Here is a 70,986-nt window from a genome sequence, read left to right as displayed (position 1 = left end):
TTAATTTGAATGTACCCAGAAGCCACAGTTGTAATTGGAGGTGGCCAGATGGTCACATTCATGTGATGCCACATGAAGTTGAGTGGCTGTGTGCAGCCAGGGTTGGGAGAGGGTGGGGTTGAAGCCTGCCACGATAGGTGGGAGACCCAGGTGTCCTTCATGCCCCATCACAGAACAGGAGAGCTTCCCAGGCACGGCCGCAAGGTGGGGCCTTGTCACCTGCTGTGTCGGGACCACCCCTCTGGAACTCAGAGTACCCTGAGGAACCCAGGAGCCTCATAAGCATTAGAGGTGACTTTATCCATAGCATTGGAGACAGACTTTAAGAGAGCAAGGTAACACAGGAAATGAGGAAGGGCCCGGGCAACGTGGGAACCGAGCAAGAGGAGTGACCGGGACCCATGGCTCAGTGTGTTCCACCTGACCGGTAACGGGAGCAAGGTTCACTTGGGCCCCTGACTCCTGTGGTGGTGGAAGCCAGTGTGCCGCACGTTACGAGCAGTTCCCTTTTTTGTTTTACTCATCTGGACCCTACTGTGTGATGGATACCCCTGAAAGTCACTGGGCTGGCCCAGAGGATGAGGTGTTGAAAGGGTCTTGGAGTCATCTTGAAAGGAAACACACACAGGCAGAGGCCTGGAGTGGGCCGTAGACCGGATATGTCGACACTCAGAACATGGCTTTGGAGGAAGGTGGAGCTGGGCTCCAGTTCTGGCTGTATGTTAGCTGTGGCCTTGGAAGGAGACAGCAGAGTTGCTGTGCAGATGAAGTCAGATCGTATCTTATGTGTGCCTTGTAGTAACGACAGTGAAACTCAAAGAAATGCAGCTGTTATTGTTATCGTATCCTTACTTTACATCGGCACATGATGGAAAGGGATTGCTTCTAGTCTACCCCCAATGTTATTCAGTCTTACATGGGAACTGTATTTAGCTCAGTTTCCCCCCATATCAGTGGTGATGTTCCTTTTCCCATCACCAGCCGTTGCGTCCCTTTCCCTGTCCCCCCCCCCACCTCAGAGCCCTCACAATGTTTGTGGATGTCCATTAGTTTTGTGTGTATGTGGCTTTTTTTTTTTTTTTAAGTATATCACATGGACAAACTATCTCGTATGGGAGTTTCCAGCATTTGTTTTTATAATTCTGACTTCCACTGCTGCACCTCTTTCCTCAAGTTCACTCCCATCTCTGTTGCAAGAGGCCCACTTCATCCTTTCTTGTGGCCGTGTAAAACTCCATGGCATTTTGCTTGATTTGCGTTATCCAGAGTAGAACTGACTGCCCAGTGAGATTTCCAGGCCCCAAGGGTGAGACGGCACAAGGCTGTCCCACAACTCCAAGTGTAAATCTGACTGAGTAGAGTTGAGGATCAACAACCCATCCATTTGTCTAATGTGTAATTGGCATCTTACAGGTTGTCCAACGTAGCGCCCTAATGAGGTAACCCAGTTCCCTTTAAGCATGTGCTGTGTGCCCAACACTGTCCACTCAGGGAGGCTGTCCCCCTCTCCTCATTGCCAAGTGATGGCTCTAGAGGAATCCACTGTACTTTCCCCCGACTCTGACCGAAGTGACCCTGCTCCTGGACAAAAACAATGACATGGAACAGAAGGGACAGTACAAGAAACTAACTTGGTTCAGTGAATTTTGGCATTTCAGATTCACAAGACCATTTCCTCAGGGACTAGACAAAATCGAGGCATAAGCTACTTTGACACTGAAGGAAAGGAAGACAAAAAGAACTAAAAGTCCTTCCTAAATAAACTCAAGAGAACCCGAAGGGGAGATGGTCCACATTTAATATCTTCTCTGGCATCTTAAGTCCTCTTTGGCCTCATTGCTCTTTCTGCCTTACTGGGCTCTGTCTCCTCATCTGGAAAATGAAGTTTGGAGGCCACCAGGCCACTGAGGTTAGTTGAGGACCCTGAACATAGCTCCATGGAGGCTCAAGATGAGGGAATTCCAGCTCTTTCCAGGCACTGGCTCCCCGGTCGTCAGGACCCAGAGTCATTATCCTTCCTGCACCTCAGACCTCCAAGCACCAGTCAGCTGGGCGGCTGATGCCCCTATCAAGTCCTCCCATCTCTGCCCATCATGCTCTCACCCCTGATTCAACACAGAAGGGGGATTGAGTAATAGGCGAGTTTCACTTCTTTCTTTTTCTCTCAATGGTGGGCCGCTTTCATGAAGACGCCCACCTCCAGAACAGCTTGGGACATCTCAGGCAGGCAGGCAAACTCGGCTGGCCTTGGCAGGAGGGGTAGGACTGGGGGCTGGTTTTGTCCCTGGGAAACCACGGCCCCTCTCCACGTGGCTTTGTATCACTCACAAAATGGGATTTTTTTTCCCGATCAGCAGTATTACCCCAGAGGAGCTTTGAATGGCAGTGCTATCGTTAAATATCTCAATGAGAAAGTTTGGCAGATGACTCCTTTTTGACACTTACAAGATGACTAACCTTGCCTCTCTCCTCCTGCACACCCTCTCTTCAACCCAGAAATGGAAGGGCACCAAGAGGTCATCTCCCCCCTCTAGGAAGGGAAGGGAAAGGCATCCACGTGAGCTTTGCCCTGATTCACCCCATTTCGTTGCTGGCTGAACATGTCCCGTTCAGCCAGACAGATTTCAATAATTAATATTCAGTTAGCTGAGTGCTTGACCTTCAGCAGCTGAGCGAGTCCTGAAACCAAGAGTGCTGTTCATGAAGCCACAGCCTGTGGAAGGGTCCAAGGCAGCCTCAAGTCAGTGTTCCTTAGGAAAAGGACACCACAGACTGGACTGGGTCAGGACTCAGAGACTGCGGCCCCCACCCCCACCCCCCACCAGGCCTCCTGCAGTGCTCCTTAGTCAAAGCTGCGTTGGGTGAAGAGGCACTCACCGAGGGGGTGGCAAGTTGGTAGAGACATGAGGGAGATGAAGAGTGGGCGGTGCAGTCACACAGGGAGTAGTGTCCCAGGGTGTGGAAATAGCAAGTGCAAAGGCCCTGAGGTAGAAGTGTCTAGCATGTTTCAGAACAACAAGTGGCAGGGTTTGGGGTTTATTATGAAGGAAGATCTGTCAGGAATTGGCTAAGGGATTAGACACAGGTAAAAGACAAGGATGAACCCTGTTGTGGGTGTGAGCGGGTAGAAAGACAGAGCTGCCATTGATGGAACTGGGAGAGATTGCAGAAGAAAACCAGTTTGAGGAAAGAACTAGGAAGCTGTGTGTAAAACTAAGTGTGTAGGGGTTGATGTGGTGGCTTTGCCCCACCTGCAGGAATTCAAAGTATTTTCCAAAAGCCAGTGAGCCAGAGCACGCTGCATAGGAGGGTGGCAAGTTGGGCAAAGTCCTGGCTTTTGAGACAGAACACCCAGCCTGAGTCCCACGCTGAAGCTCTCTGAGCACCCGTCTTTACATCTTCAAAATCTGGGTGGATATATGTGCTTTGTAAGATGCAAAACATTACATCAGAGGCAGAAGGACCCTGAGGGGAGACCAGACTGTGGAAACCAAAAAAGAGCTAGGTTTAGAGTCTCTACTTAGTGACAGTTTCTTAACCCATTAAAAGTCTTGGTTTCCTCATGTGTAAAATAAAATGACACTACCTTCCTGCAAGAGCATCATGAGGACTTCTGAGGTAAAGTTTTTAAGTGTCTAGCAGAGAGCTTTCCCACAGTTAGCTATGCACAGTTTATGGCTATTTATTACACATAAAGGTAACTGTTATTAAGGTATATTGACTTTGTGTGAGCCTGTACAAAAATTCAGGGTGGCCCAAAGTGTGGAAATACAGTATTATTTCCACATGCATTGTAATGTAACTTCAGTGAATGATTTGTCGTGTACTTGACTGTGTGTGGTGGCTCTCTGTGTAGCCTCTGTAAGGTTTCGAGCTTCCAGGAGACTGCTCGGAACTGAGAAATAGACAAGGAGGTTCATAACAATTAATATCCCATCTGACTTTAGCACAAGGGGCTTCTAATTTTCTTTATGTCTTCCCCCGCTGCCTGTTTTAATGACTAACCCAAAGAGGTACATTTAATAGATAGGCAGGCTTAAGGAAAGGAATGTAAAAGATCATGTTGCTCAATCATCTTTTAAAACTAGCAAAACCAGGGCCCTCCCTGGTGGCGCAATGGGTTGGGGCGCAGCATTGCAGGCTGGCCACAGCTGCTTCAGGGTGGGTTCGATCCTCAGCCCCAGTGGTGACCCACATGGCACAGCAGACCTCTCCTGTCTTGCCTGCTGCCTCCCTGAACAGTGTATTCCGTTGATCAGCCTATTCTGCTCCCACTCTGTTTCTGGTGAATCCTCTCTCCATCCCTGCACCTCTGGCCTATACCCCAGCTCTAGATGCATAAACAAAATAAATTTTTAAAATAAAATAAAACTAGCAAAACCAGAAAGCACCCGTGACTTGCCAGAGTGCCCCAGCGAGTGAGTAGCAGGTCTGGCTGGTGTTCAGCATTTCTGACACATAAACCTCTGACTTCTTGCTGTCCTCCTCATAGTTGAGGAGTAAATGGAGCCTGCCCTTGTGACTTCAGGATCCACTCACTGATGTGGACCCAGGGAAGCAAAGATTCAGAGGGCTTCTTAGCAGTGTCAAAGGCTAGAGCAGAGGTTCTGGAACCGTCCTTTGAGCCTCCTGGATTTCTCTGGGGCCGGCAGTGTTTACACTGGTCTAGACATTTTCCACCAAACCTCCTGGCAAATATTTGAAGGCCTTGATACAATGCCACACAAATAGCCATATCTAAAGCTCTCCCGAGTAAACAGCCTGAAGCCCTTAGTCAGTCAGCAGCGACCATAGGAGAAAAACCAAAACCAAAACTGGGCTCCTCAAAAGAGTTTTTAGAAAGTAAACCTCAAAGACTACCTAAAAATTGACACACTTTTGTTGTGGTTAAAAACCCAATCGTTACTTAGAATATTGACAGCTGGGAGTGTGATCTGTGTGTGTGTGTGTGTGTGTGTGTGTGTGTGTGTCTGTCTGTCTGTCTGTCTGTCTGTCTGTCTGTCTGTCTGTTTTAACAGCTTTTCCATGATGCAGAAGAAAGTCCCCATGGTAGTAAACCTTGTTTTAAAAAATAACTTTAAAAGTTCAAAAACCCACAAGCTGCTTCTGTCCCAAGTGTTACATGTACAACATTTCAATCCTTTTACTCATCGAGAAGGGGAAAGACTTTACAATTTGATTAAATGACAAAATTGTTTCCTGCTCTGGAGTTATGAGATGACTTATACAACATTTCTGGCATTGATAGAGAAAAAGTGCTATTTTCTCACAGGTTAGCAAATCTGGCAGTAGCACCAAAGATTTGGACAAGGAATTGGGAGGGAAACATGAAATCTTAGGAATCATAGTTGAAGGTTAGATACAAGTGCCCAGAGTGGGGAACTGCAGACTAGAAATCCCAGGGCCACCACCCAGCCCGACTGTCTGCCTCCCACTTTTCTCTGCTCCTCCAAAGAATCTTTATACAAGCATACTTGCGTCTGTTCTCCCTTCTAACCATGCAAATCAAGACTCCTACTTCCTAAAATCATCTACTCTATCTCAGGTAACTGCAGGTTAGTCAGGTCAACTGCCCAGCGGTCGTCAGGAAGCTAGTCCTTTGTCAGAAGCAGAGAGTCAAGCAACTTTAAAGTATTATTATTGGCAATAATACCAATTAATGCTTATTGAAGTCTGTGACATTACTAGGCATTATCTAATTTGTCACTAAAAAGATTAATTTACTTGGTGTTATCTCCAGTTTTACTAATGTAGAATCTAAGTCATAGCTGGTATGCTATGGCAGTTTAAATTCATGAAGTTTCTTTAGAAATAATGGATAAAGGGGAACCTCCCTGGGGGCACACGGGTTAAAGTCTCAGTGCTATCAAGCTATCACTAGCCCCTGTGGCGTGAGTTCAAGCCCCAGCCAGGGAGTTACCCTGGCACAGCAGGCTTTCGAGTCAGTGTGGTTGTTGTGGATTCTCGGGGCACCTAGCAGGTGGTGTGACTCCTGAGGATAGGAGCCTTGGCAGCTTTCCACTCCACCCCATCCATGTGCACCATCATGACAGTCTTCTGGAAAGTACACACACTATCTAAACCGAAGGAATGACGTTATCAGTGCATCTAGATGAGGGAGGACCCTCCCCCAAGGATACAAAAGGACAACAAGGAGGCAGTGCCAGTGACAGTGGAGGGCAGGGCTTGGCCTGCTTACTGCCTGTGTGGCCTCGGGCACTTCACTGCTCGGGAATCAGGTTCCTCAGTTACATGAAGACGCTACCTGCCTCGTATTGTCATGGGATCATTGTGAAAATTCACCACTCGTTCCGTCATTCATTTATTCATCTAGTCAAGGAATATTGCAAATTCAAAATAAGAACATTCCTCGATAAATAATGTTTGAGTTTTCTTTTTACACAATACTTTATACTCTTTTATTTTGTGTTCTTTGACTAATTCTTCACTGGAGCATCTTACCTCATTCCTTGATTTTTAAAGCAAGTGTCTAAAAAGAAAATAAGTGCTCAGCTTCTCTGAGGGTTTTGAACGTAACTTTCTTCTGAAAGCTATGGAGACTCACAGATCACCTCCTTGGTCCTGCAGGGAAGAACTTCTGGGTCAGGATTTTCTGGGAAACTCTGCATTCCTCTGCTCTCTGAAGAAACTGGCAACTCTTCTAATCCATAATGGTCATCTCCAGCTGCAAGGAGGAGTTAATGAGGTGTGCAGGACAGCGATGGGAAAAGGTCAGCCTTGCCTCACTCCCGACACCACCGCTGAGCGAGGCCCGCGGAGGGGAACCAAACCTTGGTGAGAGAGATGGGCCAGAAAACAATATCCACTTCATTATCTGGTGATTCCAAATGTGGAAAGGGGCCAAGGTCCAACCCACGGACTGTGACAGGACATTCTTGGGATGCTGTGAGGTCTGAGCAAAGGCCAGGCAGAGAGCACCTCCATGCTGCCTCTGTCCATCCTGGGGACACTCTCCTGCTCTTCTCTCTCCCCCATCCCCTTCTTCTCCTCCTTTCATTTTTCCCTTCTTTCCTCCCTTTTCTCTGTCTTCTAATATTTACCTTATATATTTCTCTCTTTATCTCCCCTTTCTTCCTTTTTCTCATTCCTATAGCATCAATGAATTTTCTTTTTTACCAAATCTTAAACATTTCCTGAGAGACAGATATCGGTGACCCCAGCCAGGTTTTCCCCACTTGTCCAAAAATGAAATAAATTTACTTTCACACATTAGAAAAGGGGTCCCCAAATGGGGCTCACACAGTGACACATTGTGAGCACAGGGTGAAATTAGTGGGTCTTATTTTTGTATTTATGTTGACTCTGTGACCTTCTTAGCTTCAAGGTTGCTATATAATAATCATAAAATGTTAGTAAAGTAGCACAGGTAGTAGGCTAATTAATAAATATATAATGGGGTTTGCTGTGCACAGCTTTTTTTTAACAGAGAAATAAACACCAATATTTATAAATTGCTGCTTTAAAGAAAAGCACCTTACGGGCCCTCCCTGGTGGCGCAGCAGGTAAAGCACAGCACTAAGAAGCTAAAGTCGCTTCCACATGAGTTCAATCCCCATCCTAGAGCTGACCCACATGGCGCGGCAGACTTCTGACACGCCCGCTGCTCCCCTCAGCAGTGTACTTCATCACATGGCTTGTTCTGCTCCCCACTCTGTCTCTGGTGAATCCTCTCACCACCCCGGCACCTCTGGCCTGTACCCCAGTTCTGTATGCACAAATAAATCAATCTTTTTTAAAAAAAAGGAAAAAAAAGCACCTTAAAAACGGACAAAGCCTGCATCACCTTATTGTAGCCTTTGACTGCACTCAGAAGGGATTTCTGGACTCACTGAGGGCTAAGCTGTAAGGAGGGCTGAGCCCCAATACCCTAGAAGTGCTGATCTTCTACGAAATTGAACCCAGTTTGATTCTTCAGCTCTGTGTCACTTACTTGAAAAGTCTTCTTTGCATACACTCTGTCATCCCATCAGGCTTCACTTATAAAACAGAAATTCTCAGGTGGAAGATTAAAAATTCCAAGACAGTGGCTACAGAGCATTAAGCCCCAAGCATATCCAGATACTGCCAGCCCTGCCCTAGGACCACACACCACCCACCACTGAGGATCACTGGATTCAACCTGGGGTTGGGGCTCCCTGAAAGAGCCATTTCAGCAGGTTAGGGTGTTGTGTTGGTTGGGGGGGGGTTGTGGGGGGTGGTATTAGAAAGGACAGAACTCACCAGGAAAGCACCCTGCAGCTCACGAAATTTAAACCCAACCTTCAGGGAAACTTCAGAATCTGATGTTGTGGGAGGGAGCTTTGCCAGCAGGTAAGACAGTGCAGAAGTAGAAATTAGCTCGGGGCTGCAGAGGCAGATAGTGAGAAAGGCTTGCGGGGAAGATGGGGTGGGGTGATGGGGCTTTCTCATAGTCTACTAAGATCATGTTTGAATTTTTCGTTTGCTTGACTGTGTCTTGCAGGAAGTTGCTGAACGTCCAGGCCTCCTCTTGTGTGCTGGGTCATGCCACAGCCCTCCTGAGGCCCTGGTGGGAGGATGCCAAGAGGCACCCAGGGGTACCTATGATGGGGCTCCCTCTGCGGTGACCTTTGTGGGTGCCTTGGTTTCCACCCTGTGTGCCTGTCTCTGGGGGGACCACTGGAGCCCATCATCATCACAGGTAAGAAGCCCCCTGCTATGATGACAGCCACTTTTCTAAAAACTTTACGGGTTTTGACTTATTTCTTCTTCACATCTTCCCTGCTAGGTGATGCTATTTCTCTCCCCATTTTTTAAAAAGAATTTATTCACTTATGCATCCAGAAATGGGGTTTAGGCCAGAGGTGCAGGGGTGGCGGGAGGATTCACCAGAAACAGAGTGGGGTGCAGAACAGGTAGATTGATGAAGTACACCGCTGAGGGGAGCAGCGGGGAGACAGGAGAGGTCTGCTGCGCCATGTGGGTCACCTCCGGGGCAGGGGTCGAACTCATGCTGAAGCAGACATGGCTTGGCTTAGCTTTGCAGTGCAGCGCTCCAGCCCACTGTGCCACCATGGAGGGCACTCTGTCCCCATTTTAAAGGTGGAAACACTGAGGCACTGAGGAGTTTAGTAAATTGCCCCTGGGTGTACAGTAGTTGACTGTGAACCCAGATTCTGAATCCTGGCAGTTTGAGCCCAGAGTCTTCATATTGAACCACTTCACTCAATTTTGTTACCTATAATACAAAAATAGTGAGCGTATGCTGGGAAGAGTATGAGGATTAAATGAGATACTAGTGGATGTCATTGTAAATGATAGCGTGTATACCATCATTCATTTTTTTTAAATAAAGAACACTTATAATAACAAATAATGCTATTTATTCACCATCTACATCACTGTGCTAAATGATTTATACTATTATCTCATTTAATCCTCATACTCCTCCCAGCGTGTGCTTACTTTCTCTATTTAACAGGTAAAAACATTAAAACTCGGCCCTTCCTGGTGGCGCAGCGGGTTAAAGCACTGCACTAAGAAGCTTAAGCCACTTCCGCATGAGTTTAATCCCCACCTGCCCCGGAGGTGACCACATGGCGTGGCAGGCCTCTCCTGACCTCCCCGCTGCTCCCCTCAGCAGTGTACTTTGTAGATCTGCCTGTTCTGCTCCCTGCTCTGTCCCTGGTGAATCCTCTCACCCTCCGCATCTCTCGCCTGTACCCCAGTTCTGTATGAATAAATAAATAAATCTTTAAAAAAAGACATTAAAACTCAACTAACAGCTGTAAACTGGAGACATTCTACCTGGTAGAGAAGGGAATAGGATCAAAACTGGGGTGGGAAGCGAGCGCACACGGGACTATGGTGATGGCACACGGGTGGTGGGAAGCCCACAGGGATTACAACCGAGATGAAAAAAATGCACAAAATGAAGACTGATGGGGTCACACTGCCAGGCTTCAGTTTGGATTCACAATCGGCTGCTATATACCCAGGGGCAATTTACTAAACTCCTCTGAGGCTTTGGAAACTCTCAGAGATGTCCAAGGAGATACGGTCAGACTCCCAGGCCTGTCATCAGTGTGGGCTCATGAGCAGCACTGACCTTGCTTTCTGCAACCCCCACTGGCAAGACCCCTGCAGGGTCCAGACAGCCCAGCTTGCTTTCTGCCCCACCTCTTGCCCCCACTCTCCTGCTGCCAAATCTTTGTCCACTCTTCTTTCTGCCTGGCACTCTCTGTACTCACTGTCCACATCCAACTTAACCCTTCAAGGACTCTGAGCCCCCACAAACTTTGCTGGCTCCCCTTTGATTATGAGCATTCGATTCTATTAATAGTGCTGGGACAATTTATTGACATTTCCTGCTGATGTCTACACTGTTTTCCTTTTTACTGAGGAAGCAGCTGAGCTTCAAAGTGACATCTAGCCTCAGGTAACACCCAGGAGACAGCAGAGAGAGGTTCACCAACCCTGGTCAGCTGGCTCCAAGCCCCATGCTGATTCCCCTCTTGAGCTCCTCTTGGCTGGTGCAGAAAATCTCTGCAGCCACACAGCACTGCATTCAATCCTAACTCAGTGCCGACTACAATATGCTTCCTGCAATTCAAGCTCCTTGCGTCAGTTGACAAAGCTAGAAGAGGGCTAACACTACTATCTCTTGGGGCTATAATGAGGCCCCAAGAATGAGGTGCTCTGTGTACAGCCACCAGCCCAGAGCTTATTAGAGAGCCCATTCCATTCTGTCTCGCAGTGGAAGTCAGTGTGTTCATGTCTGTCTGTCTCACTAAAGACCAGGTCCTATAGAGCAGGAATTAAATCTTGTGCATTCCAGCAGTGCGTGACACCCGCCGCAGTGCCAGCACACAGCTCAGGTAAGATCGCGGTGACTCGGAAGACTTACACTGCTCTTTACTCCCAGGCCTGGGCCAAGCCTGCATCTAGGTCTCTGTGAGGCGGATGATCACGCTCAGGCCCAAGGAGATACTGTGGACACACTCCTGGCCACACGTAGCTGGGCAGAGTGGAGGCAGGGCTCTGCTGTCCGCTGTGGTCCTGTTCTCTGTGGAGCTAGGATGGGAGGAGTGAAGACCGGGGAGGAGGAAGCACCGCGGGACACCCAGTGGGTGGTGACTGCAACTCACAGGCTGGCCCCTGTGCCTCCCTTGAGCTCTCCTTCAGCACAGGAGACGTGGGGTGTCTGAGCGCACAGGTGTCTGGACTGGACCTATCCCTGAGCTGCACCTTGTGTAAATCTTGCAACACTGAAGTTGGCTTCAGAAGGCTCGATAGATGATGGCTTGGGTACCAAGGGTTGTTTTTCATGTCTGGGCCTCAGTTTCCTCATCTATGAGATGTGAATAGTAACGCCGGCCTTGCCTTCTTTGTTGGGTGATTTTGAGGAACAAATGACGGAGGAAGTTCTTTGCACACCATAAAACACTGAACAAATATAATAGTTTTTATATGCCACATAGCTCTTAAGATGGAAAGACTTTGATCTCTCCCTCTCCCCCCTCCAAGATTTCTCTCTCTGCTGAAACTATTCAGGGTGTGTCCATCTGCTTCCCCCACTGGATGGTTAGGGGAATGGGATTAGGAGGTCACAGTTTGAGGCCAAAGTTCCCCTCCTTGACTGTTTGTGGGTCTTTGGACAAATCTTACCTTCTTGGAGCCTGCATTTCCTCATCATTAAGGTGGGGGATGTTGCCTGCCTCACAAGTCTTAGAGAATTCAAGGGGAGAATATAACAAGGACATCTCATGTTTGAATATTAGTCAAAAAACAGGTTCCAACAATTTTCCTAAAGATTACTGTGTTGTTTTCTCAATACCAGAGCCTGGCCTATACCATATATTCAGCAAACATTTATGAAGCACCTGTGGTGTGCTGGGCCCATGGCCAATCTGACTTTTTGTGGGGGCTGTAGTAGAAGCAAGAGAAATAGATTATACCCCGAGGTGAAGGCTCTCTGTGCTAGGTGTAGTATTTATTAGTTTAATATCACACTAGGCCACTTGTTTTTAATTTAATCTTTTACAAGCTACTGAGAACACCCTCTTTCTTAAAATGACCCAGCAGAAGGATATGGGTTGTTGAATCGAAATGAGAGGAATCTCTTCTACCCTCGGGTGTTTCCCTGACAAAGATCATCTGATAACAACATGTTTGCAAACTAAAAGCACAGAACTGGAAGGGACTTCTGGAAGGGAAACTCACAGGGTTGGGGTTGGTGAGATTTGAGAACTTCCTTTAGTCATTTGTTATTTCCTTCCTGCTCTCTCTAAAGGACTTCACTCAAAGGGTGTGTGTGTGTGTGGGGGGGGGTGCCTTGGTTGTGTCTGTCAGGGAACTGCTACAGGAAGCAGCATCCAGGAGAGAGGGAGGGCGGAGAGAGCCCTTGAGCCACATGGTATGACTGAGAAAGCACTTGACTTGAAACCAAGCCCTGCTTGGGCCGTCCCCATACACGTGTTTCTGTGTTACCTAATTTAATTAATCTAATAACCCTATGAGCTGTACATTCCGTCACCACCACTTGCATATGGTGATAATTCAGAGACTCAAAAAAATTAAGTAATTTGCCCAAAGTCACATCCACATGTGTCCAGAAAGCAGCTGGTCTGTTTGACTCCAGAACCAGCATGTCCTAGTATGTGGTGTTAGATCTTTGGGGACAGTCATTTCTCCTCTCTGATTCTGCTGCTTCATCCCAAAGATGAGGAAGTGACATGAGATGCTTCTAATATCTCTTCCCTACCTACAGATTTCTACCTTTATTCAAGAATTGACAAAACTGGTCGATGGGATGAATCCTGCCAGCCCATTGATTTACAACACAGGTGCACATAATTCATTTATGTATTGTCCATAAAGGTAGAGTTGAATAGTTGTGACAGAGATTATGTGACCTACAATATCTAATAAATTCATTATCTGACTCTTTCTAGAAAAAGCGTGTCAACCCATGGAAAACCGCAGTCTGTAGATTTTAATGGTGATATACTCTACCAGGTGAGTAGAAAAGAATTCGGAGGGTCATACTTAGGCTGTGCACAGTGGTGGGAGTTAAAGAAGTGACATACACTGTTTACATTTGATACTTTGGAATTGTTTCTTTAATTTACATTTAACTAACTGAAAGCTTATAGCATCCTGCACAGATCCAAAGTGTGCTGCCTGGCAATGTGTCCACCACTCTGATGGAGACCACCTCGCTAGTACCCTAGAAAGCTCCTTCACTACCCGTCCCTGTGCTGTATCCCCCCAAAATAGCCTCACTTTTAACCTATCACCACGGATTCAGTTTTCCAGCTTTGTACCTTCATATAAACAATATGTGACCCTTCCTGTTGCAAAACATATTTTTTTTAATTTTTTTTAAAGATTTATTTATTTGTGCATACAGAACTGGGGTACAGGCCAGAGGCTCAGGGGCAGCAAGAGGCTTCACCAGAGACAGAATGGGGAACACAACAGGCAGATCTATGAAGTACACTGCTGAGGAGAGCAGCGGGCGGGTCAGGAGAGGTCTGCCCCACCATGTGGTCACCTCTGGGGCAGGCGGGAATCGAACTCATGCAGAAGCGGCTTTAGATTCTCAGTGCAGTGCTTTAACCTGCTGAGCCACCAGGGAGGGCCATTTTTTTTTTAATTTTTTAAAAAGATTTATTTATGTATACAGAGCTGGAGTATAGGCCAGAGGTGTGGGGGTGGTGAGAGGATTCGCCAGAGGCAGAGTAAATGAAATACACTGCTGAGGGGAGCAGCAGGCGAGTCAGGAGGGCAGCAGGCCACGCCATGTGGGTCAGCTCCCTGGCCCGATATCGAACTCTTGCTTAAGCAACTGCCACAAGCTTCACTGCTGTGCTTTAACTGCTACAATTTCATTGCCAACAACTTGGAAGATCAAGAATAAGGACAAATAAGGAAACAAAACCCTCCCTTAATGTCATCACTTAAGAGATTACTGGTTTGCTTCTTCTACAAATATTTTATTGAGCACCTGGGACCAGGCAGAGCCCAGGAGTAAAGCATAAGGCAGCCCCTGTCCTTCTGGAACTTAGGGTCTGGTATTTGTTTCTGTGGGATAGTCAGAAGTTCCATGGCCTGCACCACACAGAGGGTGGGTGTGCACTCTCACACCATCCGCTCAAAGGCCTGGAAATGGACTTTCTAGGCACTCAGGACCACTTGGAAATTTCAAATCACAGAAAAGTTAAAAACTGAAATCGTTGCCCAAGCCAACTAGCCATTTTTCAAAAGAGAAGTCGGAGACCCAGAAATGGTGCTTTTCAAAGCAGTTGAGGACGTAAAGAACCATCCAGAAACTGATCTAACACATAAACTAGAACTTCAGTCTCCTACCCCCATAGTCTAGAATATTCCCTAGGCTGTGATGCGGCTCTCTGTCAGGTCCCCAACCTCCTTAGACGAGATGGGGAAGTACTTATATTTTACCTTAGAGGTGACTTCATTTTGAAGCCTTCTGGAGACTCTCCCAAATCAATGGGAAAGCCTTGAGGAGTGAGACAGCAGAGGACAGGGAATACCAGCCTCTCCCTGCTGTAGCCATGGGAAGTAGTGAGAAGATTGATTGTAACAAAGCAGGAAAAAGTATCACTTACTCTGCAGAATCACAGGAGAGGTCAATCCACAGAAAACCCTTTTTTGCCATTCTGTGGAATTTCCATGATGTTTCTTTACTCTACTTTGCAGAGTAAAGAATTGGATTTTAAAGTGTCATACATTGAGGACTGCATTTCCCATAGAAAATCTTGGCATTTGACCTGTAAATTTACCTTAAGTAGAGAATCTACTGTGGTCTCTTCAAATTCAGTAACTCTTCAAAAAAAAAAAAATCTGGGAGTACAAGAACCAGAGAGATCAGCTGTCTCACTCATTTTCATGTCTGGATGTGCTACTTCTTTCTAAACCTGAAAACCTATCACAATCCAGGAACCTGCAGTTACAGACTCAATTCATCTTCACAAAAACACAATAGAAAATTATTTTTTCTTTTATTATTATTATTTATTATTGTTATTCCTTAGTTTTCACATAAGGAAACTGAGAATCAGAATGATTATATCACACAGTAGAGCTGCACAGCTGGTTAAACAATTCTCAGACTTAAGTCCAGTCTCTGGTGTCTGCCGTCTGTTCTCTGCTGTGTATCTGAGCTGCTCTTCAGGGCCCCGTCTCCAAAAGCAGTGAGAGCTGCAGGCCTTCCTGCTTTCATCCTGAAGCCCTGCTCAAAAGTCCTGAGCCCCAATTTCATCTTTTAATTTACTCCAGTGACTGTAAGCCATCTCCCTAAAATACTGTATCAGTCCATCGCCACTTTATTATGTGCAAAGCATGAACAAGGCATATGCCAACTGTAATCTTGCTTTCTCTGTTTGGGGAAAGTTGAACCAAGGGTCTTATGAGATAACTGATTTAGTTAGGACTTAAGTCCTGAAGGACTATCACTTTCCCTTTTTAATTTCCATATGAAGAGATAGGAATTGAATCTGTTCACAGATCTCTAGTCGCAAGTACTTAATGGCACCTGTATTACCAGGTGGCATAGACAGGGTGGATCCAGGCAGGATCACAAGAAGTCACTAGATATAAATGTCCAGATTACCTGGCAGTCAAGTCTGAACATTCATAGAAAGTTTCTCTCTACCCTATAGAAAATTAGGGGCAGCTGGTTTGGGGGAAGAATAAGTTTGCTGACACTGAATTTTGAAAGATAAAAACGTATGAGAGTCACATTGGGCACACAGTCATTGGAACTACAAATCAAAGCTTTGTTGTTAAAAGGGAAGTGATTGCTGGTTTTTTAATGGGTTTTCCCAGCTAAACACAGAAACTGATCTTCATTACACTTGACTGCTTCTATACTGATAGCAAGTGAGAGACAGAGAGAAAGAAACTGTTCTCCAGGGACATTTACTCTGAGCACTTCATTATCCTGGTTGAGGGGAGCTGGGTAGGCAGAGAATGTTCTTCTATTGGTTGAATTATGAGGCACAGGACCTGCCATATGTCACAACAAACAATAAAGTAAAATGAAGGCCCTTGTTTCCATGAAGGTATCACCCCTTGCTCAGGGAAAGAGAGGCTGAGAAATACAGGTATAACCCTTCCCTAGAGCAACCGGCACACAACTCCGCAACCCTTCTTTCTGGTTCCCAGAACAGGGGACCCAGGTATCTGTAGCAGCCTCTATACTCCAAAGAGACAGCCTTTCCAACCTGGGCTCAGCCACATCTGGAATTTCACCCTCATATGTCTAGATGTGATCCTGAACCGAGCTGATAAGAGCTGCTGACTCTTCCCCCCACCCCCAGCTGAAATTCCTCTCTCTGAAATTGCTCTTTCCGGACCTTACCTGTCTATAACCTGTCGAGACTACGTCACTAGCCCCAGCTTCCTCCTAATGGTCTTTTAATAGAATTTGTTCAAAAGCTCCTTTGACAATTTTCTGCTGATTCTAAATTTTTGGTCCTTATCTCCCGGTCCCTTCAATCTCAGTGGGGAAATCTAGCTGAGTCTGAGAACCCTAAGCCCCCAGAGGGGCTAGATTTGACTATTAGGAACTGTCTCCCTGCCTTCCCAGGCTGAAAAGTGAGCACACTATTATTCATCCAAGAGATTCCACCAGGGTGGTATTATTCAGAATGTATACTCCCCCACCCCCAACACACACACTCCCCTGCACTGTAGGTCTTGGTATGTCACAGATGAGGAAACTGAAGCTTACAGAGGGGCTGGCAGTATCCTCTGTCCTAAGGGTCTGTGAGTTGTCAATCCTAAAATGCCCCTTGCCCTGCTCTTCTGCAGGTTAGATACAGCCTGTAGTGCACCCATGCCTCCTTCCTTCCTTCCCCAGGACACCCTGGGAAGAGGTTGATACTCCAGCTGTGCTGAAAGGTTCCCCAGGTTTCTTGCTGGCTAAGGTGGGAGTGGAAAAAAATATCTTTCCTTCAGCGACCATGTGGCTGACTTTTCAACTTAGAGTTCCAGATAGCCACTGACAAGGAGCCCTCACTCCCCTGAGTGCAGTCCCTAGACTGGGAACCGCTGAGTCCTGGAGCTGAGAATACTCCAGAATCATTGGTCCCAGCATGATACTTGAACTGTCCATGCAGCTGCAGGCCAAAGCTTGGTTTTCCGAGCTAGGAAGGAATCCCTGCCATTCGGTCTTTGCCCCCAAAGCCCAGCCACTTTGATATTCTGGGTTTAAGCAGGAGAATACTGCCAGGAGCCCAGCTCCCCAAAGGTTTGACCAGGCTGGGTGCTGGTGCCCCCACTGAAGGTGGAACTCAAATTTGGCTACTCCCTCTGACCCTAAATTAATCGGTCGGTGCCTCCTTCGAAAAGGTCTCCGGGTTTCCTTCCTGCTCTCCTACAGGAACAGCAGTTCTGCAAACCCCAACCACCAAACCTGGCTGGTGAGGGCCCATGGTCTGCCCGTGGGTAACCCAGGTAGAAGTTAGTGGAGTCGCAGCCATCCTGAAGACACTCGGCCTAACACACCCCAACCTGCAAACAGGCCGCCTAATACCTCCTCCTCCCCCACCAACCCCCTCACCCAGATCTCTGCGTCCATCCCCAAGCAGTCCTCCGCTCGGCAGGCTCTCTGGATCCACCACCTGCGTGAGCTGGGACGCTTCGGAGAGGATCTAGCTTCGCGTCCTCCTGGTCCAAGATACCTTAACTTCCACCAGCTCTCACCTGAGCCCCCGAGGCGCAGTTTCTTCTTTCCAGACTAAAGCCGGACTGCAGCTGGTGGAAAAGCTCCTGAGCCTTCCATTCTAGGCTACAAGCTACTTGCTTAACAAGTCCAAAGGTCAGCTAAAGTTTACCCGATAAACAGAACCTGTAAAAGGTCTTCAGACCCCCAGCACGGGTAGATGGACCTGGCAAGCCCTGTTCCCGCCGGGTCTCCAGCTCTGGGTCTGCCCCTCTGGCTCTCGCTCTCTCGGTCCCCCCCTCCCCCCCCCCCCCCCCCACTATTTGCATCTTGCGAAAGCCCGGCCCTCCCCACTAATTTGCATATCTTATATGGCCTAATGGTGGCGATCATGGCAAGTTAGAAGTTTTCTGACTCCTCTCGGAGGAGACTCCGGGACCCCGGGGAGTAACAGGTGTCTGGAGGCTGAAGGGTGGGGGGGCTTCTGGACTTGGGGGTTCACGTGTGAGACTCCCTTCCACCCTTCCACCCTCCTCTCGCGCACCCACCCACCCTCATCCCCTTCTTTTTCTGTCCTTGGAAAATGGTGTCCAAGCTTACGTCGCTCCAGCAAGAACTCCTGAGCGCCCTGCTGAACTCCGGGGTCACCAAGGAGGTGCTGGTCCAGGCCTTGGAGGAGTTGCTGCCATCCCCGAGTTTCGGGGTGAAGCTGGAGACACTGCCCCTATCCCCAGGGAACGGGGCCGAGCCGGACACCAAGCCGGTCTTCCATACCCTCACGAACGGCCACGCCAAGGGCCGCTTGTCGGGGGACGAGGGCTCTGAGGACGGCGATGACTATGACACCCCTCCCATCCTCAAGGAGCTACAGGCGCTCAACACTGAGGAGGCGGCGGAGCAGCGAGCGGAGGTGGAGCGGATGCTCAGGTAGGCGCGGGCTGCGGTGGGGAGTAAGCACCCGAGTGCGGTGAGCCGCGGGCCTGGTGCCTGAGTTTCACTGCGTGGGATCCCTCTGGCCAAACCTTGCCCACCAGGGGAGTGCCCCGGGGGCGCGCGGCGCTGTCTCCCGACACCTGGACCCTCCCAATCCCTCCACCCGCCGGGTCCGCAGCCCTGGACTCCATCACCCCCAGCCCAGCCCAGCGCCCCGGGACCTAGGGGCCCTCCCACCCTAGCTGGGGCCCGGCCTGGAAGAACCCGAGCTTCGGAGCCCTTTTCCTAGAGGTTTTCCGGCGCGACTGAATGTGGGAGTGGTGCGGTCAGACAGCCGCGGGTGCCGGGCGGCGGAGGCTGCGGCCCGCACCAGCCCAGGCCACGCTAGTGCTGCTCGCCGGCACCGCCTCTCCCTCCCGGGGAAGCGTAGGCCGACCTCGGACACAGCGTCCTGCCTTTTTTTTTTTTTTTTTGCTGAAGGACAGGCCGCAACAGGGGCAGAGAGCTGGGGGTGGGGGTGGGGGGCGAGTTCCCCGGGGGGCGCTCCCATCTGTGGCTCCCTTGCCAGACCCCAGGGTTTTCCAGAATCGTCGAAGCGGATCAGGTTTAGAAGGGGAAAGTGTGCACGCTGTAGGGTCAGGGACCCGCGCCGCGCAAAAGAAACCATGTAATTAAGCCAGCGAGAGACCCATGCGGCCAAGACCCCCAGCTGGCCGCGGTTGGGGTCGCAGTCGGAGCTAGGAGGGTGTTCCCAAATGTCGGCGACCCCCGGGAGGGCCGCCGGGAATTCGGACGGGCGGGCCGGCGGTCAGTCTCCCGGTCCGCGATCCTTTGCTGGGCCTCCCCGACAGGCCCAGGGCTTTGACAGCTAGTTACTAATTATCCCGGGGCCAGAGCGGGTCCCTCAGGCCGCACGTCGCTCGCGGCCATTCAGCTTCAGGACCGAGCCCCGTGCGTGGCCCCCGGCACTTCAGCGCCGCGGCTTCGAGGCGGGAGCCGGACCCGAGTCGCTCCTGGGCCTCGGGCAGCCTCGGCGCGAGCTCGCGGTGGCAGTTTGGGACGGGATTTGACCTTGCATTTGAATGAGCTGTCTGGGGGACCCGGAGGCTAACCCTCTACCAAGGACAATTAAGGGGACACTTGTAGATTTTTGCCCCCAAATGTATTTTACCACGAATCTTGGGTTTGAGGTTCTTCCCCGCCGTTTCCCGGGGTGGCAGAGGTTTGTCCCTAGCCGGGGTTAGGGCGCGAGACAGGTGAGAGCGGTTGGAAGGGGAGCGGCAAGGGAGCTGGGGCAGCCTGGAAGTTCACGAGGGCCGGGCGCGCCGGCCGAGCTCCCGCCGCCTGCCTCCCGGCCCCGCTGGGCCTAGGCCCTCGCGACCGCGGCGTGGGGGGCCGGGGAGTCGTCAGGCCCCCTCCGCAATTAGCCCCGCGCTCGGCTGGACGCAACCGAGCTGTAACAGAAACTGCAGCACGTGGAGTTAGGGTGTTATTAATTTATTTCTATAAATCATCAACAGAAAGATACACAAAGAGCCGCGATTAGGTTGAAAAGAGAGGCGGGTTATTCATTGGTGAAGTTGTAAACGCGGCTTAGAGGGGAAGGAAATCAAAACGGGCGCGGGGCTGCTTGCAGGTCCCAGAACACACTCGGGGCACTGAGGGGCGCTCCCCGGCCAAGCACCCTCGGCGGCCCGAGCCCAGGTGCGTGAGCCGGGCTGCGGGAGCTCCGAGCCTCCCGCTGAGGCCCGGCCCGCGGGGAGCCCAGTCCTGGTCGGCGCCCAGGCCCTCCGCTCTCTCCCTTCCGCACCCCCGACCCCAGCGGGGCGGGGAGGGAGGCTGGGGGCCCTGACACCCTCACTGGGGTGAGGACCCAAGACATCACGAGGTTGGTCTCGCTTTTCCAAGCTGGTGCTGCTTTCTTTCCTCCCACTTTCGAGAGCGCTCAGACTTTATTAAAGTAATTTTTCAAGAAATTACCAGCGGTTCCCAGGTCACGGCACAGTCGGTTTCTGAGCCCCAGACACACTCCCTCCCCTTTTTGCTCACCCCCGACCCCTAAGGCGGAAAGAAAAAGAACAGGAAAGGTTCTTTTTCGGAGTGCCTGGGCGCTCTTCCTAGCTCCTCGCTGAGAAAAGGCCCGAAGGAAGGTCGGGCGCTGCGCCTCCCGGGTCCGGGCTGGGGCCGGAGCCCGCTTTACTCGTCGGCCTGTACCGGGGCTGGAAAAGCTGGCCGCTCCCCTAGGAGCGGGATTTAAATTGATCGCGCGGCGAACTGTGCTAGGGTTCAGGTCTTTTCTGCTCGCGGAGGAGAAGTCATTGTTTGAAAGGAGCGTGTGGGCCGACGGTGCGGGCGCGCGCGGGCTTTGACACCTGTGCACGCTGCAGCAAGCCGCACCGTGGGTTTACCCGGCTGGGAACCCCTGGAGAGCAGCTGTGTTTTCGCATTAAATCAACGCAACCAGTCCTCGAGCTTTTCCCGGTGAATCCTGTGGATTCTGGGGTCTGAGAGCTGTAAAGGTTTAACTACGCCATCTTACCCCTCTCCTGCGGGCTGGAAGTTGTGCTAGAGTTTATAGGGTTTTCCTGGTCGGTTTGTTTGTTTTAACTTTCCCAATTGTTGTGTTAATTCATTTTTTCCATGGAATCATTCACCCTTATACTATTTCGCGATATTTCTCGGATACACAAGTGGACACAGGTAAAAACAAAACAAAACAAAACAAACCATTTGAACAAGACAAAATTAGCCAAAGAATCTGTTAAACAGCATTAACTTAAAAAACCCAAATATTTTTTCTGAGGTTCGAAACTATCGTTCGTATCTGTTCAAAGTGTTTTCCCACCCTGTGGAAAATATCTGTGGAAGACATCTGTGGAAATATGCTCCAGAAATCCTCTGGTGTTTTACACGAGGATGTCCAAAACAATCTCCTTATTTTTTCCTTTGACTGAAATCTCCATGTTTGAAATAATAACACATTTTCTCATTTTTTGTTCTTCTTACAAATAGCAAAAATCTGTAGAATCATCTTTATAAGTAATTGAGAAATTCGTTAACTTAGATACAGTTCATCTGAAAAGCTTGTATTAATCAAAACAACATCTCTATCAAAACTCGTGTCCTTATAAATTTAATATCAAAGGCTAAAATGTCAGTATGGAAATGCAACCTATCTCCAGTTAGTTGCTGAATGCTTTAATACATTAAACAAAATTAATTTTATTTCGCTTACTATGGGCACCACTTAGAAATAAATTGGTTATTTCACTTGTAACATTGTACCTGTTTTGGTCATTGCTTGACAACTTAATTTTTCCATCTGAAACTAATTTTTCCTTTCATGTTTTTCATGTTTAATCAGAATTCATATGTACACCAACATACAGTACATGAATGCTGTTTTATTAAACTAAATATGTAGTTGTGTTAAACAAATAGCATGTGAAGATGTATTGCTTCTTTAATACTTTGTTCTGCTCTGTGCATTATTTTCTTAATTTCTTGTTTTAAATGATATCTCCCACTTTTAACTCACCTGTTTTATAAGCAACAAAAGATACTGACAAGGTTGAAAACATTTTAAATAAATAAAACTAAAAGGCACGAATACATTTCACTACAAAATTTATGCAGCCCTGTGTTTACAAAAAGAAAGAAAAGTATGGCCATATTTTTATCCCAAACTTGAAATTTATGAGAAACATTTCCTTCCAGATACTCTTATCCTAGCAGAGGAGAAATACAAATACTAGAAAACAAGACATTTGGGATTGTTAATATATTACTCAGAAATTGAAGTTACTGGTCCTATCAGGTATTAATTGGGAGGAGGAGCTATGGAAGATTTTTTTTCTTTAGCTTTACTTGCTTCACCTCAGTGGAGAGATTCTTCAGTCTCAGGGAGGAATAATTTTGTATTTCTTAAAAATTTCTTCTAGAACTCTGGAATGCATTTAATACTTGGCTAAGAAATCCAGCTTGCTTCTCAGGAAGTGGGCACTTATATTTTACTCCTGTTTCATAAGATGAAAGATGCCCATTGAGAAAGAAAACAATGAGGAAGGGATTTAGGAAATTTAGAATCCAAAGCTCCCCCCCATCACATTGGGACCAGCCAGTTCAGAGCTCTCCTCTTCCCAGTGGTCCTTTGGTCTTTTAAGTCTTTCACATTCCAGGGAAATGAAGCAAAATAAAACAAGCACTTTCGTTTCTGCCTAGTAAGAGTGTTGGTAGTGTCTTCTTCCTCCTGAACATGGAGAGGCATCTTTATCTTTACCCTCCTGATAGCAGCAGCAGGGGTGAAGTGTGCTGCCTAGGAGTTTTCACCTGAGACTCTTATTTAGCTTCTACTTTGGCCCTGCGTCTCTGTCAAAAATACAACACAGGCAGAGAAGTAGGTGAAAATCAAGTTTTGCAGAGTTTAGGTAAGGCCCCAGAAAGGATAGCCCCTTTCTCTGCCCCACGTCTCCCCCCAGCACCTTAACCATCTGCTTCCCCTTCCAGCGAGGACCCTTGGAGGGCTGCCAAAATGATCAAGGGCTACATGCAGCAACACAACATCCCCCAGCGGGAGGTGGTCGACGTCACCGGTCTGAACCAGTCCCACCTCTCCCAGCACCTCAACAAGGGCACCCCTATGAAGACCCAGAAGCGCGCTGCCCTGTACACCTGGTACGTCCGAAAGCAGCGAGAGATCCTCCGACGTAAGTGTTTGATGCCACCTCTGCCTCCACCTGGAGTCAGTGATGTTGCCCTGCCTGTGAGCCCTGTGAGATGCCTCAGTTTCCTTTTCATCAACAAGGCCCACGCACCACTCAGCAAATTTAAGGAAGCTGGCAGATGGATTTGGTCTTCCCAGTTGCTGTATAGTGAATTGGCTGGTACCATTTTCTTCTCTCACAGACCCTCTGCCCAGCCAGTCGCTTTGGCAAGCCCTCTGTGTACAGTGTACCTTGAATTCCTTGGTCCCCATTTCCGGCATCCTTCCCTTGAAATCCAAATAGGTAATAACAGTGGGATATCTTCCCTAAGTAGGCCAACTCACCCCACCTTGCTGCAGGACCACAGATCAGAGTTTCCAAGGGAGATATTCTGTAGATCAATAATATTGATCACTAATGCTGTTCTTTTCCTCCTTTTTGGAAAGAGTATTTTTTTAAAGAGGTGTTTGTGTATAGAGATTTATATTTAGAAATGAACTCTCTTATTTGGGAGAGAGTGGGAGGTAGAATTGAGTTCTGAAGCAATGGAAGGTGCTGACTTACATTCACCAAAATTGATAGAATTTGTGGCCATCAGCTGGTGACCCTGCCTGATAAAGGAGCTGCTTCTGGCTAAGGCAAGACACAGTACAGGTGTCTGTCCTGGGAACTCTGAACAGACCTCGTCATTCCCACTCCTGTGCCCAAATCGCCCTCTGTCCCAAGATATCTCCCTTCAATAATACTGAGTAATTTTTGTTCTGAAGCCTTGGGAAGTTTGAACGCATTTGATTGACCAGAGTATGAATGACATACTGTTTTTATTTTAGGAAAGTATACTTTTATGTTGTACTTTATTTCAAACTGGCCTTTTTCCTGGGAAAAATTTCCCTTTGTTTTCACCCTCTCCATACACTAGCCTCTGGGCAGTGGGCTTCTCTGTCCTTACCCAGATGGTAGGTTGGGTTTTTTCCCTTTCATTGGGAGGCCACTTTTCAAAATCACTTGTTTTCTGCCACACGCTGACTGTTCCAAAGTGATTGTTTCAGAATTTATTGTCTCAGTGTCCATGGGCTGGAGAGGTCTTCATGATGGAAGGAAAGGTCTTAGGCATTTATCTCACAGGGTGGATGGTTGCTGCTTGTTGAATGCATTAACTGGCTAGATCAGATGAAGCAAAGTGAGAACTCTTTGCTGTTTAAGGGAAGAGGTCCCTTTTCAACTCTTGAGTGGATCTACCATCCCTGCTGACTAGGTCCTTAAGAATTTGTGTTTCTGATATGAAGCAACTCCCTGTAATTCCTGTAAAGTCCAAGAAAATTATCAGGGTCAGTCTCCAAAGGCCAAAGGGTACTTGGCACTTGCCCTTACTCCAAAGCAAATTTCATGTGACATTTTCAGTTTGAGCTACCACTTTCATTCAGTGGGAGTCCCCTGAGAATGAAGAAGGAGATAGGAAAGGCCAACCGGAAGCTTCTAAAAAGGCAGAAGTCCCAGAAAGTATCTCAGGATGCCTGAGAACAAAAATTTATGACAGTCTCTACCAGGACTTTTAAAAACCATTATTTTTGTGGTAATTATTATTTTAAAGTGACATGAGAAAGTTGAGCATAAAATTCAAGAAACATTCCTTCATTCTGTAAATATATGTGCCAATCACTGTGTTGGACTGTGGGATATGCAGGCCATTTTCTGCAGGGACTTTCAATCCATTGAGCAAGATGACATGTTTGAGTAACTAATGACAAATGCTTTCTGGAGGCTATTGTAAAGTTATACAGAGGGACAGCAGAGGAATTGATAAATTGGGAGGAGACATCAGGGAGAACTTCCTAGAGGAGGTGACATTTGAACCGATTGTGGAAGGATGAATAGAAGAGACAAACATGGGGTCAAAATTAGGAAGGGAGTTGAATAAAGGAGGGACACAAGTGAATGGGGTGGGTGAGAGAGAAATGGGGCAAAATAAAAAGGAAGACACACGATAATAACTTTTTCTTGAAACATAATAAGTGGTTATAGTCATAGGCCCATCTATACACATAAACGCTCCTTGTACACGTTTATTCCCAAGACACTAATGGGGCTTCTCCAAGTTAGTTTTTATTGGTGACAAACATCTTCTAAACCACCTCGTCCCCTTCATCTAAAAGAAAGTACAGGGGAGCTGGTAATGGCTAGAGGACATGGGGAGTCTAATTCTTCAAAATATGAGAGAGGCTCAGGCCGAGACATAAGGTGGTTCGAATCTGTCTATTTCTGAGTGCTTGAGGTGAGTCAGACTGGGTTCTTCATGCACACTGAACAGATAGCTGCCCCCTCAGAGCAAAGCTGGCAGACAGAGGCAGCCCCCACCACAGTGTCAGGCTTTAGGCATCAGTTTTGTTATCTCAACCTAAGTCAGATGTGTGGCTATATTGTTTGGGTTTCAGCTTAAGTAAAAGGAGCTACATAGGGTGCTGGTGAAGAAGCTTAGCATCTCTAGTATGGGTTCACATCCCGACTCCTCCCAAGGCCATATGATTCTGAGCAAGTCACCAAGCAAGTCTGAACCTCGGTTTCTTCATTTGTAATGGAAAGACAACCATACTTCTCTCATGGAGAGGTTGTGAGAATTAATGAAGGGATATAGGCAGAGGCCTTTCAAAGATACCTCACCATAGAAATAGCTCAGTAAATGTTCATTGCTACCACATCTGTTCATGTCAAATATAGAACTTCAAATTGATCCTGGTTGGGGTTACCCACCTTGGCTTTGGCTAGTACTTACAGTGATCCCATGGGGCAAAGAGGAGACAATGAGACAGACCCTCCTCCCTTTCCTCACCTCTGAGCAGGGAACTTTTTCCTCCCCTCCTCCCAAAATAACTGCATTTAGATTGTGATTCTGAAGAACAAATAATATGGAAAGTATGAAAGTATCTTGCAAAGTATAATCAGACAAAGAGACAGGGAAATGACCTGTTTTAGTTGGGGCCCTACACACCCCACTGAGTTGGTGGCTTCCTGCCAATAAATATGTCAGACATGCCCACAGCTATATAGAGGAAAATTATGGGCAACCACTGAACACATAGCCCTAAGAATCACCCAAAGTTGGTAGGTCCCAAACCAAAGCCCCACTGATAATTTTAGCCCATCCACCAGGGAGACCAAATCAGCCTCTAGCTTGGCCAACCAGCAACTGGCTCAACAAAATTTAGCACCACCGTGTAGGTCCAGGCTGGGTAGGAACCACTGCCTCTCCTGATGGGCAGGAAATGGATCCTGAGGTCAGCAGTGCGTGCCCCCTTGTGGGTGGTAGACAAAGGAGAGGTCCACAGTAAGGGGTATGGTAGCGGATTCAGGCAATTAGTAGTGGCCTGACTTTGAACCTTGAGGATTTTTGGATCCAGTTGTTTCTGAGACCCACAGAAGTGAGTCCAGGAACCAAAAATAAAAACATCAAGGTTATGTGTCCTTGCCCCACAGAATGCTTGGCCTCTATGCTTAGTCATCTGTAAAATGGAATTAATTGCCCCCAATGAACCCTGCTTCCTGCAAATGTGAGGAAAAGAACAACACAGTTCTCTTCTTCCATAAGTAAATATCAAATCCTATTTAAATCACGTAGGCTAAAGACCATCACTGTGCCCAGCTGCCATCTTTATTTCAAACATTCACCAAAACGCATTGAGGATAAACGTATTGCCTGGATCCAAGAATCTGGACAGACAGGGAGCATCATCCAGTGTTTGTTTATTTTTCTTCAACTCATTAAATGTTATTGCTAGGAAGTGTTTTTTAGTCTTTTGCATTGGCTATCTTTCAAATGTGTGGACAGATCTGTAAGGCCTTCTGTCTTGAGCTGTTTCCCTCAGAAATGGAATACATCTCTCTCTCTCTCTCTCTCTCTCTCTCACACACACACACACACACACACACACACACATGCACACACATGCACACACATACACACACACACACAGAGGAATGAATGCCTTGAAATTATCGTCCATCTAAATAGTTTTTTCCCTTTTTAATCTAGAGCTCCAGTTATTTCTCTTGCAAAGCAGTGGTCAAAGTTTTTGGTTTGGGCTTTCCTAAAAGCACGGCATACATACATAGAGCTCTCGTATATAAGTGGAGAGAGGAGAGGAAGAAGGCCTGTGGTCACTCCTGAATGTTTGGTCTCAGTGCAGATTTTTCCCCAGTGGTTGAGTTCATTCACTTCACAGCAAAACAGGCATTCAGGATTCAGAGGGTTGCTTCATGTCTGAGGGCCTGTGAGCCAGTGGAATAAAATAATAGCAAATTGCCTTTAAAACAATGGTTGGCCACGTTTGAGCTCCTTCAAAGAAAAGAAGGGTGGCTTTGTTAGCATGAACTGAGGTGGGCAGTGAGGGCCTGTCCTGAGGCCTTCCCTCTCTACCCCCACATGCAAAAAATGGCAGATTGTGAAGCTTACGGGAGAAGAATAAAGGTTTTTGTCCGTCCGTCCGTCCCCGTCCGTCCGTTTGTCTGTGTCTGCCAGGTGAAGGCTACAGACCCTATCAAATCTACTCCTTTCTCTTTTCAGAATTCAACCAGACAGTCCAGAGTTCTGGAAATATGACAGACAAAAGCAGTCAGGATCAGCTGCTGTTTCTCTTTCCAGAGTTCAGTCAACAGAGCCAGGGGCCTGGGCAGTCCGATGATGCCTGCTCTGAGCCTACCAACAAGAAGATGCGTCGCAACCGGTTCAAATGGGGGCCCGCGTCCCAGCAAATCTTGTACCAGGCCTACGACCGGCAAAAGAACCCCAGCAAGGAAGAGAGGGAGGCCTTAGTGGAGGAGTGCAACAGGTAACACCACCTCGAGCGGCAGGCACGCACATGGACCCAGGAGCCAGCCTCTGGGGCCAAATCAGAGCTTCCCACAGTGCGTCTCACAGAAGCTTGATTTCAAGTCATTAGAAATAAGTTTAAGGAACATCATATGCACTGTCTTCATAGAGACTTATGACATAATTTAAGATGCTAAAGGCTCTGAGAGCTCTACAGTAGACAAAATCTTGTAGCTCTGTTGAACTGGTCGTTAACTATGGAATCTTTTTCTAGGGAACACTTATTAATAACTCTGCACTGTTGTTACCCCAGGGAAGATACCCTGGAGAACACCAGGCTAAAATACGATGTGAATGAAGTGAGAATCGTGTTTCATCCCTCAGGCTCAGGCTGGCTCTGGCCTGGACCAAGCATTGCCTCACTCCCTGTTCCCAAAGCAAACTTGGTGGCAGAGCAAACGGTGGTGGGATCTGCTTGGTCTCTCGGCCTACACTAACCAGAGTTCTTTTTTGCATCTTAACAACTACATGTCATTTTACAGAAAGCTGTTAGTATCCTTAGGGATTTCTTCTTGCTTCATTCTCATCCCATCCTTCCTGACTCCAATACCAGCTTTCTAAAACAGCTGCTCTTTGCTCTGGTCCACACCTATGGGCCTTCTCTCTGTTGCTGGCTGGGCTGGCTTCGGCAGTGGGGGGTTGGGAGGCAAAGTGATCGACCTGTACAAGTCACAGCATCTTCAGGCCATATTCGGTCCAGTGATGCTGAACTCAGTACTAAGACTCTCTCGCACCTGGGGTTGGGGCGTGATAGGCAATGATAACACTAGAGACCAGTCATCTCAGCATGGAGAGGACAACTGTGGTACAACTAAGGAAGTGCCAGGCTTCCCTGACACTCATTTGGGGTATCCCAAACCCTAAAAGAAGAGAAGTCCTTTCAGCATGACTAGAAGGGATTCAGACAGAGCCACAAAGGATTTTGTCTTTTTAGGGTGGAAGAATAACAACATAGGGATGTTTCAGAAAGCCCAGTCAGAACTTTCTCCCCCGAGTATCCACCCTCCATCTCCACTTGCTTCCTTCCGACCACCAGCCACCTCAGAGACCTAAGTCCCCACTTGCGGGAAGCAGCTTGCTCTGTGCCTATGTTCAGGCCCTACACCAGACATCTCTTCAGTCACCACTGGCTGGCTTTTCTCAAGACAGGCTCTTTCCCAGGCTTCCACTGTCCTTGGCCTCTTCTAGCCAAGTCCACTGTGATAGGACCAAACTCCCCCCATGCCTTCACTCACTATCTCCCCTTCGTCGTCCATAGGGCAGAATGTCTACAGAGAGGCGTCTCCCCCTCAAAAGCCCACGGCCTGGGCTCCAATCTGGTCACTGAGGTTCGTGTCTACAACTGGTTCGCAAACCGCAGGAAGGAGGAGGCGTTCAGGCAGAAGCTGGCCATGGATGCCTACAGCTCCACACAGACGCACAACCTGAACCCCCTGCTCTCCCACAGCTCCCCCCACCACCAGCCCAGCACCTCTCCTCCAAACAAGCTCTCAGGTAAGCCGGGCCTGGGCTGCACTGCCTCAGCTGCGTGGCCATTCTGCTTCTCCCCTGGTGCAAGGTTTTTTCAGAAGAAGAAAGGCTTTGGAGTGATCCGAGAGCTGGTACTTTTGGTTACCAGAATAAGCTTGTGAAAATAGCGTGTGCCTCTGGTCACTTCTCTTCTAATGTCTTGGTTGGCCTCCAGAATCTGCCCCATTCTTCTCTGGTCCTCTCTTCTCCCCGGGTGGCTGCTGACTCAGCTGGTCAGTGCCGCCATCAGGATAGCCAGAGAAGGCTGCCTCATTGCTACGCCAGACCGAGGGTGTGCGTCCTCTGTCCCTGTCCGTGCCCCACGCCAGGGCTCCGTCCAGCGCGGCAGGAGGAGCTCAGGGGTCTTGGGGAAGAGCCACTCTGCTTGTTGGCCTGGGCCAGTTGAGTACCTGCTATGTGCTGTGGTGCGCTAGGCCTGACCCAGACTAGGAGGCTCCCCCAGAAGGGTGTGGGTTTGTCAGAATGGAATCCTACATCGTCATGTGTGAAAGTGGCCTCTGTGCCGAGCACGTGTCAGAGAGAGGCAGCGAGCGCTTCTCTAGGGGCTCAGTTCTCCGGGAAAGCTGGCTTCCCGAAGGGGGGGCTTCTTGAGGTGGCTTTGGTGTCTGTCCAGACGAAGTGTGGCCTGGTCTCCTGCCTGCTGTAGGAAGAGGAGAGCAGAGCACTCTTTCCAGCTGGGCGCGAGTGGTGATTCCGAAGCTCTCTTCCCTCCACTGCTGGCTGCCTTTTCATAGGAGAGGCCTGAGATCTGCAGACTAAAGTGTGGGCGGGGATGGTCTCCGAGCCACCAGCTGGGTGGGATGCAAGCTTTGCGTGACGCCTCCCCCACCACACACGCGCACACACACAGCCTGTGTCCTCATAGTCTGAGCTCCTTGAGGTGTCTGAAGCCTGACATTGTCCAACAGGAAGCCTGGGCCAGGACTGGAGTTTCTCCGGGTCCTGTTCCTATAAAAAGGAAGGGCTCAGCCATGTGGGGAGAGTGTTTGGGTGATTCTGGAGGGGCAGAGAAGCCCCCAGAAGAATATTGTCCTGTTTGCAGACTAACTTGGCGAGTGAAATGCAGAGGGTTCGAGGGCAGTGGCGAGCGGCAAGTGGCCAGCTCTGCACAGGACTGGAGCACATGCCTCCGCCCGCAGTGACCCATGGAGCTGGAGCTGGAGCTGGAGCTGCAGGGGGGCGTGGCTGGGGCAAGAGGCATTATGGAGAAGACAATGGCTATTGTGCGGAGACCTGTGATCTCCACACCAAAGTCAGGGGGCCTGCAAGCCAAACAAAGGCCCAGCAGCTTTCTGACAAGCTGGGGTTGTAGTGAGGTCACCACAGGGTCGTTAGCTGAGGCTTTCTGACTGCAGGCACAGAACTGGGACTGGAGGGACGGGAGCAGGTACCCGTGACCTGGCAGGGTGGATGGGAACCACCGTCAGGATGCCCTTCCGATCAGTCTGAGAAGCCATGTTCCTCTGGAAGTGGACACTCCTGGGTGCCCTGAAAGTCTGGACCGTCTTCAAAATCTTGTAGTGTTAGACCTGGGAGGGGCTTCGAAGTAGGAAAGAGATGAGAAGGGGTAGTGCTTTCCAGTTCCTCAGTGCTGTAGGAACAGAAGAGGGGCTAGAAACCAGCCTGCCGGTCCCCACTGTGCACTTTCTTTCCTGTTGCACCATGTGCGTGAGGTGGTACCTTGCCAGGCATTGGCGAGGAGTCAGAGGTTCCCCCCAAACCCCCCCACCCCACCCCCGCCCAGCCTGCCCTTAGCAGAACCTCTCAGGCCAAGCTGGGGAGCTGAGGCCATTCCCTGCTGCTCTCCACACAGGCATCTTACCCTCCATCCCTCGTCCTGGAGAGGAGCTTACCCTGTCTTCACATCACACTTCTCTGGAGACCCCAGAACCAGCTGGGGATCAAGTTTACTGGGAGAAAGGGGGAGCTTTGTGTTATCTTTCTAGAGGGGCTGCTGTTTATAGAGCAATAATATGCAACTCTGCATATTCAGTGGCTGCCTGTCCCCTCTCCCTTAATTTTCACTCAGAGTTCATCAAAATTGATCTTGCCCATGCCTAGGGACTGGCTTCTCTGGACTGACCTTTGCCCTGTGGTTCTAACCAACCAGGCTAATTTCCCACAACTAGCCATGTGGTCAATCACTACATGCTCCGAACCTGAGTTTCCTGTCTGTGAAGTGGAGAAATAGTACCTACCGCGCAGGGCACATGCGAGGGTTTACTAGGAAAATGTGTAAACACTGTCTTTCCCAATAAGCGTAATTATCATCATTACTCTTGCAGAGGGCTCCACAAGTGGCCGTGAAAAAAATAAAGGGCAGCAGAAACCTGTTTCCTTTTACATTTCGCACGCTGGGGCCTGATTCTTAAGAAGCAGTGAGATGTGTCTCAGCCCTGGGCTGGAAGCTGGGCAGCCATGGGCTGGTAGCTGCAGGATGCTGGGAGCAGACACCTGAGTCATGGCAGGGCTAGACAGATACAGCAGCTGGAACCGAGGTGGTGGGAAGGCTTTGGTCTGCAGGGCTCACGGTGCATTTCCCTGCGGTCCTCGCAACCAGCCTGGTCTCTAATCAAGCCCAAAAGGTAACTGCATGCAGAATAGAAAAAGAGCTCTGTGATGGGAGAAGAAAGCAGCCTGCAGAGTCAGCAGAAGGAACCTCTGAGGCTGAGCTGGGGAGACAGGGCCCAGTGCCCACCCCCATCCACTATTCTCCTGGCCTCTCCAAACATCAGCCCCCAAGCCAGGCTGGACGGGGCTGGCTGTGCTTTCGATGCAGATGCACATCTTTCTCTCTCAAACCAGCTTCCGGGAGAGGAGCGCATCCCTTCTCGAATCACCCCTTCCCTCCCGGCCGGACTCAGGGAGTTGCGGCCCGCTTGCCCAAGATGACCACAGTGTGACCCTGGTGCTGGAATGTCCGGCACAATAGGAGTGGCAGGAGGAGCACTCTGCCTCTGTCAGCGGCTGATTGGTTACAAGGTGCCCTACAAACACACTGTCAGCAGAATCAGCTGTTTCCAGCGTGGCCCCTCGGCTTTACAATCACACACCAGCATGCAGCCCCGGGTTGTCATGGCTTTGTCTCCCTTATGCATGCTTAATTGACAATTAAGCTGGGGCTTTGAACCAGCCTGGCTGCCGCTGACAGGCCTTCATCTTTCCAGTGAGTGTCACAGGGGCACCCTTTGTTTGCTCTTCTGCGGGCTTGAAGTTACTGTAGCAGGCTGCAGGCAGCCATTTATCTTCAGCCTGGAAGGCCTTTATCTGCACCCCCACACCCCATTCCAGCTCTCGCCAGCAGGAGCTGTCCCTAGTTATAGGCCCTGTGACAGCCCTTCTTGAGGCCATTGAGCAGGCCCGAAGCAATGGTCTCTGCCTCCATTCTGAAGCAGCATCAAGAGAAAGGCCCCCAAAAGGTCAGAGAGCGGGGCTATGGTAAGGAAGCAGACAGGTTAGCGACAGCCCTCCTATCGATCAGCTCAAGGAGGAGGAGGAAGTTGGCAAGGGATGGAAGCCAGGCTAGCCTTGGCCCAGGCCCTGGAACATGTGGCGTGAGGTGGCCTTGCTCACTGTACCCTTTGCTCCAGTCTGCAGCAGACTCAACCTGGTGCTTTGTGATGACAGCCAGGGAGGGGCAGGTGATCGTCAGCACCTTCACTCACGCCACGCTCTTGTCCTCACACTTGCATGGCAGGCTGAGAAGGAAGTAGGGATTCCGCTCCTGGGAGAAAGTGATGCACAGAGGAGAGAGGCCCTCCCACAGCAACCTCTCGATGTCCTGGACCACAGCCTCTTGACCTCAGAAGCAGCCTGTGCTTCTGTGGCGGCCGGCTCCTCGCTCCCTTTGAAGCCCGCCGCCTCTCCCAGCCCACTGGGCTTGATTACCTTGAGGTCCCATCAGAGTTTGAAAACAGGGAACCCTGCCTCCCGCCTCTCCGTCACCCCCTCCCTACCTCACAGTGCGTCCTCTGCAGCAATCCAACCCTGGATCTCACATGGACAAACTAGACTGTGGGCCGGGGTGTCTGTGTGGACCTTGTTTGCCCGCTGCCCACGTCTGTAGGACCCACGGAAAGGGCAGGGTGGTGAATAACCCCAAGAGCTGGTGTCCCTGGAGCACTTCCTAGGGAATGGGTCCTGGGCTGAACACCTACAGGCAGCATCTTCTTTCACACAACAGCCTTGTGGGGGAGACGCCAGCTGTGCTCTTACACCCATTTTACAGTCAAGAAAAGTGAGATGTTTTGATTGTAAGTGATTTGCCCAAGTACATGTAGTTTGTGAGCAGCAGAGAGCTTCTGAGGTGTCATACTCAGTCTCTGTCTCACAGCTTTATACAGATGCTACCACTTCAGGCATTCACACACACTCACACATTTCAGGCATTCACACACACACACACACACACTCACACACTTCAGGCATTTACACACACACACACACACACTTCAGGCATTTGCACACATACCCTCCCCATATCCTCTTCGTTTCCTGTTACGTTCCCTTCTGAGAGACAGAGCAGCTTTGGGAGTCCCTGCCAAGGCAATGGAGCAAGGGTGGGGGGCCCACTGGTTTACTCTCCCCCACAACTGTTGCCCCTGACCAAGGTGGATTCGCTGCCTGCCCAGGGAACAAATCAAAGCCCCTCTTTCACGACCCCATCCCATCTGGGTGGGGATTTGAACTGCCCTTGCGTCTGCACTGTCTGGGCACTAAATGCCTTAACAGCTTAATGGGCCTTCTGAGACAGTGCAAGCACCTCAGTTCTCTCTGGGGCTCCGCCCCCCCCACCCTGCAGCAGACAAGGGGAGAGGGTTTATGAGGGCAGTTGTAAAAATATTCATCGTGGAGGCAAAGGTCCCCATAGTAAGTGAGTGCCATTGTCTCCAAGTAGCAGATCATTTCAGTTCAGGACAGGAGCAATCGTGCCTTGAACGGGCGCTCTCAGGAAACACTGCCGCACTGGCGTGGGGTTCAGCAGAGGTGGGCTCGTGGCTCCTTTATCTGACTGTCATTCTATCTATTGAATTTGAAGGTCATTTTATCTTGTGGGCACCACCCCATCGGCTGCCACCAGATTGGGGAAGACAATCAGGATATTAATGAGATTAAGAGGCCCATCTTCAAAGCATTCTGCTGGTAGCCACCCCCTGATAGTGGGCCAGCGTAGTCTGCATACAAAGCACCTGGCTGCTGGGCTGGCTGGGCGCTGAGCCCTGTGCAAAGGGGCCGGGAGATACGGAAGGCCTATCACTGCAGGCAGCTCTGCGGCTGGGCCTAGCCCCCCTGAAGGACCCTTAGAGGATTCAAGGACTTTGTTGCCTCCAGTTGGTTCTGAGCAGGAAGGAAGTTGCCTACAACCTTATAACCTGACCAGCAAGTTAGGAAGAAGTGTCCTTGGCAAGCTAGTTACTGAACACAGTTTGATGGGAACTCACTGGAGCTTGGAGAAAATTAAGTACCAAAGGTGCAGAGAGAGGCAAGATCTGTGTAAGGGTCTTTGAAGACACATAGATCGATATCTACAGATGTTGACACACACACAGATAAATATATGCATACACGTATGAAATGCAACCCAAAAATAAATCGAGTGAAGTGGTTACCCCTAACTGTTCATTAGAACTTTAGCATAGGGATCGGCACCCTTTTTCTGTAATGAATCATGGCCATATTTTAGCCTTTCCAAACTGTAGGTCTGGGTGACAACTGTTCAACTTTGTGGAGCAAAAGCAGTCATGAGCCATCGGTAAATAAATGAACGTGGCTGTCTTCCATTAAAACTTCACTTATGGAGACTAAAGTTTGAACTGTATTTAACTTTCACATATCACAAAATATTCCTGTTTTGATTTTTTTTAAGATGGCTAAAATGTAACAACCATTCTGAGCTTATAGGTGGTCTGTGTGCCCCTCGCTCTGGTCATTTGAGACCCCTGCTCTTAACTCCTGGCTCACTTTAGATTCAGCTGAGGAACTGTAAAAGTCCAGGCAGCACCACACATCTCAGAATTGCAAAGGGTGGGAGGGAAGAGGGAGGAATCTAGGCTATAATATTTTTTTAACTGCTCCTAAAGGGCAGCAAAGTAGGAGAACTGGCTCTCAGATAGGTTCCCATATGGTAATGTGCTTGCTAATCACCTGGGGATATATTAAAATGCAGATTCTGACAAGGACTGAGTTTGCATTTTTAGCAAGTTTCCAGGTGCTAGTGAGAATGAGGGTCCAGAAAGAGTCACTCAATGAGCAACTAGTGTTTCTTTGTCTCCCAACCTGCCTTTGCTCCACCATCACCATCTCGTCTTTCAACATAGCTGAAGATGCCCTAGAGAATTGCTCTTATAAACCCTGTGGTGCAGCAGCAAAGCTGTGGATCATGGAGGTCACCTGAATGTCGGCCCCACTTCGCCACTTACTAGCCGTGTGCCCCTGGGCTAGACCCTGGTATTTCTTAGCCTGATTCTCAAGGCATGAAATGGGGGCACCCCACTCCTGCAGGCGCTGAAAGGCTCGCATCAGAGAAAGCGCTGTGTGTGTAGCAGGTTGTCCTAAGTGGGGGCCATCCCCACTAAGTGGGGTTGCCATCCCTCCATCATTTTTTAGCTTTTCTCTTTTCCTGTATCCTTGGAAGTTTCTTCAATCCTAAATTTTCTAAATAATTTGAGTGTTTCCAACTAGATGCTTCTAGGAGTGTTTGTAGTATTCTCAGGCTGGTTTCTCCCAGTACACCGGGTACAAGGCCATTGCTTTCTTCCAAGACACTACTGTGTGACAGCCATAGGCCTTCCAGCACGATATCCAGGGCCTTAAGGCTTTTAGCACAAATACACTAAATTGAGAGAAAGCTAGGAAGCACGATTGAGGTGGGGGTATGGGAACGCCTGGCCATGTGAGGGCAGGAGGTCAGGTTCATAAGATGACCCTGAATTTCCTATACCTAACAGGACACTTTTCGCCTTTAATTGAAGGAAGCCTGAGTACCCTGTTTGTGGGGTACTAGCCACATAGCCTGACTACTTGCGGGGTGGTATGGAGCTTTCCTGGGGAGGCCATATCTGAGCCGCTTAAGAAGCCCCCAGAAAGACACATCTGTGTGTGTCCAGCCACTGAGGCATTCTAATGTTTTCAGTAAATTAAAAGAGCCCCAGTTTCTTGGAACCTGTTCTCTGCTCATTCTTCCCAAATTGGGGGATTCCTGCAGATGACCTTTAGCATTGATTGAGTTTCCCAAGGGAAGTCTACACCGCTGTCCAGCCCCAACCCCCCAGGCAAGCTGGAGACAGGTAGGTCCCTGGTCAGGACCACACTCAGAGGGGTGTGTCTGGGGAAGGGAGATGTACTACCCAAAACAGGCTTGAACTTGAGCTGTGTTTATCTCACTGGCTGTGTGGCCTCAAACAAGTTTCTTAGCCTCTTTGAGCCTCAGTTTCTTCATCTTTAAAATAGGGGTCATAAAACTGATTCTCTCAGGTGGCTGTGATGCTTAAGTCTGATAAAACACACCCAGTGCCAAGCACAGTGCCTACAGGGAAGGTGTTATTAGGTGACTCAGGGAACTCTGGGCATTGAGAGAGAGGAGTGGATCTCCCTGGGTTCTTGACCAGGGTGCGGTTTTGCATTTTCACCCAGGAAGAGTTTCCCTTTCATGAACCCTGCCCATCATCTGAGATTTCAGAAATACTGAAACCCAAGTAACTGGCAGGATCCTTAGTTCTCAAAACTCTTCCCTGGGCTTTTAAAAGGTGACTGAAGAGTTTCTTAAAAAGATCAATCCCCACTTGGGGGATGGGGGAGGACGGGGTGGGAGAAGAAGCCAGGAATGGAGGTTTCAATAATTCCCTGAAAGACTTGGCTATACGGTCAGGGCTGGGCACCACCAGGCTAGATGGAGGAGGTTCTGGAGAGGCCGTGATGGTCCTGTCGGCCCTTGCTGAGTGAGCAGAGGGAGACCACTGGAGTGAAGAGTCCAGGACCAGGATTAGGAAACCTGACCCGCTGTTGAGCCAGGGTAACCTTGGGTGCATCAAAACTTCTCAGGGAATCTGGTAAATGGACCTTCCAGGTCAGACAGGTATGGAGACTATATGTGGTGAAGTTGTAGGGCCAGGGACTGTGCTGCATGCAGTGTGTGATACTTCTTTGCTGGGCTCATCCTGCCTCATTTCCTTCTGTGTTCTCTCACTCCCTCTCTCCTTCACTTCGTCTCAGGGGCTGTGTGCTGTTAGAAGCCCTCCACCTTTATTAGGGACTGTTAGGGCTTTACAACATCAGCAGATTGGGTGGGACCAGTCACAATAAACAGATTTATAATGGGTATAAAGAAGATACCTATAACTGCTGGAGGTTAACTTGTGAGGGCCTTTGAATGGCAGCTGCCTGCCCAAGCCTCCTGCCCTGCCCACGTAGGGTGCTTCTTGCTGATGGGCACCTGTTGGACGGGGCTGGCAGAGAAGCCCAGTGAGCTCTTGCTCTGCCAGGATGGACCGCCTCTGCACAGCGTCTCCCATTTCTGTAACATTGACTTCCACAGTGGGCACAAAATATGTGCTCTCTTCCCTTTTATGGAAGGAAACTGAAATGAGCCTTTCTTCCTTCTTGAGAACCCTACAGCCAAGAGACGGGGTTGCCTCACTAGCTGTCAAAGAAAAAGAAACAGATCAAGGAAGTTTTATTCTCACCACAAGGAATACAGTCCCCAGAGTCTGTTAAACGTTTTGCTCACTAAGTATGTTTTCTCAACGGCAAAACTATAATTTGTACTGATATATGAACTCAAGCTGTCTTCTTCCCCTCTGTGTCTTCAGTCCATGGCCCTGGTCCCAGCACAAGGTAAATTCTCCAGATAGTTGTAGGTGAAGATATCATCTACTGTAAAGGGCCTCTGGCCCAAGAGCTCCCTCTGTGAATCCCCTGTTACTCAGCTAGAGTTAAACCTCACATGGAATTAACTTTATAACATATGGCATGTTTCCCTTTTCTAGAAAAAAAAAAATGTCATTCAGCTCCACTAATATTGCTTAACTAAAGTATACTTGTGTGCACATGTATACACACACACCCACAACCTCAACATGAAATATTAGCAGGAAGTTTTCAGAGCGCGTGTATTACTCCTTTTCCCTAACATTCTGTTATATAGTTTGGTTCAATCTACTAGCTTAGTTACTCTTCCTTAATTTCTCTTTATTTATTTACTTGTAAAGAACTGCCAAAGTTGCAAGAGTGAGAAGATTCACCAGAGATAGAGTGGGGAGTAGAGCAGATGGATCAGCTGAAATACACTGCTGAGGGGAGCAGTGGGTGAGACAGAGATTTGCTGCGCCATATGTGGGTAGGTTCCCTGTCTGGGGATCGAACTCAGGCTGTAGGCTAGTGATAGCGCTAAATCTTAACCCCTAGGCCTTCAGGGAGGGCCCACTCTTCCTTAATTGTTATGGAGCAAACTGAGCTCTAGAAAAGGGGTTAGATTTATGATAGACCAGCTCCAGGCAGCCACCACTTCTCCAGGGAATGCTCCCTGAGCACTTGGCCAGGGCTCCTGTCAGGGGAAGTCAGTCATCCGCACCCTCCAGGTTCCCAGTGTGTGACACCTGCCGCTGCCTGGGCCCAGCATCCTGGAGCCCTTGGGGATCAGCAGCTGCCTGTCATGCTGATGGTGATGATGGTGATGATGATAATGAGCTGCCTGCATAGGGCGATGAAGGGGCTGAGGTCTGGCTGGGGGAACTCCTATTATGAGGCAGTTCTGACACTTGCCAGGCCTCAAAGGGCCTTCTCCCGTGGTAGAACTCCCCGGTAGGGTCCTGCTTATGAATAGGACACAGTGAAAAACCTTTCTTTTCCAAGGCAATTTTATTAGCCCTTCAGTCACAATACAGATGTCTGTTTATAGGACCTTACTTTTGTGTGGACACCCAGTGACTCCGTCTGCTGATGACTTTATAGCCTTCCCACTGCCCAGGCCCACTAGGAGCATCATCATTCTCTGCGTCTGCCAAGCCCAGAGGCCTTTGTTACAGCCCTATCACCCTCCCCGCAAAGTCAGCCTCTCAAAAAGAGACCCCAGGAGCCAGACTGCAGCGGGGTGCTGTCTGTCTCCACAGCCTTCAGACCTAACGATGGCCACCATTAACCCTTCTTAGTTTCCCCCAGTTTCCTTTGGAGAAAAAAGGTATATAAGTTACTCATGTTGCCACAGTAAGTCCCAGTCCTAGTCATGGTTCCTCCTCACTCCCAAATCAACCCATTGTACCCCAAACTGTTGAAGTCTGTATTTGGTGTTCCCACCAAATAACACCAAACCTTTAGAAATAGCCTGTACTAATAGGAGCCCCCACCCCCTCCCCTCCTTAAAGCGCGCTAGGAAATGGCGATTATACAAAGGCTGTGGAAGCAGGAGCTAGGCAGGCTGCCCACAGGCAAGCCACTGGCCACTTTGCTCTAAATTCCATGCTGCCAAGGTCTCAGGTGCGAAGAGGAAGTCCCCACTGCATCCTCCTCACTCCCCTCTTGCTTTCAAACGTGAAAGCGCCTACATATGTCAGTAGTCTCTTCATTTAGTTATATTTTACTTTTTTTAGATTTGCTTATTTATGCATGCAGAACTGGGGTACAAGCCAGAGGTGCAGGGGCGGTGAGAGGATTCACCAGAGACAGAGTGGGGAGCAGAACAGGCAGCTCGACGAAGTACACTGCTGAGGGGAGCAGCGGGCGTGTCAGGAGAGGTCTGCCGCGCCATGTGGGTCACTTCTGGGGATTGAACTCATGCGGAAGTGGCTTTGGCTTCTTAGTGTTGCGCTTTAACCCGCTGTGCCACCAGGGAGGGCCCATTTAGTTATATTTTAATCTCTTCTCTCTCCTCTCTTACTCCCGCTTCTTCCTCCTAATCATCTTACTTCCAAGAAACCAGATGACTTAGTGGATAAATGCGCACCACTGTTGTTTCACCACTCAGCAGACTAAGGTGAAGGGGGGATAGAGCCCTCTGGAGAGATGAAGGATAGCTCATTCATCATCGCGTTGTTCAATAACCCTTGGCACTTAGCATGGGCTAGCTCTCTGCAAGATGCTGAAAACAGATATGGCCCTGTCCTCATTGGACTTATTTTCTTGGGGAGGATGCAACCAGGAAATCAGCAAGAGAGCAGAGTCACTCAAAATAGTGGGTCCCAATGAGCCTATCTGGAGTGCACCTGGAGCTGATAGGAAACAGGGAAAAAGGTCACTTTGGAAATACCACTGACCTGCTGGGAGACCCTTAGCAAGAGGTCATGAAAATCATCTCCTCTTGGAACCTCAGCTTTCTGCTCTGTCAAATGTGTGTCTGTGAAAGAGAAGCAAATGGTGGAAAAATACTCACACGTGTGAGGACTCACATTCTCTAGTCCCAGCCTGATTTCGTTCAGCTGCTGCAGCAGCCACGGGCTGGTGCCTCCAGACCAGACCACGCATGTTTGCCTGCTGCCCTGGGTCTCTGGTGAGGACCCGGCCTGGTGGCTGCAGAGGGCCTGGCAGGAGGACCGTGGGGTTTCTGTAGCCCTTCTGCCTCCCAGCGTGCGCGGCTTTCTCAGGTACACTGTGCACACTAGCTTCTGTTCTCAGCCACGATGCTTTTGATAGAAGATGTTTTCCCTCTTCTTGGTTACATTTGCTTTGATTTTTTAAGAAAACCAGTTTGTGGGCTTCCCTTAAGTATCACTCCACTTCTACTCCTTGAGTTCAAGAATGTTTACCGTCCCCGCAGATCTGTCTGTGTTTCTCCTCTTGCGAACTGAGCTCCCACCTAAGCCAGTTTAGGTAGAAAAGCTGGAACTGAAAGCAGCTCCGTGTTTAAATTGCTTTCAGCTTTTGCCTCCCAGCCTTTCAGGTTTTTCATCAAAACTCTTTGCAAACATGAATTTTTATCTCCGAATGGGAGGAAGTATTAATAAGGAGTAGCAGTATTCCTGCAGTCTCAGTGAGGACTCGGAGCAACCGTGCTCACTATTTCATGGCTCTCCTTGCTGCACATCCCAGTTTCAAGGTGGGGGAAATCATTCGTGCTCTTTTATCCCAGACGAATGTCTCAGACTCACCAGGCAGAACCATGTATGTCCCTGCTTCTTAAGAAAGTGCCATGTCTTTGGGGGAGGGGGAATGAGTTTTGAAGAGAGTACAAGCACCTCAAGACTGGCCTGATTCCTCCCAGCCCTGCGTGTTAGCGTCACCGAAAAGGCAGCTCTGTCAACCCGTAATTGATGGGCATGGTGGGTTCCGTTTGGAAGAGCTTTCTCCTTCGCACACTCCCTCCTGTTTGAGTTTAAACTCCCAGTTTCCAGACCCAACAGGGTTGGGCCGCGCTCTGTGTGAGGTTAGGAACACAGGGGAAGAATGTGTGTGACAGCTCTGGCCGGTTGAGTAATGTTTACTCTGTTGGTGGCTGGGACACTCACTAAGGCTGGCAGAAGTCCACCAGCCAGAGGAACATTCCTGCATTATCAGGGATGGGAGATTGGCTTTGAAATGTCAAGGGTGAAAGGCATCCCAGCAGATTCTGGGAGCAGCTCACAGCCCCCTGGGAAAGGAGCCCCCAGGCTACAGTGTCAAAGACCGTGGGGGAGGCAAGCTTGCCCAAGAGGCTCCTACTCCCTCTTCTGTCCTTACTAACAGTGATTCTGGGCACACTTTCGAGGCAGATGTTGCTCATCTGTTTCTCTAGCATTTTCTTACCCAGGAAAGCTCTGTGCTTCTCCAACCTTCATCATTCTGGCTTCTAAGCAAAGGAGATTGATGTGCCCATTTTATAGACAAGAACGTCGAGGCTCAAAAGTACGACCAGAATTGTCAGAGTCAATACAGACAGAGTATTGGTGGGAAGTCTCCAGGTGCTGGTCCCCTATTGATCTCTGGAATTGTAGAATTGGGGTCTTACCTGTGTCTTGACGTTCTTTGAGAGCTGGGTTATATACCTAGGCCTCTGAAGGCTGTAGTTTCATCAATAGCACATTTCTGAAAGATAAGAACCTAATAGTATATACAGCAAAGCTTTACATCTGTTAAATACTTAGGAAATACATAAATACTGTACAACAGTAAATATATTACTTTACCTTGAAAAAGTCCTGAAGTTTGACTATAGATTTGGACAACAAAAGAGTTACAGCTTGTGAGTTACTATGAAGTAGTGGATGGGTGGTTATCTGAAAAAGGAAGGAAAGTTGTAAGTCCAGATGTGGACAAATGTGGTTTACAGTACGTACAACAATCTGAGGTAGCTGGAGGGTGCATGAAGCTGTGTGTGTGTGTGTGTGTGTGAGTGTGTATTGCACATGTATGCATGTGTGTGTTTTAGTGTATTGCTAGGTGACTCCATTCATCTGGGTGCAGATTTATGAGTTCATGTCATGTTTCTGAAATGTGAAATTCATATTACACTCAAATTATTTCCCAATATGTCCATAAAATTAGGACAGACTTCTATTGTCAGCATAAATATTACTATAGAATCAACTGTATTTTCTCCTTCTGCCCAAAATGACCTCCCCTTGTCCTGGAGCATAGACACTCAAACCGGCAGAGAGCTCCTCACTTCATTCTGTAAATATTCACAGTTCCAGGCACTCTGTGAGGCTCTGAGGGTGAAACAATTAGGTAAAAATCATCCCTGTCTTGAAGACGGGCAGAAATAAACCTGTCACCAAGCACGATGGTATGGCAGATTCTCAAGAAACATCATTTCACTCAATGTCATCTGTATCACATTGATGAGAAAAGAAAAATCAATTCTGCCAGCACTGCTGTCTTTGTGGAGTTGCATATTCTCCCAATTTTGTGTGGGTTTTTTCTGGGGACTCCAGTTTTCCCCAAAGATGGGCCCCTAGGTTCCCTAGGGTGTCTGCACAGGTGGCACTCCACTTTAGGAGGACATCCTGTCAAGGGTAAATGCCCACCTGGTGCCCTGAGCTGCCTGGAGAGGCCGCCATTGGCCCTGACACAGAACAGTGAGTGAATGGATGCATCTGAAGGATTGGTGAGCCTCAGAAATGTTGGCGGTCTCAATTAAAAAGCTTGGTGACGGTTTGTGACTGAAACTGTGCTGTCAGAACTTAACTTGTTTCTATCAACTAGCCTGCAGTCAACTGGTTTTATTATATTTCATGTTACTTAAAGTCACAGTTCCCAGGAACCTCTCATGAAGTTTCGTCAAGACTGTTGCACAAGGAATGACCTCTACTGTGTGTACATTACAAAAGGTGGAGCATGTAGCTACCAGGGTAAATCAAGGAGAGCTTCACAGAAGTGGTGACATCCAACCCCCTGAAAAGTTGTGACATGGAAGAGCATTCCAGGCAGAGTTTGGAACCATATAAGCAAAGGCAAAGAGGCAGGAGATGGCAGGGTGAGGTGTGAGGACCATGAGTGCTGAGTAGGAGTGATGAGAGTCTCCACATGAGGCAGGCTGGGTTCACAAAGGCCCGATGTCCCTGCCAGCGTTAGGGGTCAGGGTTTGCTACCAGAAGGTAGGGAGGGGCCACCGTAGATTTCCAGGCAAGGCAGTGACACGTGTGATCTTGTTTTAGAAAGAATCCCAAGCTGCAGTAGGAAAGGTACCTCGAGATGATGGTGATCCTGGAAGGCAGAGCGTAGAGATGCTGGCTTCCGCAAGCCACACACTGCATTCTCATTTTGATACTTTGGACCCATCATATTAGGTAGAAACCAAATAATTTGCCTCTGTCCATTCGCTTTCGGGAACTGGGAAATTGCCCAACATCCATGATGCTGTGGTCTGGAAACAGGTAAACATATATAACTGCCTCACCAGGACCTGGGGGATGTTTTTAGATCCCAGCTGGGATGCTCCTCACTGCTAGACACTCTCACTGGGGTTCATAGGGTCGTGGTGGGGATGTGGCCAATTGATGACTTAGGCTAGGAAGGGAGGGGAAGTGCATGGCCACCTTCTGGCATTGTCATGTCTTCCATAGGACCTGTCATTTCTTCTGTGGCTATTAACCTGGTATGTCGAACCACTGTTAAATCAGAGCCCTTGTTGTACATTCATTTTCAAAGCTTGCATAGGTGAAGAGAAGATGCCATTCTAATTCTTAACCTAGCTTCCTGGCCCCATGCCTGGCATATGATAGGTCTTCATAAGGTTTAGTGAATTCAGCTTTCTTGAAAATGTCTTTTAGACAAAGAATCCCAAAGTCGCAAAAACTGATATATCTTGATCAACTGTCACTCGTCAAGCATATATATGTGGGTCTTTTCACACTGACTATTAGCTCATTCAGGTCGTTTTTAATGACCTAAGGGTGGATATTGTTAGTAACAAAGAAACTGAGGCTCAGGGAGGTTAAGTAACTTCCCCACGGTCACATCGCTAGTCCTGGTAGACCAGGATTTAAACCCAGGTCGCCTGCTCCAGAGCCTCCTCTACTTTCGCTCTCATTTCAAGCGCTCTTCTGAGTTTGTGAAATACACAAGCACCCGGCCTCACCTTCCTCTATCAAGAACTCCTATTTCCGGCATATTGCCAGCAGGTATCTTGTGATACACCCTTCACCTCCACATCCCCCTGTAAGGCAGCTGGCTGATTGCAGCCACAGCGTCCAGAGCAATTGCCAAGTTCCTGGTGAGAGGAACATCAACAGGAAAGGCTACAGGTGAATCTGGGGTCGATGAGTGGCCTCATCTTAGCTCCCACCACACTCTGCACCCCTCTCCATGGCAGGCAGTCTCTGGCTTAGAGAAGAGGAAGCTGGAACTCACCCAGTAGGTGAATAGCAGGGCTAAGATCAGAACAGGGATCCTCTAGTTCCCAGGAGCCATGCCATGGTACCCCTGTTAGTCAAAGGATTTTTAGGAGTGTGCAAGGGTTCTAGGTCCAGCTATTTTTAAAAAGAGCAGTTCCAAGTTCTGTGTCTCATATAATGACATTTTGCTCATGGAAAAACAAGGTTGGAAATCCATGGCAGCCTTGGGCGACACTGTGTGTAGCCTAACAAATGACTCTTGGTTCTCTCATGCCAGACATCCATGTAAAGAAGGCTTTTGTTTCCTAAGGATATCCTTGGTTAATTATTTTAAAATAAATAATTAGGTGGCCTGTAGGGAGGGGGGAGGTCTCCCCATGACCCATATTTGATCACCAGAGGGCTGGCCCTCTTCCTGCAGCCAAATTAAATAGGCTAAAACCAGAGTCTGTTTGACTTGAGACAAATCGATGATGGGGACAGGCTGGGAGGTGAAAACATACCTGACTCCCAGCATTATCACCACTCTCTCAGGAGCAGAGCATCTTGGGGAGGTAAATAGCTGATCAGAGAGTCAGAGAAAGCAGGAGGAACACAGGGTGAAGTCCAGATCCTCCTAAAGGAAAGAGTAAGAGCCGGCCCCTCCCTCGTTGCATCCAGAGCAAAGTCACTGGTTCTGCCAAAGTAGGAGTCTGGAGATTATTTTCCACAGAAAGTTAATTCCATTCAGTACTTACAATCTGCCCCCAATTACCTAGAATTTGAATCTTAGAACAGATCTTGGGGTACATCCCTATATCGGGTCCCTCCTCTCCGTAGCTGCCATGTACTTGGCATTATGCTATAAGCTTCATAGATGTTACCTCACATCCCAAAATAGCTCTGTGAAGGAAGCATTCTCTTTGTTTTTTTAAGAAGGAACCAAGACACAGCGAGAATGGCATCTTCCCAAGGTCACACATCCCTTAAAAGCCAAGCTAGGATTTCGATCTGGTTTTGTCTAGCTCTAGAGCCCATACCTCCCAATTGCCCCCTCTTTGTGAGAAACTTCCTTTAACTGACTTGGAATTTGCCTCTGTCCACTGGATTCAACGCTCCGTTCACTCTCTTTGGAGCTCACTAAGTTCGGATCTCTTTCTCCTCTATAAAACTCTGCACGGCTGTTAGAAAGATCCTGCTGTGACCCCAGTGGCGAACTTAAGTGGAAAAAGAAAACACCTAATTTAGCCAAATGGGATGAAGTTGAGAGTGGTAAACAGGAGAGGTAGTGGGCTGCAGGTGGGTGCAAAATAGGCAGGACTAGCCAGGGGGTGCCGGTTTGGAGGTGTGAAAACCTTTCCTTCTTGTTACTTCGTGGCTGCTTCTCCTCCCCACACCAAAAATCAGGTTCCCCAGACCAGAGTCCACCGAATTCCCGTGCTGTCCCTCTGCCAACACCAGCCCCACTAGCAGCCAGCCCCTTGAATCAAAGGATGGAGAAAACAGCCAACAGAAGACGCGCAGAGCGCACGCCTCCAGCCACTTCAGACAAGTTGCTCTTAAAGGGTAAAACCCTGCTTTAGCGTTTGTTTGTTTTTTCCACAGTCCTCTTAAGCTCTAGGTCATCTCAGCTTTGAGTAACGTCCTTCAAAGAATCCAAGGAATACTGGCCTGTGTCTCCTCTCAGCAAGCCTGGTCTCGGTGGGTTGGAGGCTGCTGGTGATGGCTGCCCCCCTGGCCCCTGGGGGGCCTGGCAGCCTTCCGGGAAGGTGGGACTCTGGTTGAGGCAGAGGCAGGGCAGGGGGAAACAAATCCATTGTAGAGTTATGGTCATCTTGGGGAGCTGGCAAAAGGAGAAGGGACTGTATAGTTGGCCCCCATCTTCCTGGGATCCTATGTCGAAGGCGTTTGTTCTCCTTCCCATCCAGTAGCAGTAAGGTCCCCCAAATCTTTTTGTCAGTTCCAAAGCAAAAGCCAAGAACACTGTCTTTCTAGAAAAGCTTTGATATTAGTGTGAGACGTGCCAGCTACCCCCAGCCTTGCCCTAGACTAGCCCATGAGCACACCAGGCAGGACTTGGCCTCCGCAAACTGGACTCAGATTCTTTGTCTCCCTTGAGCTTCCTGCAGGTACCTGGTCTCTGCCCAACACTTACTCTCTTCTGACAGACACCTCCATTTTGGTTCTTAAGCAAAAAGGAGGGTCAGAGCCGTGGGGCTGAAGCGCTTGGTTCTCCGCTCCCTTGCAGGCTAAGCTGTAGTGATTTCTTTACTGAGCATCCACGACCTACCTGTGTGCTGTCCGCCCCACCTCCCTCTCAGCAGACAGGCCCTCCCTGTGCCCTGGAAGCCAAAGGCGACCCCATCCAAGGAATGTAAATTCTAGAGTCAAAGCTCCCCAGCTTCAGCCCCATCTCTGTCCTTTCTGGCTATGTCCTCACTGGCCTTTTGGCTCAGCCAAGATGGTGGTACAAGGAGACAGATGCATTTCACTATGTTTTAACAAGACCTCTTTATAAAATGGATCAACTCTTAAAAGCCAAGAGATGCCAGGGAAACATTTCTAGAAGGCATTTTTACAATAGAAGAAATATTCCAGTCAGGAAGAGAAGACCCTAAATCCTGAAAAGATGATACTGAAGCAACAATCAGTCAGCTCTGTTCATTGACAAAAATATGTGTTGAGTGGCTCTCAAAGGCCAAGGCACGGGGGACGCAGTGAACAAAACAAAACAGATCAGAACGTCTTGTCCCCGTGGAGTTTCCATTCCAGAATTCAAGTAGAAGCCATGCCACCACCACCCTAGGAAAGGCAGCCGATTCTCCTCATGGGTAGCCAGGAGGGGAAGGCAACTTGGTCTTCTTGTCCGTCAGCCTTAAAAACAGGGGAGCTGAGTCAGTGTTCCTGGTCCCTGGTAACATTAATGTTCACGGCTGGGTCTGCCTTGTTTTGCAGGAGTGCGCTACAACCAGCAGGGTAACAGTGAAGTCACTTCCTCCTCAACAATCAGTCACCACGGCAACAGCGCCATGGTGACCAGCCAGTCGGTTTTACAGCAAGTCTCTCCAGCCAGCCTGGACCCGGGCCACAATCTCCTCTCACCTGATGGTAAAATGGTGAGTACACCTGGGCCATTGTAGCTCTAGAGCTGATAAGATAAGAGGCAAAACAAACACAACTTCTCACAAGGCCTGCCTCAAACAATGAACCATTGTAACCCCACAGGGGAAAATGGGGGCTGTCCAGAGTTAGAGGGGAGAGCTGGTGACCCAGCCCTTGGCGGGTGGAAGAGGTGTTCAGTTTGAACCCAGCCAATAAATCTGACAGAGCGCTGCTCTCATTTTATTGATTGAATGCCTCATAAAGGAGCAAGCGGGTGGGACACTATTTGTTTTGGGGCTGCCAATGACATTTGCGTTGATAAAATGTTTATTCCCCCATCCCATGGCCTCCAAAGCCAGTTTTTTTTAACCCAGGGAGCTCCTCACTTTGAAACAAGCCCCCTCTTATTCTTTACCACCTCCTTGGTTCTAGCAAGGATTTAGTGGGTAGCATGTGGTGGGGAGAAACTTCTTGACTTGGGGTCTTGAAAGACACTGGCTGGCATGCCAGGGTCAATCACAGCACAAAATGGAGGTAGGGCAAGGCCACACCTACGAACACCGACTTTGAAGTTGCAATGACCAGGATTCAAATCCCAGTTTTAGCACTTAATAGCTCTGTAGCCTTGGGCAGGTTCCTGAACTACTCTAGGTCTCTCTTGTCTATAAAACAGTGGTAATAACCAGAGGGTTGTTGAGGGAACAGATGTGGCAGCTCAGGAAATAACACAGCACAGGACTAGAACAATATTCAGTAAGTGACACTAGGTGGCTGTTAGGTTTATGCCAGTGTTGTTCTCTTTAAGTGAAGTTCCCTATCCATGACCACAGCCCACAGCCAGATGTAAGGTTAGCACACTGGTGAGGAGTAGACTATTTGAATTTGAAGTTCAAGGTTCTAATCCTCCAGAGCGTGCTTATGACAGAGCACAAGCATTACAACACTAGGGAGGGTTGGGAATGGAAAACTTTATTCTTTGGGTCATGCTTTGTTGCTGGAGAGGGAGGAGCTGCAGGCTCTGGGTTTCCATGTTCAAGGTGGAGCTGCACACGGTCCCTCAAGGTGTCTGACCCGAGGGCAGGTAGGGGCCCAGTGGGGGCAGGAGACAGGGAGCAGATCCAGTTTAGACCTTGACATGTGGTGTTGTGTAGGAATGGCGAGTCACAGGTGATTGAATCCCCAACTCCCTGGAGGAAAAACAAAGTGTGGTTTCCGAGGGGAAAGCTGGCCCAGCCACCTCGAGTGCTGGGACTGGAGCTGCTCTCCTGGTAGTGGTTACTAGAAACTACAATGGACAGCACTCCTGTGGGAGTTGTTCAGCAGTCCTCTTGCCCTCTTCTCACCCCTTAAACTTCTTCCTGCACAATTATTTGTCTTAGCTACTTCGTGAGTGACACAGACAAGTCTCCAAAGGCATTTTGAGACCCAGACGAGATAGGGAAAAGAATTGGCCTGGCTTCCTGTAGAAGGGGGCCTTGTGGCAGACACCGTGACTTCTCAAGGTGAATGAAACCTTCCTAGCCTCTGTTCCTGTTGCCTGAAGGTCCTCAGGGCTTCCCTTGAAGCCCCTGACCTTCTTCCTAAGAGGCAAATCACCGTCACCCAGGCTGCTCAAAGGCTGCCTGCAGACACACTTTTGCTTTTCCTTCCTGTTCTGCTCGGCAGTGCCCTAGTGGGCATTGGATCACTGGATTGATAATTGACCAAGACAGTACACCTCAGCGTAAGCAAACACCTGGACGCTTGTTTGCAGGGACCAGGTTTTCACCAGTCTCCAGCACCCTGGCTCGTATGTTATGTCACTAACACTGGATGCCCAAATTCAAGAGTCTGTTTTCTGTTAATATATAACAAGTCCATCGCAAGTCTTGTTCTACCAAGGTGAGAGTAGAGTATGGCTAAAAATAATGCAGGCAAGGGAACCAATGTGTCCAAACACTGGCTCCATTATTTATCAGTAATAAGATGGACATTGTTTAACTTCAGTTTCCTTGATATAAAGTGGAGGATAGTGACGGCTGTGTCGTAGGGTTCGTGAGGTGGTCACCGACAGCTCTGCTGGTCTTTGGTGAAGCCCTGCACGGAATGACAATATTTGCGTGCTGACTTTCAGTAGGTCATGCATTTGAAATCTCCCCTGGTTTGGAAGTAAAGCTGATTCACTTGACTTTTCTGTCGCAGTCCCTCTGCCCCACCCTCTGCCCAAATGTCACACATGGGCAAAGAGCTGCTCAGGTTTAGGTTTGTATGTGTTGGACCTTGTTTTTCTTTTTCTTTCTTTCTTTCTTTCTTTTTTTTTTTTTTTAAGCACACACTGGATGTCTTCATGGTAGCACAGCAATATGATCTAACAACTGAGGCACATAAATTACTTTGGTGGAAGAACGGCAAGCGACAGAATTGCCATCATGTAGGCTCTCCAGTTTATTATGTGAGGCTCTTGGCTGACATCCTTGACAACTCCCTGCTCTATCATTTCTCGAGACAGAGATGATAATGGTTGCATTTTAGAGTGGAAAGGAACTTGGCCGGAATTACCTAAACAGCATGAGTGGATGGGATTTAACATCCAGAAAAACAGTGCTTAATTCTGCCTCTTCTCGTACTGGTCAGGTGACGTAGAGCTAGTTCCTCAGCTCTCCTGAGGCCAGTTTCTTCATCTGTGCCATGAAGACAATAATGACTCCTTGCCTGTTTGTGTCCTTATCTACTGAGGACAACCAGTGAAAGTCATTTACATATGCTAAGGCATACCTACTGGTATTGTTTTCTATTGGCATCCCATTGTTTCTTATTCCCCTTCAAAACCAAACACTGAGATGGCAGAGATTACTGTCACTTCACTGACTTACTCCAAAGGACTACATCACCCAAGGGACTCAGTGCAAAGGCAGATTACTGACTTTTTTTTTATGACTCTGACATTTTGAAAAACAAGTCCAGCAAACAGGCTGGTTCTCTCTTGTTTGATGTGGTCAGAATTCCTTCTTGGTCACATGATCCCTAAGTCATTTCTTGATGCTCATTTCAAAAACACAAACAACCCTGTGTGGTTTTTTTTCTTTCTTTTTTAAATTAACCTTGTAAGCTAGGCGGTTGGCCAGAAGGGTAGGAAGGAAGCTGGTGTGAGACCAGCAATCAGAGGTACTCTTGGTCATGACAGAGAGGAGGAAAACTGGGGAGCTCAGGCATCTCTGTACTTGTCCTACCCCTAAAGCAGCTCTCAGTGTGTTCCTGATGCCACCAACAATATCTGGATTCGCTTGTAGTGAAGGGAGCAGTCCTTAATAATTAAAAAAAAAATTAAGTTATAGTCAACTATCATGAAAGAAATGGGTATGTGAAAACTGGTAACTCCCTTCTATCTGTGGGGAAACATTGGATGTTTTTCTGATAACAGAGAAATCCAAGCAAGCACATCTATTTCAGCTGTTTTTATTTAATGCTAACCAGAAATTTCTGACCAAAACCATATGGTATGTAGACATATTAGTGATAGCAGAAGGAGCCCATCTAGCATTACATGCCATATGCACTTGGGAAAATGGAGAAAATCAACAAGGAAGAGAACTATTCGGAATAAATAAAAGGGTTCAGTCCTCAATAACAGGATTCAAAGGAACCATAAAAAAAGTAAATACATAAAACTTGGTAGCTTTCTCTTATTCATCTATCATTAAAATATGGTCAAACAAAGCCCAAGACTTTGCTTATAACTTCATTATTACAGCATCCACTTCTTGACAAAAAAGAAATTTTAATGATAGTGGAGAAATGGAAAAAGGAGAAGAGTCCAATCACGGCTGATGCTTCCCAACTCTTCTGAACAATTTCAGGAATTGGGGAAAGTCCCCCATTAAAAAGAACTTGAGTTCCAGAGTTAGACAAAATTGGATCTGAATACCAAAGGTACCATTTACTACTTGTGGGACTTCAGGCAATGCTTCTCTCATCAGCAAAATGGGAGTGGCAGAGTATCTACCTCCTGGAATATAGCAAAGCTCATGAGTTAACGTATTAGCAGTGCTTAGTAGAGCCTGGAGTCAGTAAGCACGTTCCTGCACACGGGCCTGGTCCCTAATCTGTTCCCATAGGGAAACCCAGAGTACTTCTTATGTTACTGTTTTGAACAGGCCTATGTCTTTAGCACCGCACCAATAAAGCAGAGTAGAGGGTACACCTGGTTAATACACATATGGGCTTGTAAGCCAATGACAGTCAACCAGCACTAGCACCATGAAGGCAGGGGTCACCGTCTGTGTCACTTACTGTTTTATCCTCAGTCCCTAGACCAGTGCCTGTCCCATACAGTAGGCACTTAATAATTGCTGTTCAATGAGTGAGTGAATGAATAAGTGACTTGGCCATGCCAAGGAATTGCTAAGTCATTTCATTTTGGACACTGCACTTTACAGTTTCTGTTTCACTCATGCTGTGCCTGTTTTCTCTCCAGCAGATCTCAGTCTCAGGAGGAGGTCTGCCCCCTGTCAGCACCTTGACGAATATCCACAGCCTGTCCCACCATAATCCCCAGCAATCTCAAAACCTCATCATGACCCCTCTCTCCGGTGTCATGGCCATTGCACAAAGTAAGCCCTGTTCTTGGTCAGAGAACTGGGGGTGGGGAAGAGGGGAAAGAGGGAGAGGAAGAATAGGAAGAGAGTCAATCTGATGAAAAAGGAGTCAAGACTCCCTTGCAATTCACCTACAATGTATACATTTGATTCAGCCTCTTTAGTGCCTATTTCTTTTTTTGTTTGTTTAAGATTTATTTATTTATTCATACAGAACTGGGGTACAGGCCAGAGATGTGGAGGGTGAGAGGATTCACCAGGGACAGAGTGGGGACCAGAACAGGCAGAACTGAAGAACACTGCTGAGGGGAGCAGTGGGTGAAACAAGAGAGGTCTGCCACGCCATGTGGTCACCTCCCGGGCGAGGATCAAACGCATCCTGAAGTGGCTTTAGCTTCTTGTGCTGTGCTTTAACCTGCTGCACCACCAGGGAAGGTTTAATGCCTGTTTCTTTCACAAATTTGGATTGTTTCATGTAAAACAAGGGACAATTGAATCTTGTTCACAGAATGCCAGCTGTGAAATCTTTTTTTTTTTTAAAGATTTAAGTTTATTTATTTATAAGTACAAGAACAGGGATATAAGTATAGGCCAGAGATGTCGGGGGTCAGGGGAGGGGTTGGCAAGAGGATTCACCAGAGACAGAACAGAGAACAGAACAGGCCGATCCACTGAAACACACTGCTGAGGGGAGCAGTGGGTGAGACAGGAGAAGTGTGCTGTGCCGTGTGGGTCAGCTCCCTGGCTGCTGATGGAACTCATGCCACAGTGGTTGGTGATAGCTTGATGGCACTAAGACTTCCACTCCTGCCCCACCAGGGAGGCCCTGTGCAACCTCTTAATGAGGTTCAGTCTCCTCATCTGTAAATGGGTTGCTGAGATGACAACCTATTGACACGTTTATAAATCTATAAGGCGTGAGTATATGTATTGCCATAGTTTGTACTTTGTCTGCTCTCCAGTGCCATAGTTTGTACTTTGTCTGCTCTCCAGTCCCTTCTCTAAATATCTGCATGCTGATGTTTCTGTGTGTTGGTGAAGATCGAATGTGGCACAATGGACTTCCTTTTCATAGGGAATTTTGTGTGGTGAGATAAGACCTCCTGGGCCAGTAGTGACAATCCACTGGTAGGAACTCCAAGGGAAACTGTCATAGCAGCTCTGAGACCTGTAGCTAAGCCCATGCCACAGACAGGAAGAGAGAGCCATCCCTTCCTGCCCCAGAAGGCCCACATTCCATAGCCAGCCTGTACTCTCACACAGAGGGCCCCGTGGGGCCGCAGGAAGGCGGAGGCAGGCTATGTCATGGATGCCTCTCTTAGAATTTTAATTTTGCTGAGTATCCAGTGCGCTACAACTTTATCACAACTTGGGCAAAAGTGTTGTTTCTAAGAAAGACCATCGTGCCCCTGGGGCGTGTGCGTGAGAGGCCTTGGCGGAGACTCGAGGGGCAGGTGCTCACCCGTGGGGCAGGGTGTTGCCCTGCTGCCCCTGTCCCTCCTTGGGTCCAATGTCCATGTCAACTGCTTCTTTTCGTTCTGTTCCTGCCTTTTTACTTCCTTCCCCCACCCCCTCGCTAAATCAACTCCAACCCAGGGTAGAAACTCAGACCACATCTAAAGAGAACGACAGGAGCTCTTTGGAAGAGAAACAAGGCCACACCTGTGGGCGGTACAGATTGCTGAATGAGTGTGGCTCTCTATCCTTAACTGCTAGGAAGTCAGTGAACTCCGTATTTACTTCCTCAGAGGGCATAGGAATAGCAAAGACAGAAGGCCCATAGAAGAAGAACTTATTCTCAATTTATTGTACTTTTCACTGGGCCCCTTCCAGGAATATGCTAACCATGCCAATGCCAAGGACTGGATTGAGAATGAGAAAGGGTGCCTAGAACAAACTGGTTTGCCTTCTAGAAGACTGGATGTAAAGTCCCATGGGCGATATAGCCTACTTTATTTTACAACCAAAATGATACATAAACTAACTCACTTACCTCCTTTCCACTCATTTCTAACTGATGCACACAGTTGTCAATTCTCTGGGTACTCTCTTGCCCTGTGGATATTCCGTATTTTTAAATTGGAAGCAGGTGCCTTCTGACCTCCTCCACCCATCCTTCTCTGCCTTCTCACGATAGTTTTAATTTCTCACTTCAGTACCAGAGAGTATCTTGCCCTTAGAATTATGTGTGTCTGTGCTGCACACACATGCGTGTATACTTGGAGTGTGAAGAACCTCAGAAAGCTCAGCTGAGGGAGTGTCATGAAACCTTATGGAGTGTCAGCATGCCTGCAGGATCCTTATTTAAATAGGAACGTGTGTCCTGTTGAGATCATGGACCCTGTCTCAGGTCTGCAGAGACCCAGAGTGAATATGATAATGAATGACCTGGCAGCTGCTTGGACTCGCTAACTGAACTGGACAACAGGCTGTTTAAGCAGGAGCCATTGCCCAGAAACCAGGGCCAGGAGTCACACTCCACTGGGAGCTGGAATGACATCAGTAACTCTCAGTCCTGGCATTGCGGCACAGGGTCACAGCCCATGTTGAAAATAAGATTCCTGCGCCTCACCTCCGAAGGTTCTGACTCATTAAGTCTTGGGTGGGGCCTAGGAATGTATATTTCTTAAAGAGCTCCCCTAGATAATTCTAAAGCACAAGCAGGTTTCAGAACTATGCCCTCAAATGTCATCCACTCTAGACAGGAAAATTTGCTTTTCTAGACAGAGCAGTTTCCCAAGAAGTGCAGTTGCAAAAGGCGCCTGGGAAAACAGAAAATCCATGGTTCGCCTCAGGTACTAAGACCATAAGAAGGTGGTAGGAGAAGGAGACAAGATATCAGGTGTCTGGTAGCATGGGGAATTGGAGATGGTAGTATTCTGAGGGTGATCAGGAGACTCCACCCTCAAGCCTCCCTAAGAGAACCAGGAGTGACTTCTGCCCTTCTACATTTCAGGCGATGGGTCTTGCTTTTTAGATTTGCAATAGTGGTATTAACTGAAGCTCTGAGTAGGTAATTTTGGAGATCTTTGTGCTGTCTCCCTGGAGCACTTCCTTTGAATTTCCTTATGAAACTCCTCTCTGGCTTCCCTGGTGGCACAGGGGTTAAAGACACAGCACTGTCAAGCAATCACCAGCCCCTGCAACATGAGCTCCTCCCTGGCCAGAGCTGACCCACAGGGTAGAGCAGACCTCTCCTAGCTGACCTGCTCCCCTCATCAGTGTATTTCAGCCAATCTGCCTGTTCTGCTCCCCACTCTGCCTCTGGTGAATCCCCCCCCACCTGCCCCTGCACCTCTGGCGTACACCCCAATTCTTGTAGGCATAAATAAATTAAAAACAAATCTTTAAAAGAAAAACTCTCCACTTCTCTGCACTTGCCTAAATGAGCCCTTTTCCTGAATTCCCTTCATGCTATTCTTCCCCTCACTCTCTACAAAACTCAGTCAGAGGAACCTTAGTGGCTCTAGGGGAGGAATGGGCATCTTCCATGATGCTTGTCCCTACTCCCACTGTGTCCAGCTGTCTTCCCCAGGGTCCTGCTCAGGGAAGGTCCTGGAAAGCAGGCACCAGTGGCCCAAACTTGGCCACTCTGGCCTCAGTTCCAAAGGGCCCTCAGGAAGTAGAACAACACAGAATCACAGAGAACCTCATGCCCCAGAACACAACAATGGCAAGACCTCTTGTAACTGCCAGCATTTTCCTGAATGTTTCCTCCTTCCACTGTCTGGTCCTTCTGACGCCGGAAGCTCTGTCTGACGGATCTGATCGGCCCTCTCAGAGGCTGGCTGAGCTGTGTCTTCTTGGTGCCCTCTGCTACAGTGAAGAGAATGGGCACCTGGGCGCTCAGGGTCTCGGCACTGCCTGCCCTATGAAGGCCTTCAGACGACATGCTTCTGGGACTGGAGGTGGTTTTGTTGCGCATCAGAATATGGGTTCCTGTACACTCCTGCCCTCTTCTGGACAGATGGATCTGAGCACTGATGCACACCTTGGAATGGACACTCTTACTGTGGGGACATAGGGCAAGCCTGCTGAGTTGGGCATGGATAGAGTGGGCAGGTAGGGCCAGCTTTGCAGGTCCCTTGCTTCCTCAAGGTTGCTAAGTTTGGAAGGTCCTGGAATGACTTGCAGAGACTCAGGCCCTAATGAGAGATGCATTTTAAAACTGGTCCCCAGCCACAACTCACTGTGGCGTTTGGACAGATCACTCTCTCCAAGCTTTTCTTTGTCTATCAAATTGCCCCTGCTCCCCCCCCCCACCCCATTGCACACCCATGCAATCTCTTCTGTAACAGGTTTAGCCTAGTGCCTAGCATATGGCCCTCTGGATGAGTGTCCCTGTCCAGCTACCTCTCCTCAACCCTGAAACCATCTCTCATCTTTCCTTCTTGCTCCCACAGGCCTCAACACCTCCCAAGCTCAGAGCATCCCTGTCATCAACAGCGTGGCTGGCAGCCTGGCAGCCCTGCAGCCTGTCCAGTTCTCCCAGCAGCTGCACAGCCCTCACCAGCAGCCCCTCATGCAGCAGAGCCCAGGCAGCCACATGGCCCAGCCACCCTTCATGGCCACTGTGACTCAGCTGCAGAACTCCCACAGTAAGGACACAGCATGTGAGGGAGGGGGCTCCGTCTCTCAGCTGCCCTCAGCTGCAGCCTCTCCCCTCTCTGGGTCTGAACTGTCTTGGAAGTTTATTGGTGTGGTCACTCTCCTCCTCTCCGCCCCCCCCCCCATTCTCAAACCAGTCAGTTCTCAAGCATGACTCTTAAACCTTTTCTAGTCCTCTTCTCTACCCCCAAATTCCTCAGGAAGATACTTGAGCTGACTGTACAGGGGAGGTGGAGCTAGAGAGCCAGGGGTAACTAATATGGGATACATGCCACGAGTTCCCAGCCTGCCCCCACCCCCAGAAGAGGTCAGTAGTCAACCATAGCACCTTTCCCCCTTAAGCCTCAACATTCCAAGCAGCTATTACCAAGTCATCAGAGTTGGTATATCATTTGCATCCTATTTGCATTTGCAAATAGAAAAACCTTCCAGAGTCCCCCTGGTCCTCCAACTTATATACCCAGAGGTGGAGTCTAATGAAAAAACAAGAAAGAGCCCTGGTGGAAAACACCAGCTGTGCAGCATCAGGGGCAAGGAATATTGGCATTCCTGCCTGCTCACAAAGGCGAGTCCCTGTATCCATTTCTACATCTACCTGAATCTACCTTCAGCTACCTATTTCCCAGTCACCCCACCACCTCCATCTCTGTCCTAATCCCAAGCCCCAGGCCTCCAGTTCTCTGGCCATACCAGGATAAAGCCCCTGGCCTATATATATTTGGGGAGCAACCATAAAAAGGATGACCTTCTTGTTTCAGGAATGGTCCCAGAGAACATCAGAGAAGTCTCTAGAATAGTGCTAGTCTCGAAGTTTGACAGACTTAGATTTAACTCTTGGCTCTGAGTCTTACCAGCTATTGGTAAATTACTTTGCTCCTCTGAGTCTCCACTGCGTCATCTATAAAATGGAAATATGTGTGTAAAGTGATTATGGAGATGAAATCGAAATACTGAAGAGCCATTAATGTAAGCATAGGATTATAGAGACACAAGTGATTGCTTATTAAAGGGGTGCTTAATAGGCAGGAGTGGGGAAGAATATTTTAGTTTCTCCCTGGTTGCTACAGTTAGAGATACGAGTCTGAAAGGCGAACAGCCAAGTTCAAACTTCTTCCTCAGGCTCATTCCCCCCTCAGGCCTGAGGAGCTAGTTTCTAAGCACCATCTCACATTCCAATCACATTTTCATGGCATCTGAAAAATCTGACACAGCCTGTAGCAGTCTGTGACCACATGTGGCCCTCCCCTTCCTCCCAGAGCCTGGCAGTGTGCTCCCGACAGGCCCCCTCACCTGGGCAGGTTTCTTTGATGGCCAGGCTGGTGGAACAGTCAGAAAGTGGTCACCAGTGACTTGTGGACTGGCTGGGCATGAAGGGATTGTCCAAGGGACCCCAGACCAGGAAACAACCAGCCTCCCAGCTTGCGAAGGGCAAGCGGAGGGGCGGGCGGTCACCTTCGTCCCCCTTCCTAACCAGGGGACCGGGCTGGGCCCGCCTTCAGGGCCTAGCAGCAACATGCTTTCATTAATTGGTCATGTGACCTGAAATGTACTGATAACTAGCCCAAGTCAAAAGGTTCTAGACTCGGTGAACGAGTACTGGAAAAAAAACTAAAACAATGAGTCACATGCTCCTGGAGGTTTTATGTGAATCGGTCTCCCTTTGTCTATCATCCCTCATATTTCTGTGATGTCATAAGTATGCGTCTTCTAAGCACAAACCAGAACAGTCCAGAATGAGACAATTACCTACACCCACGTCTAACTGCAACTTCAAATCACTCGACAATGGCCACACGGGAGCTGGTGCTTGAGTCATGGCAGGTGTGGCGGCAGGTGCTGGCCAGCTGCTTAGAACTTTCTGGGACTTGAGATCTGAGATGCACCATATAAGCACTTGTGGATGCTTAGACTTTGGTGAAAGTGGTGAATACTCCGCTCAGGCCTGAGAAGCTGGTTTCTCAGCACCATCTCACATTCCAATCACATTTTCGTGGCATCTGAAAAATTTGACACAGCCTGTAGCAGCCTGTGACCACATGTGTCCCCGCCCACCCGAGCCTGGCAGTGTGCTCCCCACAGGCCCCCAGAGTATTCCCAGGACACCAGCACTAGTCCACCACTACTCGGCTGTACTTGGCTGTTTATTCTCTGGTACAGGTGCTTCAGATATGACCTCTTCTAACCCCAACAGATACCATTCCCATTTGACAGGTGAGGAAACAAGGTTGAGTAACTTAAGGAGCCTGGATTTAAAATGGCCATTCCTTTCCCCACATCACACCACCTTCCCTAATACCACCACCACCCCTTGCCCCCTTCTATCAGCTCAGAGAAGCAGGTGTGGTGGGGTGGGCGGTCTGTAACTGTGCATCTGCCTGTGTGACCTGACATTGTTCTTGTCTTCACTCTGTCTCCCCAGTGTACACACACAAGCAGGAACCCCCCCAGTATTCCCACACCTCCCGGTTCCCGTCTGCCATGGTGGTCACAGACACCAGCAGCATCAGCACACTGACCAACATGCCTTCCAGTAAACAGGTAACACCAAGAAGAAGGGGCGGGGGGTGTGGCCTCGGCTGTTGCTATGCAGGATGTGTGGCAAGTGTGGGCTCAGCCACAGTGTGACCCCTCTGAGACTGCCTGTCCCCTGCTGAAGGAATCCCTGAGGTCACAGGGAAATGGGCCATGGGCTGAAGAGACTTTTTGCTCCCCCCAACTTGCTCAACAGGAATATTAAGTGAGGATGGAAGCTTGCTAAGTTGCTAGAAATTGAAATACACAGAGCCTCTAGGCATTGTGATGGAGTGTCCCCCAATGAATTGATGTGTAATTAATTCAAGGCAGTCTCAGGAAGTCAGACCCACTGTGGAGTTGCATACTTTTGTTAGTGTTAGAGGCATTCCTGAGAGTTTTCTAGAAGTTAATCACTGGAGAAAGTCAGGTGTAAGGCAGGGTCCCGAGATTGATGTTCCCTGTCTGCTGAACCCAGAGCTGTGTAAGCGCCAGAGAATGGCTCAATTGTATGAACCCAGAGGGACTTCCCATTAGGTGGTGTGGTCTTTTCAGGAGCTCCATTCAGGTGGTATTTTATGGAGAAATTTAGAATCAACCTCCCAGTGCACTGAAGGTGAGGAATCCAGAGGCTGAGTCAACTGTTTCAGTTGATCACTAATTCCCATAGAGGTGATGGCATAATGGAGGCCCCACAGTGAGGCTCTTCACTGCATCTTGGACAGCTGGACACCAGTGATGCCCAAGAGTTGTTAAACAGGACAAGGTGTCTGAATACAGATGGCAGTTCCAGCGTTACACAATAGGACCTTTTAGTAGCTGGGCTCTGTGCAGTGTGGGAACTATTTGACCTTTATTGATTACTAGATAAGTAGGCGACAACCTTGAACTTCATGTCGGAGCCTCTCAGTTGGGCTGGGTCTGGTAGGCCCGTTTTCTTCTGAGCCCTGCAGATCACACCGCAGCCACGGCCTGGGCTCCTGAGCAGGTTCACTCAGAGGCTGGGGGTCTCCTTCCCTTCACCTGCACCTCCTGGCCCTGCAGGTCGTGGCTCAGGTGGATTCCAGGCCTGGCTTTCTGCATTTGCTTGGTGACCTGATCGCCCTAAGCCTTCCTTTCTGCACCTTTAAGATGAGAATCATACTTGTTCTGCAGATCCGCTGAGGCGTCCTGCAGATCCGCTGAGGCGTCCTGCAGATCCGCTGAGGCGTCCTGCAGCCAAAGTGCCAGGCGCACCATGGGCACCAGCTCTCGCTACCTAGGCAGCCAGGCCCTGCAGGCGGGGGCAAAGGGAGATGTGTGTGGGACCTGCTTTGCCACTCTTCTCTCACCCAGTGGAAGATGAAAGGACACCCCCATCGCCCTGCCCTTCGACTCCCGTGTGATTTCCCACTCTTTGTAGTGAGCAGGGAAAACATTTCTCTGTGCTCACAAATCTCAATCAGGGGGGCAGCCAGGCGCAGCAGCCCTCCTTGGGAATACCTTCCCCTTTGAAAGGTTTATCAATCCATCTGCCGCTTGGTCGGCCCTAGACAGGACCGTGATTAATTATTGCTGTCTTTCCCAAGTTGACTTTGATGCTTGCTTGTTGAAACAAGTCTTCTGAATTCAGGAAATGGTCTCTTAATCAAAATACTTCACAATGCTCTCTCAGACACTGCACTGGCCCCAGATGGCTTCTCCCTCCACTGGACAGAGTGGCCAGCCGACCTTGAAGCTGTCTGAGCGGCCCTCTGGAACTACCGTGAAGTTGTCTCCAAGCCCCCAAATACTTCAGGGTCTGATGACAGGCTTATTTTTGGGATGATGAGGATTACTAGTAAGCGTAAACTATTCACAGAACTTTACAGTTTATACTTCTCACGATTTTCATGTTATTGAAACCTCTTACAAAATTGGAAGAAATTAGCTAAGGCTCAGAGTGTCTTGTCCAAGGACGCACAGAGATAATAAACTCTAGCGCTGGACCTCCAAACTCTGGTCATTGACTGCAATCCTGGGCTTCTTCCACCCCTCATCATTAAGATGTCCATTTTAGTCACTGCTCTTGTGTCTTTACAAGTCAGAAACAAGAGTCACAATGAAACCACATACCATTATCCAATCAGGAAATTCTTCCCACAAACTGAAGAAGAGGGAATAAGAAAGGCAGAATGAAATAAAATGAGGATACAATGCCACCTCATCACCACAGAGCAACCCACGGTGAAGAAAATGCTTTCAAGCTCTGTTCCCCCAGGCAAGGAGCAGAACTGTGTCTGGATGAAACCTGGTGGCAATTCTGCTTCTTCCTTGTGTTCAAACATTATCTTCAGGAAGGCGTTTCAAGACCATGGCTAGGAGGCAGGGGACATGTGAAGAAAAGAGGCTCCCTCAGTAAGGTCCGCTGGGGGAGAGGCTACAATAAGCAGCTCACCCGCATGGGCAGGCTGTCTGGACCTCCCGTGTGCTGGTGTGCATGTGGCACACAGTGTTTAATGCGCACGGCACTGACTACTCAGCAAAGGGACACGTACTGGGTGGTGCTAGAAGGCAGTGGGCTAGAGGGGTGCGCAGCAAAGCCCCAGACCTACAGGAATCCCAGCCGCATCACCTCTAGGCAGTTAGTTCACCACCACGTGGCTCAGTTTCTTCATCTATAAGCTGGAAAAACTCCACCCCCACCTTCCAGAATATTCAGAGGGCCTGTGGAGTGCGCACGGTTCATGTCCTTCGGAACCCTTTCCTGTTCTCCTTTCTGTGATCCTTTAAGAGACGCCTTCCTTCAGCTCCTGAACTGTTGCTTAGTCTACCTGTGGCCAAAGGAGATGCAGTAAAATTTGTCAAGATTAGGGCTCTCAAGGGTCCTCTACTTCTTGGACCTGGGCTTCAGATTCCTGTTTCCCTTCTGCTGATGTGGAGATGCCCTCTTACCCACCTCCCAGGAGAAAAGCAACTAGTTCAGGACTCTCTCCAAGCACCCAATTTCTTTGCGCTTGGATGAATACCTGTGCTATAGCAGACGTTCATGTCATGCAAGTAAAGGGGGAGGTGGGGAGGGGGAAAGCAAGAAAAAGTAGGGGAAGATGGAAGCAAAGAAGAAAGGAATTCAAAACTGGCATTTTTGAGTGCCCCCTATTTGCCAAGCTCTGGGTGCTTTTCCATCTTACCTTTCCTTGACTGATAAACCCCTCACCCAGATATTTTTAATGCCTGATATGCAAACTAAAATTTGAAGTATAGAGAAAGGATCTGGTCAAGTTCACACAGAGGGTAAAACTGGAGCTTGATTTCCAGACCAAATCCATAAAAATAACACTTTCTTTCTAATACCCTGTTTTTGAGGTAAAGATTTTGCATACAGAGCTGGGGTACAGGCCAGAGGTGCAGGGGCAGTGAGCAGAGTCACCAGAGACAGAGTGGGGAGCAGAAAAGGCAGATTAACGAAGTGCACTACTGAGGGAAGCAGTGGGCAGGTCAGGAGAGGTCTGCCGCGCCATGTGGGTCACCTCTGGGGCTGGGAATTGAACTCGCACTAAAGTGGCTGCGACTAGCTTGTAGGGCTGCGCCCTAACCCACTGCGCCACCAGGGAGGGCGCTCTAATACCCATTTCTAAGCACTTATAATAATGACCCATGTTACCCAAGGCTAGAGGCAGGATTTGAACTTGCGTCTGTCTGATCCCATTATTTGCCCTTGCCAAGACAGGCACAGGGACTTTGGGGATAACTTTGCGGAACCTCAGGCTGGGACTTTCTCCCCCAGGAACCCCTCTGCAGCTATTGCCATCTGCCCTTTCCTTTCTGGAGTGTCTGGCTCCCCTCATTTTCTCAGGCTTTGAGTGCTGCCAAGGCCCATCTGAGTGGGTCTGTGCTGTATTCCTGCAAAACAATGCCCCGCCCGTCTGCAGACCAGACTGCAACAAGCACCAACCTCAGTTAGAACAAGTGTGGGCAGGCTGTGCGCTGACTCCTGTTTCCACAACTTCTCTGCCCATTGCTCCACTTCCTAGTTTATGGAGAGGTCAGGAGAGGGCCCCAGGAGTAGTCGCTGGTCAGGGGTGCTGACAAGGAGGAAGACAGCCTCCACATGAACTCCCTGCAGCCGATTTCCACATACACCCCCACCTTCTTGCCTGGTGATGAAGTGTAGAGTTTGATGACTAAGAGCACCCACTTGGGAATTAGGTAGACCAGGGCACAAATTCTACCACTTTCTGCCTGTGGGACCTTATGGGAGAGTTTAATCTCTCTTTAAGCTTTAGTTTTTTTATCTGATTTTATGGGGCTGTTGAACGGACTAAGTGCTGTAAGATTTGTGACACTTAGCTCAGTGCTAAGAAACACCCAGGCCACAGCAGCAGGTCAGACTTCCCCTGTCGGCAGCCCTGAGTGTCTCTAGAGCTTGGGATGGAAGGTTTTCAATGGTAAAGGAGATAGGGTTGGGAGGAAGTGCTCTCACATAATAAAAGACATCAGCTTTTCTGTCATGACACCTGGCAAGTTATTTATGCTCTCTCCAGACCTCAGTCCCCTTGTTGTAAAAACTAGAAATACAGCAAAACACACACACACACACACACGTGTGTGTGTGTGTGTGTGTGTGTGTGTATATATATATATATATATATATATATATATATATAAAGAAAAAAATCTAGAAATACAGCCATTCCTTTTCATGAATAGAGCTATCAGCTCACCTAATGATAAGGCGAATTATCTATACTCATCCTTGCTTCCTCACCCTTAGCCCGGCTTTCCAACCACTGACACCCCCCTTGTCTACTCACTGCCACCTCCCCGACAGTGGTCACTTTATTCTCTCTCTGCACAGCCAATCCCCCTTTCCTTTGTTCAGTTGGATTTTAGGACCTCCCCATTCTGGGTCTTCCCTGTGAAACTGGCTACTCCGCATTTCCTTGGCTGAAAACGCATCTGTCCAATTCATTGGTTGGAGGGCCCCGGGCGCCTTCTTGGGCCGCTGTATGCTCACTGCTGGATGGTGATCTCCAGTCCCTTGACTGCAGACAAGTGTCCACCCTAGCAGAGCCTGTCACCTTGCCCCCAGCGCCCAGTCACACACCTGTGCGTCGCTGGCGTGCCCATCTGTGAGCCTCAGAAGTCTGATGCCTCTCAAACTGACCAGGCCTGAAACAGGCCCTTTTCATTGTGCCCCGGTTTCTCCCTACCTAAATTGTTTCCTCTTGGACTCCTCCATTTCCAAGGTGGTGTCAATCCAGATGAGATGCCTGAGAGTATCAACCCTGACTCCTCTATACCCCTCATCCAGTCCACCACTAAAACTCTGCTGTAGATTCCTTAAAGCACAACCTAAATCTGGCCGCCTCTCATGATGCCTCTTCCCTCCTCCACCTCCACTTCTCACTGATCTCCCCATTTCCCACTCCCACTCTTGTCTCCTGTTGGTGAGTAAGATCTGTTCATGCAACACTGTCAAAACTCTCCAGCAGTCTAGGGTGGGAGGCGGGGAATAGGATCAAACTGGGGTGGGAAGAGCACAATGGACTGTGGTGATGGCACTTGGGTAAATTGGTGTGGGAATCCCACTGAGGGCCTGGCCAGGACCCCCTGATACCCTTTGCCTCTTCTTCCTCCCTTCACCCACCCCCACTCTCAAGCCTCTTTACTTCCCACTATCAGCCTTTTTCCAATTTTCAGATTTCAGGTGAAGGAGAGAGAAAATGGCTTGTGACCTTGCAGGTTTCAATAGAAGAGCAAACAAGAAGGGCAGATACTCCGGCGCTGCTGCCTGGGCACCCTTTGCTGCACATCATGACGAGATGCTCCGTTTCTGCAGCTCTTATGTCCCAGGCGCAGGGAGTCACCTCTTGGGTCTTTTCCCCAAAATGATTTCCTTTTCCCTCAACTCACCCTCACTCGTTACCAAGCTTGTTTTCCTAGAGTACTTGTCTCCCCCTAAAATTTTATTAAACATGTATGCACTTTTTTTTTACTTGTTAGATGTTCAAAACCCTCCCTGCAGTGCAAACTCTGTGAGTGCATAATGAGGCAGCGTCCCACTGCAGACCCTGAGCCTGGCAGAGTATGAGCATGTAGCAGGCATTCCAAACTGTGTCTCAGACCTGGGCAGTCACCTCCCTGAAAGGGAGGATGTGAGAATTCATGGCAGTGATTTGTGCAAAGCCCTTACTTAGCATGGTGCCCAGCACACAAGAGGCCCTTGATAAATGTTAACCGTTACCATGATGTAACAAATCCTCTGGGAATGAGGATAGCCTTAACAATTGCCACAGCGGCCACACCTTTCAGACAGAGGGCTCCTGGGCTCTCGGACACCCTCTGGGCATGGCCCCCATGCCTGGGTGTGCTGGCTGCTGGCCTCAGTTCTAAGGAACCACAGCACACTCCTTATCAGATGTTTGTGTTTAGACTCTGAAGGGGGCAAATAACTCTAGTTCCTTTGACAACATTTAGGGCTCTGCCACCATTTTATTATGTGAGCAAACATTTGATAGCTGGGAAGCCCATCCCTAATGACAGGTCATAGAATCTTGCTGGCGTCTCCTTATCTGCCCTTCTTGTTTGCTCTTCTATTGAAACCTGCAAGGTCACAAGCCATTTTCTCTCTCCTTCACCTGAAATCTGAAAATTGGAAAAAGGCTGATAGTGGGAAGTAAAGAGGCTTGAGAGTGGGGGTGGGTGGAGGGAGGAAGAAGAGGCAAAGGGTATCAGGGGGCCCTGGCCAGGCCCTCAGGAATGTGGAGGGCTGGAGGCCTGTCTCCTCACATGAGTGCACAGCCCCGTCGCCCTCTGCAGAGTCCTCGGAGCAGCATGGCGAGTGCCTTGCGGGGTTAGTAAGAACAGTCCTGCCAACACCATAGCAAGGATTTCCTGAGTGCCACTCACCAGTGCCTCAGCAACTTGTTTGACAGGTGAAGAAACTGAGGCACATGGAGAGCCATTTGACCAATAATAGCACAAAGCTAGTGGAAGGCCCTTAATCAGAGCATTGTAGAAAGGACACTTGCTGGCAGACACCCAGGACTGTGTTGACTCTCCAGCTCCACGCTCTCCTACCTCTGAAACCGTGGGCATTCGCTGGCTAGTTCCGAGCCGTTTGCCTGCTCGGGAAAGTGGGCAAAAGAGCAGCCTGCTCTAGGGCCATGCCTGGGCGCGGCTGCAGGAGCTCACAGCGGGGGTGGGTGTCACGGAGCTGTGGCAGCAGTGGCGGTAGGCGTGCGCGTGCGCGTGCGGTCGAGGGAAAGTCAAAGGAATCGGTCGCTCAACCAGAAGGCAGAACCTTCCCCTTCGATGCCAACAGAAGCGAGAAGGGAAGCGGATACACAGAGGCTCGCAAAGGGGACGGATGCAGGGACATCCTGGACGGAAAAGGGAGAGTAATGCTGTTCCGCCTGGCCGCAGGGTGGGTGGGCCCCCCTCTCATAAGTTCCTCTATTCTGGGGTTTCCTGACCTTGTCCCACCCAGAAGGCTGGCATCAGAGACCTCGGTTCTTGGACCCTTCCCCTGGCCCTCCAAGTCTTTGCCCTGCTTTGCCACCCGTCACTCCTCCCCATAGGGAGCTCAAGGACATGGTGGTCCTTTTTGCCTGTTGCTCAGAGCAGATGGGCCGCGTGGCACAGCCTGGAGGCTGATTGTAAACACTGACTCTGCGGTCCACACCGGTCCACTGAGCAGATATAACAGGATTCTCTGGCACTTGTTGGTCTGTTAAAGTTTTGTGAAACAGTGACCCCTGCCCTTAGGGGCCTTGGGAAGAGACCCCCGCTGCCACAAGAGGCCAGAGCTTTTCCTCCAGCTGCCAGGGCAGCAACCCAAGGTCGTTATAAATGCCGCTCCCCAGAAAGAGCAGCTCCGCTTCAGGATAAGAGCTGTAACTGTCTCCAGGATGGCAGCCACTGGCTTTTGTCTTCTGAAGCAGGCACGCTACAGGACAGACTGCAGACCAGAGGCGGCACGGGTCCCGCCCTCCACCCGAGCTCTTTACCGGCTCAGCTGGGTGTCAGTGCCCTGAAGCAGCCAAGCTAATGGCCCATGTCCCTGCCAAATGCACACAGCTGAGCTCTCTCCTCTCTCTCCGCAGTGTCCTCTCCAAGCCTGGTGATACCCACACCTCGCTTACTTTGTGCACAGCAACAAGGACCCAATTTTCCACACCATCACCCTCCAAGCGGTTGTCACGGAAAAGCCCGGTGACCTGAAAGCACCCGCGAGCAGTCCCTGCTTCCTGGCATCCTGCTGGCGCCTCAGACAGTCCGCCCTGGCTCTCAGGAGGCACCGGCTTCCCTGCCCTGCAGTATTGTCACGATGCCTCTCCCATGACGACAAGGACCCTGTCTGCCTTCGGGATGGGGGACAAGAAACCACGGAAGAGGAAGAGAGAGAGCTGTATTGTGTATATGATGCTCTTCATCGAACAAACTGATATGAAACTTGAATCTGTTACTGAAACGAGGAGAGGAGGACACGTGCATTGAACTGAGCCAAACACACTGTAAATATCAGCAAACTCCCCCCACCCCCGCCCCAGCTGATCTTGAGTTTTCTTTTAAAGAAGTCAATGTGTCCAATGGTGTAAGCTGTCAATGACTGTAATTAAGTGCAATTACCTCCCCCTCCATTCCCCCCTCTGCCCTGTATATAATACTAAAGTGTCTATTAGTTTTCTTTGTAAAGGTCAGAGTTGAAGTTTCAGATGATTTGCCCTTGGTTCTTCCCCCATGGAGAAATAGCCTGAGCGGGGGGTGAAGCTCCTTGCCCCTTCCCTCAGGCCTGGCCCTACACAGGGATGGATGTCTTGCACCAACTGCCAGCTAACGCTAATCTCCTGATGTTGAGACACACCTGTGCGTCCCTGGCAGCCCTGGGTACAGTGTCAGAATGGTACCCTAACTCCTGCTAGGGTTCAGGGTCAGCCAGAACATCCCCAAGAAGCCCCAAGGCAGGGAAACCGATGACTAGCCCAAGAAAAAGTTGCCCTTTCAGAAAGCCTCCCATTAAAACAATTTATTTTATCACTGCCCAGAGTCTCATAAATCTGTCTCTGACACTTCCCCTGCCACGGGCCAAACAAGAACCCCTGGCCTCCGGCTCCTCGGAATTTTCCACTTACTCCACTGGGCCCACCGCCGCCGTGTCCCAGTGTCTTCATGCCAGCTTTGCTGCTAAGGTAAGAAGAATCCATTTTCCCAGTCGGATGCCACCTGGAGGGCATCTAACAGTGCAGGAGCCAACATGTTTTTCTTCCCCGCAGCGCACAGGAGCAAAGTGATGAGCCAGTTCTTGGCGCTGTGGTTTAGGAACAGGCTAGAAGCAGGAAGAGTGCCACCTGCAAGGGACCGCTCAGCCTTGTTTTAAGCACTGACTCCAGCCTCTTCGCCAGCCTGTCTTCCTTCTGAAGGGTGCTGGTCACCAGAGGGTGGGGTCTTTGGGTCCCTCCTCCTGCCCGAGTGCCCGCCCCTGGAGGGATGCTAATGGACACCAGTGGTTGGGCACTTCATCGGCAGGGGATTTGCCACATGTAGCCCAGTGTTGACTCCAGGAGGGAGGAGGCTAGACCTGTCCTCTTTGCTGTCTCTCTCACTCCCTTTTAAGTAAAACTGATGTATAGCATCATACATAGCATGATGATTCAATGTTAGTATATGTGAAATGATTGTCTCAGTAAGTCCAGTCCGTCATCACCACCACAGAGTCACAAAATGTTTTGGTCATGATGGAAACTTTCAAAAATCTACTCTCAGTATTACTGACTGTAGTCACTGTTCAGTGCATGACAGCCGGTGACATTGTTGGACTGGTAGTTTGGACTTCAACCCTCCCCCCCATTTCACCCTCCCCCCTCACCCCCTCTTTTGTGCAAGAGTGTTCTACTGGAATGTATTGTGCTTCTAGGCAGAAGATCTCTCAGACCACGTGCAAACGAGGGAGTTGTGCTAACCAGGCCCTGAGCAACGGGTTTTTCAAAATCCCAGTATCATAGAACTGTGCCGCTCCAGTCAGGGGAGAGGCAGTGGGAGAACGTACTGAGTACCCCCCTTATGGAGGGCAGGGAAGGATGACTATGGAGGTGCCGGCTCCTTTGGTTCCTCTCTCCCGGGGACAATGCAATTTGGACCAAGTGATCAGAACTCACGGTCGTGCTGAGAAGAGCTGGGGCAAGACCAAGCACCATGTGTTGAGAGAGGCCCAGAGAGCCTTGCTTTTGTTGAAACGTCCTACTGGATAGCTCCTGTGCATTCAGGGAGATGAAGGGCCTCGAAGGGACCCTCTATCTGGACGCGTGATTTTGGAAACACAAGTATCTGCATTTGATAGATTTCAGATTTTACAAGTTACTGTTCAAGAACCCTAAGGAATTCAGAAGGTTGTTCATTCCAGTGGTCACTTCCATAGAGGTAAAAGTAGAGGGAAGGGGGGAGGGTAGAGGTAAAAGGGGAGGGTCAGGGAAGCCTCCAGAGACTTTCCATGAACCAAGTTCTGTGGGAACCAATACAAGTAAAAGGTGACCCTGGCACACCTAGGAGCCACCAAGGGTAACACCTTCCTTCCAACTCAAACGGGCCCGCCTGGAGGAGGGGCAGGAGCCACAGTGTGAGGCCCGGCTGGTAAATAAAAAAAATGCCTTCTTCCAACTCCTTATGGACCCACAGTTTTTAGGGTTTCTCTTTACATCCTGAACCCAGACAGACCAACAGAAGTTTCCATTGTTACCACAGTCTGCTGTCATTTTCTAAGGTAAGTCACGAGGAAGGCAGATTTCAGGTTAACATCCTTGGATAAGAAATGAAA

The 70,986-nt window shown here is 49.1% G+C and overlaps 1 protein-coding gene across 3 annotated transcripts; it reads left to right on the top strand.

The window, feature by feature from the left end:
* Window positions 1-18,050: 18,050 nt before the first annotated feature.
* HNF1B (HNF1 homeobox B) lies at window positions 18,051-69,214 on the top strand. 3 transcript variants are annotated; one of them, XM_004684468.2, is made up of 9 exons: window positions 18,051-18,595; window positions 23,108-23,307; window positions 27,941-28,127; window positions 29,427-29,662; window positions 48,373-48,533; window positions 52,976-53,108; window positions 57,497-57,691; window positions 60,121-60,239; window positions 68,279-69,214. In XM_004684468.2, exons 1-9 carry the CDS (start codon window positions 18,252-18,254, stop codon window positions 68,297-68,299), a joined length of 1,596 nt encoding a protein of 531 aa, XP_004684525.1. In that variant the 5' UTR covers window positions 18,051-18,251; the 3' UTR covers window positions 68,300-69,214. The 3 variants fall into 3 exon arrangements, with proteins under 3 accessions (XP_004684525.1, XP_004684524.1, XP_004684526.1); XM_004684467.2 differs by having other exon boundaries at window positions 27,863-28,127; XM_004684469.2 differs by lacking the exons at window positions 57,497-57,691; window positions 60,121-60,239.
* The last annotated feature ends 1,772 nt before the right edge of the window (window positions 69,215-70,986 follow it).

The sequence above is a fragment of the Condylura cristata genome, unplaced genomic scaffold, assembly GCF_000260355.1.
Source record: "Condylura cristata isolate star-nosed mole 26May11 unplaced genomic scaffold, ConCri1.0 scaffold00017, whole genome shotgun sequence".
NCBI lineage: Eukaryota > Metazoa > Chordata > Mammalia > Eulipotyphla > Talpidae > Condylura > Condylura cristata.
This window is presented reverse-complemented; position numbering and strand designations above follow the sequence as displayed.

Coding starts and splice junctions, on each gene's coding strand:
- HNF1B (XM_004684467.2), top strand. CDS start 18,252: ATGGTGTCCAAGCTTACGTCGCTCCAGCAAGAACTCCTGAGCGCCCTG. Junction 23,308..27,862: donor GCAGCGAGAGATCCTCCGAC/GTAAGTGTTTGA, acceptor TTCTCTTTTCAG/AATTCAACCAGACAGTCCAG. Junction 53,109..57,496: donor TGTCATGGCCATTGCACAAA/GTAAGCCCTGTT, acceptor TTGCTCCCACAG/GCCTCAACACCTCCCAAGCT.